Below are 71,313 nucleotides of genomic sequence, written 5' to 3'. Positions count from 1 at the left end.
AGCCCAGCAGCACCCCCAAAGCTGAGCTATTGATGGAGATGCTGCAGGCCTACCTCCCACCCTTTGTGTCACCCCATGGCATGCTATGTGAGCAGTGCAGAAGGGGTTTGTAGAATCAAGATTAGATGGTGTTGGGTGATAGGTTGGGCTTGATGATCTCAAAGGTCTTTTCCAACCTGGTCAATTCCATTCCATTCCATTCCATTCCATTCCATTCCACTCCACTCTATTCCATTCCATTCTACCCTATCCTATCCTATCCTATCCTATCCTATCCTATCCTATCCTATCCTATCCTATCCTATTAAATTGTCTTCAATTATCTTCAATTATCTTCTATTCTATTCTATTCTATAGGTTGCTGTAGGTACCTATTATTTGGTACGCTTCTGGTAGTGTTTAGTGATGATGGCTATGATGTTACATGAATAATGAAGTTCTCAGTGACCATGATTTGACAAAAGCATCCCCATAAAACCTGCCTTAACGTAACAGCTTCCAGTTTATTACATTTCCCTGCAGAGTTAGGGGTGACAGCACTGCAAAATTGTTAATGCTCTATCAGGAGGCAGAACTGGAAGGCTGTTAGAAATTAACCATTCTCTTCTCTTCCTCTTCTCTTCTCTTCTCTTCTCTTCTCTTCTCTTCTCTTCTCTTCTCTTCTCTTCTCTTCTCTTCTCTTCTCTTCTCTTCTCTTCTCTTCTCTTCTCTTCTCTTCTCTTCTCTTCTCTTCTCTTCTCTTCCTCTTCCTCTTCCTCTTCCTCTTCTCTTCCTCTTCTCTTCTCTTCTCTTCTCTTCTCTTCTCTTCTCTTCTCTTCTCTTCTCTTCTCTTCTCTTCTCTTCTCTTCTCTTCTCTTCTCTTCTCTTCTCTTCTCTTCTCTTCTCTTCTCTTCTCTTCTCTTCTCTTCCTCTTCTCTTCTCTTCCTCTTCTCTTTCTTTTTTTTTTTTTCACCTGAGGAAGATGGAAGAGGGAGGGAGAAGAAAAAAAAAAGTAATAAGCTCTGTATTGTGACAAGCCATGGAGATTAGAAGAAATTATTTGGTGTCTGAAGTGTCATTTAAAACACAGATGAGGAGAGGCTTGTAAAAAGTCCTGTAGGACAGCGCTCATGTGAGTTGGCAGCCTTCCATTGATTGCCTTGGAACTTTGCCTGTTGCATTAGGCTGAGGATCTGAGCGTATTTGAGTTTTAACTTCACAGCATTCCCTTAAATCACCAGGGCTGAGATGCCTTTAGTGACTCAGTAAATCAAGGCAAGATCAAATAATTATTGAAAAATAAATGAGAGCTGTTGTTCAGTGCCGTGCAGTTTCGTTGCGGAGTAGCTCCTCGTACAAATGCATCCCAAGATGCTTTACAGGGTGGGGGGAAGAAAAGGTTATAAATTATACAATTATGTGGTTTAATAATAAATAATGGATTAAAAAGCTGTTGGAGAAACAGTTGGATCTTAGCTTGAGAGTGGAATGGGTTTGTGGGATGAAGCAGGGCAAGGCTGCTGCTCGCTCAGAGAGGAGGAAACACTCAATCCAACATCTGGGATATTGGGTCCAGTTCTGGGTTCCTCAGTTCAAGAAGGACCTCAGGGAACTGCTTGAGAGAGTCCAGCACAGAGCCACAGAGCTGCTGCTGGCAGTGGAACACCTTCCTGTGAGGCCAGGCTGAGAGAGCTGGGGCTTGGAGCAGAGGAGGGCTGCCCTCATTGCTGGGGATAAAGATGTTCAGGGCTGGAGCCAGGCTCTGCTCAGGGATGTCCAAGCACAGCACAAGGGACAAGGGCTGCAAGCTGGAGCAGAGGAGGTGCCAGGGGAACAGAAGGGAAAACTTTGTCCCTGTGAGGGTGCTGAGCCCTGGAGCAGGCTGCCCAGAGAGGTGGTGAAGTCTCCTTCTCTGGAGACTTTCCATCCCCACCTGGATGAGTTCCTGTGTGACCTGCTGCAGGTGATTCTGCCCTGGCAAGGGGGGATGGACTCAAAGGATCTTTCAAGGTCCCTTCCCACCCTTAACCTTCTGTGACTCTGTGTCAGCATCTTTATCCATTAAGGTCTTCTGCTGCTCTGGAGAGCTCTGTGGCTCAAGATGGGAACCTTCAAATTTGTCTTCATGGGGCTGTGTCTTCATTAACCATCTAAATGTTTACATCCCAGTGTACTTCAGAAGCTAAGATGTGCTAATCTGTCACTGAACAGAGAACTCTGGCAGGAGATGACACCAGATTTGCTTATTGCTCTTACCCTCTAATGCAAAGGTTTGTAGTATTAATATCTAATTATGTGGGATAATTTCCCCTCCACCTTCTTCCCTAAAAATGCCAAAGGCAACAAAACCAAACCACACTTTTTAAGGTGAAAATACTGCACAAAAGGATTTGATGTGTAACACCAAAGCTCTTTTCCCTGGGGGGCGAGGGGGGGAAACCTCTTTCCTTTTACCTGTCAAACATCACTTCCCTCTCCTGATGATTCCTGCACGTTCAAGTAATTAGTTGGGTGCCTGGGAGTTAGTTGCATCTTGCTTCCCTGCCCCAGCATTGATGCCTGGGGAGAATTGGAAGCCTTGGTTAATATTAATGAAATAATTTGGGACATGGAGCAGTGTGCTAGCTTTTGCTGCCTGGGCAGTCATAGTGCTCCTCATTAAAGCTTCTGGAACTTCATCTCACATTCAATTACAGATGCCTCAAAACTGTTTTCCAGGCAATCTATGCTCCTCAGAGGATGGGGGGGGGGGGGGGGGGAGGGAGGGGAGAGGGGAAAGGATCTATTTGCCTCCTGGGATTTGCTGCTCTCTTTGCATATGATATTGCCAACGAGCTGGGACATTTTGTTAAGTGACTTGTTGGTCAGAGAGATGTCATACTGAGAGATGATGAATGACTCTGGGCTGCTGCTCTAAGATCCAGCAGAAAATAATGCAGTAGTCTCCAAGGAATATTGGAAGTTGTATCTGAGAGAGTGTCAGGCAAGCAGCCACATTTTATAGTGTTCTGAATTCTAGGCAAGTAAAAGTCCTGCTTTATTTTCCTCTGGGAGCAGAGGAACACACTGTGCACTGTTAACCCTTATGAGTGTGAACTGAATGGGTTCAGTGGTGTTGAGTGAAATCCAGCAAGGACAAGTGAAGAGTCTTGCTTCAGGGAAAGCACAACCTCATGGAGCAGGATAGCCTAGGGACTGAACTATTGGAAAGCAGGACAGAGGAGAGGGATTTGGGGGTCTTGGTGGAGAGAAGGATGCCCATGAGCCAGCAATGTGCCCTTTGGGCCAAGAAGGCCAATGGTAACCTGGAGTGTATTAGTAGGTCGGTGGTGAGTAGGGCCAGAGAGGTTCTCTTCCCCCTCTACTCTGCCCTGGTGAAGCCACAACTGGAATAGTGTTTCCAGTTCAAGAAGGGCCTCAGGGAACTGCTTGAGAGTCCAGCCCAGAGCCACAGAGCTGCTGCAGGCAGTGGAACATCTCCCTGTGAGGCCAGGCTGAGGGAGCTGGGGCTTGGAGCTGGGAGCAGAGGAGCCTGAGGGCTGCCCTCATTGCTGGGGATCAAGATGTGCAGGGCTGGAGCCAGGCTCTGCTCAGGGATGTCCAAGCACAGCACAAGGAGCAAGGGCTGCAAGCTGGAGCAGAGGAGGTGCCAGGAGAACAGAAGGGAAAACTTTCTCCCTGTGAGGGTGGCAGAGAGGTTGTGGAGTGTCCTTCTCTGGAGACTTTCAGGGCCCACCTGGATGAGTTCCTGTGTGACCTGCCCTGGGTGATGCTCTGGCAGCTGGGGCTTGACTTGATCTTTTGAGGTCCCTTCTAACACTTAATGATCTGTGACTCTGTGAAAGACTGCAAGGCCTGGAAGCTCATGAGGAAGAGGAGACCCACTGGTTGTACACCATTTATGGAAACATTAAGGTTGGAAAAGACCCCTGAGATCATCACCACCAGGCCAGCTTGTCAGTCGCTTTTCTACGCCTCAGCTGATGCCCTGTCAGGTTTTCTGCCTTCAGCATGATAAACACAGGATGCATTTGGAACTGCAGGAGTTCAGAACCACATCCCAAGGCCAGTTCCTATGGGGGATAAAAAGGGGGAGGCACAATATGAAATTTCAAAGTCAAACTTGAGTTGTTTTGGTTGAGCTGCTTTGCTTTTCAGAAGCCATAACATTTGAAATTAGATTTTCATTCCCTTTCCACACCCCCACCCCCCCCACCCCCCTCTATTTTGGCTTCATTGAAGGCAAACCCTTTTCTTTTTTTTTTTGCTCTTTGCTGTCAGATTTCATGAGAAACTCTTCATTCACATCAGAACTTCATTCTGTAGTCTCTTTGGTACTGGATTTATTTGCCAGTTGCAAAGCAGCAGCTATTTGCAGCGGAAACCTTCAACCCATGAGAGGCAGAACAATTGCCACCTTTGCTTCTGGTGTTAATTCTCTTTCCTTTCCTTTGCATTAAGGGAGAGGGGGAGGGGGGAGGAAAATAATTAAAGATTTTAGCCTCAGTTGCCATAAAAAGCCTCCTAAAATAACATATGCTAAGGGTTGGAAATCTGAATTTAACTCCTGGGCTGTAATTCTGTCAGCTGTGATAAAACTTGGGCCGCTGTAATGTTCCCTGAGATGGGTGCTGTAGAAGAGAAATATGGGATGGAAAATGATCATTACCTGCAATATACTTTACACAGATTTGGGTTGGGGTTGTTTTTTTTTTCCCCCTTTCCCTGAATTATCTTTTTACTGGGTTTTTTTGAGGACAGGCTTCACTGCTTGCAAGTTGGGGTAGTAGGTGGTATTGGTTTTGGCCACAGCAACCCCATGCAGAGCTGCAGGCTGGGGGCAGAGTGGCTGGAGAGCAGCCAGGCAGAAAGGGACCTGGGGGTGCTGATTGACAGCCACCTAAACTTGAGCCAGCAGTGTGCCCAGGTGGCCAAGAAGGCCAAGGGCATCCTGGCCTGCATTAGGAACAGTGTGGCCAGCAGAAGCAGGGAAGTCGTTGTGCCCTGTGCTCAGCACTGCTCAGGCCACACCTTGAGTCCTGTGTCCAGTTCTGGGCCCCTCAGTTTAAGAAGGACACTGAGACACTTGAACATGTCCAGAGAAGGGCAACAAAGCTGGGGAGGGGTCTGGAGCACAGCCCTGTGAGGAGAGGCTGAGGGAGCTGGGGTTGCTTAGCCTGCACAAGAGGAGGCTCAGGGGAGACCTTCTTGCTGTCTGCAACTCCCTGAAGGGAGGTTGTAGCCAGGTGGGGGTTGGTCTCTTCTCCCAGGCACACAGCAGCAGAACAAGAGGACACACTCTCAGGCTGTGCCAGGGGAAGTTAAAGCTGGAGCTGAGGAGAAAGTTCTTCCCAGAGAGAGTTGTTAGCCATTGGAATGTGCTGCCCAGGGAGGTGGTGGAGTCACCATTCCTGGAGGTGTTCAAGAGGGGACTGGATGTGGCACTTGGTGCCATGGTTTAGTCATGAGGTCTGTGGTGACAGGTTGCACTTGATGATCTCTGAGGTCTTTTCCAACCTTGGTGATTTTGTGATTCTGAATTTTTCCCTACCTGAACTACTTGATGATTTAAGGAGTTTCTTTAGGAGCCTTCTGCATGGCAGAGGTGTCATGAGCATTAACTTTTGGCCTGTGCCTGGGAGTGTTGCTGCCCAGGGAGGTGGTGGAGTCCCCATCCCTGGAGGTGTTCAAGAGGGGATTGGACGTGGCACTTGGTGCCATGGTTTAGTAGTCATGAGGTGTTGGGTGACAGGTTGGACTTGATGATCATTGAGGTCTTTTCCACTCTTATTGATTCTATGGTTCTATGATAATGGAGGTGGTTGCCTTCCATGTCTTTTTGGTCATCTTAGTGATATTATTGAATGTGTAAATGGTATTCAATATTATTTAGTGGAATCACATAGATTGGGGGAGAGGAATCACACAGGATGGGGGAGAGGAATCACACATAATTAAAATAATATTTAATGTTATTTTATGTTTTGTTTATTGCATATAAATGTATTTTGGTCTGGGGGCTAAGAGGATGCCCAAGAGCCAGCAATGTACTCTCCTGGCCAAGAAGGCCAAGGGCAGCCTGGGGTGCATGAGAAGGGCTGTGGTGAGTAGGTCCAGAGAGGTTCTCCTGCCTCTCTACTCTGCCCTGGTGAGGCCACAAATGGAATATTGTGTCCAGTTCTGGGCCCCTCAGTTCAAGAAGGACCTCAGGGAACTGCTTGAGTAAGTCCAGCCCAGAGCCACAGAGCTGCTGCAGGCAGTGGAACATCTACCTGTGAGGCCAGGCTGAGGGAGCTGGGGCTTGGAGCTGGGAGCAACGGAACCTGAGGGCTGCCCTCATTGCTGGGGATATAGATGTGCAGGGCTGGAGCCAGGCTCTGCTCAGGGATGTCCAAGCACAGCACAAGGGCCAGGGGCTGCAAGCTGGAGCAGAGGAGGTGCCAGGGGAACAGAAGGGAAAATTCTGTCCCTGTGAGGGTGCTGAGCCCTGGAGCAGGCTGCCCAGAGAAGTTGTGGTCTCCTTCTCTGGACACTTTCCAAACCCTCCTGGTTGCATTCCTGTGTGACCTGCCCTGGGTGATGCTGCTCTGGCAGGGGGGGGATAGACTCAAAGATCTCTGGAGGCCCCTTCCAACCCCTACCATTCAGTGATGCTGTGTCCATGTACTGGTCGAAGAGCACCTCCAGACGACAGAGGAGGATCAGTGGTTGTAAGCAGCTAGAACTCCACTGATCCACTCCACCCCTGAAACGCATTTGGCTTTCAGCATCAGTGATTATCTTTGCCCACTGTTGCTCACCTTGAAGACCGATGGGGCCTCTCCAACACCTAAAAGACAAAGATGGAATTGCTGTGCATGCTTCACTTCCCTTATTTCTCCTTTTTTTTTTTGGCTTAACTTCTCCCAAAGACTCATCGACTCCGAGACCTCTCTTGTGCTTTAAGCTTCCTCTCTTGAATCTGATCATGACTCTATTTGCAGCTTTAGCAAGCAGGGCAGAGCTGTGGCAGGCTCAGCATGCTAATGGCCACCAGCTCCATAGCCAGGCTGCCAGGCAGCCTAGGAAGGTGGTTTGGTAATGATCTTGTGTGCAGTCTAAATAACCATTTAAACAAAAAGGGCTTCTGGATGATTTTTGTTTGACTTATTTTTATTGCTAGTATTATTTGGGGTGGTGGGGTGGGGTTATTTTTTTCTGCACTTACACCATTAGCTCTTGCTTTTAACACTTAGACTTTTTAACAGCTCATTACCAGTGTGGCCCTAACTGCTTATGATCCTTTAAAAAAGAGGAAAGGAATAAATGCCTGTGAGGTGAAGGTTTAAAGGCAATCTGCTGAGCACACCGAGCGATGATTTCGATGACATCTTGTGCGGAGCTGGAGCGGAGAGAGGCTGAGCACGCAATTTCAATGGCTGGATTGAAATGACATCCCCATAATGGCTCCAGAGGAGCTGTTACAATCTAGCCAGTCAATGATCCATGAACTAAGAAGGATTTACTCAATTTGAAGCCAATACCTTCGAACATGGTTAAAAAAAAAAACCCACCCCACAAACAAACAAACTCTCCTCACGCTCCGCTGAGCCGCGCCAATTTCCTCCGTTACTCACAGGTAGTGCCACCCAGCTTCTGCCTTGGCCTCACAGCTCTCTCTGCTCTGCCTTCTGGTCTGCCTGAAGGACCTGAAAAAAAATGAGACAAGGTTTTGGTCTGCTTTGGTATTTCAGCTGCTGGGAAGAAGGGTGGGACGTGTCTCAGACTGGGTGGTAGGAGGAAATTCTACACAGAGAGAGTGATTGGCCATTGGGATGGGCTGCCCAGGGAGGTGGTAGAGTCCCCACCACTGGAGGTGTTTAGGAGGAGACTGGATGGGGTGCTTGATGCCATGGTTTAGTTGATTAGGTGATGCTGGATGATAGGTTGGGCTTGATGATCTTGAAAGTGTCTTCCAACCTGGTTTATTCCATTCCATTCCATTCCATTCCATTCCATTCCATTCCATTCCATTCCATTCCATTCCATTCCATTCCATCCCACCCCACCCCATCCTATTCTATTCTATTCTATTCTATTCTAATTCCATTCCATTCCATTCCATCCCATCCCACCCCATCCTATTCTATTCTATTCTATTCTATTCTATTCTATTCTATTCTATTCTATTCTAATTCCATTCCATCCCATCCCACCCCACCCCATCCTATTCTATTCTATTCTATTCTATTCTATTCTATTCTATTCTATTCTATTCTATTCTATTCTATTCTAATTCCATTCCATTCCATTCCATTCCATCCCATCCCACCCCATCCTATTCTATTCTATTCTATTCTAATTCCATTCCATCCCATCCTATTCTATTCTATTCTATTCTATTCTATTCTATTCTATTCTATTCTATTCTATTCTATTCTATTCTATTCTATTCCATTCCATTCCATTCCATTCCATTCCATTCCATTCCATTCCATTCCATTCCATTCTCCCCAGCGATAACTGGCAGGACAAAGAAATGGCCTCAAGTTGTGCCAGGAGAGGCTTAGGATGGCTGTGAGAAAAAACTTCTTGACTGAAAGGGTTCTCCAAGACTGGAACAGGCTGCTCAGGGAGGTGGTTGAATCCCCATCCGTGGTACTTTCAGGGCTATGCCTTCAAAATTTTTTCACAGATCTTGAGCACCTCCATCTCACAGAGAGAGTTGTTAGCTGTTGGAATGTGCTGCCTAGGGAGGTGGTGGAGTCACCATCCCTGAAGGTGTTCAAGAGGAGATTGGATGTGGATCTTGAAGTCATGGATTAGTAGTCATGAGGTGTTAGGTGACAGGTTGGACTTGATCTTTGCGGTCTCTTCCAACCTTATTGATTCTATGATTCTATGATCCCTGGAAGTGTTTCAAAGAGGCAGAGATGTGGTGCTGGTAGAGTTAGAGGCTGGTTGGACTCCATATCAGAGGTCTTCTCCAACCAAAATGATTCTGTGATTCCAAGATGGAGATCAGAAACTGCGTAAGGTTGCCATGCTGCCAGTGAGCTCCTAGAACCTGACTGAGAGCTGCATTGATGAAAACATGGCTAAGACAAAGGAATAGAATAGAATGGAATAGAATGGAATAGAATGGAATAGAATAGAATAGAATAGAATAGAATAGAATAGAATAGAATTGAATAGAATTGAATAGAATTGAATTGAATTGAATTGAATTGAATTGAATTGAATTGAATTGAATTGAATTGACCTGGTTGGAAAAGACCTTTGAGATCAAGTCCAGCCTAGCACCCAACACCATCTAATCAACTAATCCATGACACCAAGTGCCTCATCCAATTTCTTCCTAAAAACCTCCAGTGATGGTGACTCCACCACCTCCCTGGGCAGCACATTCCAATGGCCAATCTCTCTTTCTATGAAGAACTTTCTCCTCACCTCCAGCCTAAACCTCCCCTGGTACAGCTTGAGATTGTGTCCTCTTGTTCTGGTGCTGGTTGCCTGGGAGAAGACACCAACTCCCACCTGGCTACAACCTCCCTTCAGGTAGCTGAGGATGAAGAGAAGGAAGGATGTTAGGATGGCAGTAAGGATTGAATTGTCAGAGGGAAATTGGGAGACAGTCACAGTCCAGAACACTGGAACAGGCTACCCAGGGTGGGTTGTGGAGTCTCCCTCTCTGTAGATACTCAAAACCCTCTTGGCTGTGTTCCTGTGTGACCTGCCCTGGGTGATGCTGCCCTGGCTGGGCGTTTGGACTGGATGATCTCTGGTGATCCCTTCCAGCCCCTCACATTCTATGATAAACCTTCAGAGGGATCCTTATTTCCCACTCCTACATCTTTAAAGCTCCAGCAGTTGGGGATGGAGCTGTTGCAGAGGAAGAACTGAGAGGAGCATAAAAATGATTCCAACTCATAAGTTGCCTGATGTCTGTTTATGAGCATCTGAAGTCAAAATAAGCCATTACTCATTGCTGAGCAGGTTGACAGTTTCACTGAGGTAGTTGGCTTGCAAAGGTGAAAAAAAAAGAGCTTCCATCATCTCTGATGCTGGATTTGATATCCATAATACATAAAAAGGGGAAAGGTAAGGATCAATGCACTGCAGCTTCTTCAGATATGTTCTGAATTCAGGGGGGGGGGAAAAAAGAAAGAGTTGGGGGAAAAAAACCCATTATTGAATACATCTATAAAAAATAGATAATAGCAGCTCCTGGCACTCTGCTGCAGTGTCCTTGGCTCACTCAGATTAAAGAGCTGTTCATTATGGAGAATTATTTATTCTTATAAATGATTCCTGGGGTTTTCTAAGTAAAGAAAGAAAAAAACATAGAATCAATAAAGTTGGAGAAGACCTCAAAGATCATCAAGTGCAACCTGTCACCCAACACCTCAGGACTACTAATCCATGGCACCAAGTGCCATATCCACTCCCCTCTTGAACACCTCCAGGGGTGGGGACTCCACCACCTCCCTGGGCAGCACATTCCAATGGCCAACAACTCTCTCTGGGAAGAACTTTCTCCTCACCTCCAGCCTAAACTTCTCCTGGCACAGCTTGAGACTGTGTCCTCTTGTTCTGGTGCTGGTTGCCTGGGAGGAGACCAACCCCTCCTGGCTACAACCTCCCTTCAGGGAGTTGTAGAGAGCAATGAGGTCTCCCCTGAGCCTCCTCATCTCCAGGCTAAACAACCCCAGCTCCCTCAGCCTCTCCTCACAGGGCTGTGCTCCAGACCCCTCCCCAGCTTTGTTGCCCTTCTCTGGACACGTTCAATAGTCTCAATGTCCTTCTTAACCTGAGGGGCCCAGAAATGGACACAGGACTCAAGGTGTGGCCTAACCAGTGCAGTGTACAAGGGCAGAATGACCTCCCTGCTCCTGCTGGCCACACTGTTCCTGATGCTGGCCAGGATTTTCCCACATGTGAAATGGTTTTACCTCTGTGTGTGAAGTCTCTTTTTTTTGAAGCACAACCACGAGTTTCTTCCTCTTATGATCAGTAGGATGTGCCATGTGAAGTGGTTGAGTTCTGAAATAATTCATTCCTCCCCCCTCCCCCCATCCCCCAGTGTTTTCTTATGTTCTTTCTTCACACCCTGGATTTCCTTTGTGGTATTCAGCAGGAGAAATATCAGTCTTGCCCTTTCACAGAAAAATCAATACCCTCTGTGGTTTCTTCTTCTGCTTGCTTGGGCTCTGTCAAATGTCTAACATACCCTAGAAAGCTCTTCTGGTGTTCATCAGTGATTGTTTTACTGCTGGCACAATGAAAAGGCAAAAAAAAAAAGGAATTAAAATATGCTTTGGTCTGACAAATGAAAAAGGAGAACTTGGAGACTTTATTACAGTGCAAGTGAAATGGGAATGCTTGAGGGCTCTGGTCAGGGATGCTGGGCTTTGGGTTTTGTTTTTTCAGAGAAATCACAGAATGGTCTGGGTTGGAAGGGACCTCCAAAGGTCATCCAGTTCAATTCCCCCCTCTGCAGTCAGCAGGGACATCCTCAGCTGGATCAGGTCATGGAATAACACATTTCTGTCTATTTAAAGGCAAAGCAACAGTGCTGGTTTCCACCAATCTGCTGTTTCACCCAGGATTTGAAATAGAATAGAATAGAATTAACCAGGTTGGAAGAGACCTTTGAGATCATCGAGTCCAACCTATCACCCAACACCATCTCAGCAACTAAACCATGGCACCAAGTGCCTCATCCAGGCTCTTCCTAAATACCTCCAGGGATGGGGACTCCACCACCTCCCTGGGCAGCACATTCCAATGGCCAATCTCTCTTTCAGGGAAGAGCATCTTCCTACCACCCAGCCTAAACCTCCCCTGGGGCAGCAAAGTAAATGCTTAGCAACATCCTGAAGGATCTCCTCTGGAGACATTCAAAACCCTCCAGGATGTCTTCTTGTGTGACCTGCTCTAGGGTATCCTGCTCTGGAATGTGCTGCCCAGGGAGGTGGTGGAGTCACCATCCCTGGAGGTCCTGAAGGAAAGATTGGATGTGGCACTTGGTGCCATGTTGATGTGGCGGTGTTAGGTCATAGGTTGAACTGGATGATCTCAGAGGTCTATTCCAGCCTCAATAATTCTGTGATCTCAAAGATTCAGAATGGATGTGAGGAAGAAGTTGTTCCCCATGAGGGTGGTGAGAAACTGGTACAGGTTGTCCAGGGAGGTGGTGGTAGCCTCATCCCTGGAGGTTTCTCAGGCCAGGCTGGATGTGGCTGTGAGCAACCTGCTGTAGTGTGAGGTGTCCCTTCCCATGGCAGGGGGGTTGAAACTGGCTGAGCCTTGAGGTCCCTTCCAACCCTGACAATTTTATGATTCTATGAATGGGGGAAACCTTATAGTAGCTTTCTAGTACCTGAAAGATGGGGAGGGACTTTTTACAGGAGTTCCGACTCAGAGGTTGAGTGAAGATGGGTTTGAGCTGGAGAAGAGTAGATTATGACTGGAGGTGAGGAAGAAATTCTTTAGAGTGAGGGTGGGGAGACACTGAAACAGGTTGCCCAGGGAGGTTGCAGATGCCTCTTCCCTGGAGGTGTTCAAGAGCAGGTTGGATGAGGCCTTGAGCCGCCTGGGCTGGTGGGAGGTGTAACTGTCCATGGCAGGCAGGTTTGGAACTGGGTGATCTTCAAGGTCCCTTCCAACCTAAACCATTCCATGAATCTATGAACCTTGAGGTCCCTTCCATTTCTATGATTCTGTGATTATTTTATTTCTTTTAATTACTATTTTTCTTTTCCATTTTGGCTCTGCACAACCATTTTATTTAATCAGCACAAGAGAACATCTCTACCAAAATGTGTGGCCACCCTACGGGCAGCCCAGAGAGTTGATGTTTGGCAGCTTTTCATCTGGGCAGCGCTTGCCCAGAGTGACCACTTACAGCCATCAGCACTGAGGTTCCACTCTGAAGCCAAACTGAGAGTGTCAGTAATTGGTGTGCACACTGCCATGGAGCAGTTAAGAAATGATCACAGAAATAATTCAGGTTGGAAAAGACCCTCAGGATCACCAAGTCAACCCTACTCTACAAGGGTCACTCCCAAACCACATCCCCAAGCATCACATCCAAACCACCTTTAAACATATCCAGGCTTGGTGACTCCACCACCTCCCTGGGCAGCACAATCCAATGCCTGACCACTCTTGCTGGGAAAAATGTCTTCCTACTGTCCAGTCTAAACCTACCCAGTGGCAGCTTGAGGCTGTTCCCTCTTGTTCCATCACCTGTGAGAAGAGACCAGCATCAACCTCTCCACAACTTCTTTTCAGGTAGTTGTAGAGAGCAATGAGGTCTCCCCTCAGCCTCCTCTTTTTCAAACTAACCATCCCCAGCTCCCTCAGCCACTCCTCCATGCATTTCTCCTCTTTGCATTTCTCCTCCATGCATTCCTTCTCCATGCATTTCTCCTCCATGCATTCCTTCTCCATGCATTTCTCCTCCATGCATTTCTTCTCCAAACACATCTCCTCCATGCACTTCTCCTCCATGCAATTCTGCTCCATGCACTTCTCCTCCATGCATTTCTCCTCCATGCATTCCTTCTCCATGCATTCCTTCTCCATGCATTCCTTCTCCATGCATTTCTCCTCCATGCATTCCTTCTCCATGCATTCCTTCTCCATGCATTTCTCCTCCATGCATTCCTTCTCCATGCATTCCTTCTCCATGAATTTCTCCTCCATGCATTTCTCCTCCATGCATTCCTTCTCCATGCATTCCTTCTCCATGCATTTCTCCACCATGCATTTCTTCTCCATGATAATTAGCACTTCAGCAAACTCTTCAGATTCAGAAGCCTACAGCAGCAAGGGGCATCAGAGCTGGTTAGAAATCAGCACTACTCTTCCCTCACCTCCTCCTCCCCCCAAAAAAAACCCCAAACTTAATAAAAAGATAGGAAAACTGGTTTTGGTTTGAATCAGCCCAAAATGAACAAAGGAGGGGGAGAAAAAAAAAATGAACTCAAATTTCTTGTCAGCTGGAAGCTTCCCAAACTTTGCAGCTGCTGAGTGAGATGAGCTCTGAGCTGTGATGCTGGCAAGAGCACTGAAGCTGTCAAGCTGCATGCCCTGCTGGTGAGCTGCAGAGGGCTGCCTCCCTTCTCCTGTCTTTCTAGCATGGTGCCTTGGCCTGTCTCCTCCTCTGTGCCTTCACATGCCAGGCAGAGTTAGCTGGTGGGTTGCTAATCTGGCAACCAGCTGTTCCTTGCATGCAGGTCAAGGGATGAACAAGAAACAAGAGCTCTGCCTGGCAGGTTGGAGACAGCTTTCCAGCAAAGGGCTTGTGCTGAAAGGACCTCTTAGAAGTAGTGTTTGGCTCCTGTGTTTCTCAAATCCTCTCTGATGTCACCATATGTGGGCTCTCCAGTTGTGGGTACATCATCCTGCACTCCAGTTACTCCCCCAGCACATAACACAGTCATTAAGGTTGGAAAAGACCTTGACAATCATCAAGTCCAACTGTCTGGACCAGACCAGACAACAGCAAAAAATCTGTCCTAGCTTTGAAAATTTGCTTTAAATTAACACTGAAATAGGCTCCCCAGGGAGGTGGTTGGATCCCCCAGCCCTGCAGGTGCTTCAGAGAGGCTCCCCAGGGAGGTGGTTGGATCCCCCAGCCCTGCAGGTGCTTCAGAGAGGCTCCCCAGGGAGGTGGTTGATCTCCCATCCCTGCAGGTGCTTCAGAGAGCCTCCCCAGGGAGGTGGTTGGATCCCCCTACCTGGAGGTGCTTCAGAGAGGCTCCCCAGAGAGGTGGTTGGATCCCCCATCCCTAGAGATGCTTCAGAGAGGCAGAGATGTGGTGCTGAGGGCCATAGTTTAGTACCAGACTTGGTGCTAGTGTTGGATGGTTGGACTTGATGATCTTGAAGCAGTTTTCCAGCCAAAACAATTCTGAAATTCTACATAAGGCTTTAAGATGGAAAATCATAGAATCATTAAGGTTGGCAAAGATCTCTAAGATCAGGAGGAAACTTGATGGGGTGCTTGGTGCCATGGTTTAGTTGATTAGGTGGTGTTGGATGATGGGTTGGACACGATGATCCTGAAGTTCTCTTCCAACCTGGTCTCCTCTTCTCTTCTCTTCTCTTCTCTTCTCTTCTCTTCTCTTCTCTTCTCTTCTCTTCTCTTCTCTTCTCTTCTCTTCTCTTCTCTTCTCTTCTCTTCTCTTCTCTTCTCTTCTCTTCTCTTCTCTTCTCTTCTCTTCTCTTCTCTTCTCTTCTCTTCTCTTCTCTTCTCTTCTCTTCTCTTCTCTTCCACTAAACCATGTGCAGAAGTGCCATGTCTACACCTTCTTGAACACCTCCAGGGATGGGGACTCCACCACCTTCCTGGGCAGCCTCTGCCAGTCCCTGACCACTCTTTCAGCAAAGAAAATTTTTCCTCATATCCAACCTAAACCTCTCTTGCCCCAACTTGAGACCATTCTGTCTCTTGTTACTTAGGAGAAGATACCTCCCCTGGCACAATTTCAGGGCATTTCTTATCTGTCTAGAAAGGGCTAGATTCAGATGGGATGTGAGGAAGAAGTTGTTCCCCATGAGGGTGGTGAGACACTGGCACAGGTTGCCCAGGGAGGTGGTGGAAGCCTCATCCCTGGAGGTTTTTGCAGCCGGGCTGGAGGTGGCTGTGAGCAACCTGCTGTAGTGTGAGGTGTCCCTGCCCATGGCAGGGGAGTCAGAACTAGCTGATCCTTGAGGTCCCTTCCAACCCTGACAATTGTTTGATTGTATGATTCAAACAGCACAGGGGTGAAATGAATACCAGAGAAATCAGTCGGCTTGTCCTGTTGTTCAGCTATCTGACCTGAACACATGTCTCTAACAGGGAAGAGTCATTTCTTGCTTTTTACCTCTGGTCTAAAATATTCTATTACTTGCTTCAAAATCCTTTCCCCTCTGCTTTTTAATGAGGCAGCAAAATAAATATACATATATAAATAAAACCTATCAACTCAGGCCACCTAAAGAGCAGCAAGAAGGCATCCACAATTCCCGTGTCAGCTGTAAACAACTTGGGAAGTGGCAGACTGGCAACTCCAATCAGCCCAGCAGATACTGGAGGGATCAGAACAGCCAAGACAGGCAGGAGACAGGCTTGCTAAAATTATTTCTTTATCAGCCAGAGCTGTAAATGTGTTTACATAATTGGGGAAAGAAGACGTGGGCTTTGCCACGTGAAGCTTTGCGGCAGGGGACGTGGAGTCTGACTGCAGTGGCTACAGGCTGAGTGCATTAAAGAGGCAATTCTCCAGTGACAGTTTGCAGCCTGGGGAGGGGCTTCTTGCAAGGGCTTGCTGGGATAGGACAAAAGGGAATGGTGGTGGTTTAGATGCTGCAACTTCGCTTGATCTCTTCTCCCAGGCAACCAGGACTGGAACAAGAGGACACAGTCTCAAGCTGTGCCAGGGGAGGTTTAGGCTGGAGGAGAGGAAGAAATTCTACACAGAGGGAGTGATTGCCCATTGGAATGTGGAGTCACCATCATTGGAGGTGTTCAGGAGGAGACTGGATGGGGTGCTTGGTGCCATGGTTTAGTTGATTAGATGGTGTTGGATGATAGGTTGGACGTGATGATCTCGAAGGCCTCTTCCAACTTGGTCTGGTCTATTCTATTCTATTCTATTCTATTCTATTCTATTCTATTCTAATCTCTCTGGGCAGCCTGCTCCAGTGCTCTGCCACTCTCACAGTGAGGTTTTTTTCCTTCTGTTTACCTGGCATCTCCTGTGTTGCAGTTTGTGGAACCTGGAGCTGCTGAGCCCAGCAGCTGAGGTGTCATTAAGGTTACACAGCCTGGATGAGGCCCTTGGTGCCATGGGTTAGTTGATTAAATGGTGCTGGGTGATAGGTTGGACTCGATCTCAAAGGTCTCTTCCAACCTGGTTCATTCTATTCTATCCTATCCTATTCCATTCCATTCCATTCCATTCCATTCCATTCCATTCCATTCCATTCCATTCCATTCCATTCCATTCCATTCCATTCCATGCCATTCCAAGTGGAAAGCTTAGGTCTAGTGCCTAGCTCTTATATATCTGTTATATAAATGATGGCTATTTCCCACACACACACCTAGTACCACCATTGCCATCTAACAGATGTTTTTGCTGAGGCTTTTCTTTCTTACAGAATCATAGAATCACAGAATGGTCTGGGATGGAAAGGACCTCCAAAACTCATCCAGTCCAAACCCCTCTGCAGTCAGCAGGGACATCCTCCACTAGATCAGGTTGCCCAGAGAGCTGTCCAGCCTCACCTTGAATATCTCCATGTATGGATCTCCAACCACCTCCCTGGGCAACCTGCTGCAGTGTTCCAGCAGCCTCATGGTACAGAACTTGTTCCTCACATCCAATCTGAATCTGCTCTTTAGTTTGGAGCTAGTGCTCCTCATCCTCTCACTATAGGCCTTTGTAAACAGTCTTTGCAAACAGCCTTTCTTTAGTCTGAAGCAGAAAAGACAGCTTGGCATATTAATTCCCTCTCCCCATGCCATATGATTTTAATGGGTTGTTACCTAGTGACAGAGAAGCTATAGAATGATCCTAGAATGGTTTGGGTTGGAAGGGACCTCCAAAGCTCAACCAGTCCAACTCCCTCTGCAGCATGCAGGGACATCCTCCACTAGATCAAGTTCCTCAGAGCCCAGTCCAGCCTCACCTTGAAGATCTCCAGGGATGGAGCCCCAACCACCTCCCTGGGCAACCTGTTGCAGGGTTCCAGCAGCTTCCTGGTGCAGAACTTGTTCCTGAGAAGAAACCACTCTGTATGTTTCTCTCTACCAGGCAGCATATTTGAATGGAAGCTACTTCCAGTGCAAAGCTGACACCCGTGCTTAACATCACAATATTCACAGAATCAGTGAATCACTAAGGTTGGAAAAGACCTCAAAGATCATCAAGTCCAATAAAAAGCCAAGAGAGTGTGCAGCCCCAAATCATCAAATTAAATAATTATTAACAATTTGACAGCTTCAGCCTCTAGCTGACAGCTGTTGATTCTCTTTCACTTTGCTACCTGTGGATCTATGAAAATCTGGAAGACCCTGTGATGCACTCAGGAAGGTCATCATGATCCAAACAGGATCTGGAGAAGAAAAGAAGGGAGGGGGAAAAGCTCTTTTTCTGTTAAATAGGAAATCACCAACTCTCTTTTGATGCTCTCACAGCATCCCTGAATCTTCTTCCTGTAGGTGTGTGATTCTGTAGGATGGACAACACAATGCACAGGAATTGGGTATTAAGTGTGGTTAAGCAAAGGAGGAGTTGGTGTCCCCTCCCTGGAGGGGTTCAGGGCCAGGTTGGACCAGGGCCTTGAGCAACCTGGGCTGGTGGAAGGTGTTCATGGCGGGGGGGATGGAACTAGGTCATCTTTAAGGTCCCTTCCAACCCAAATCCCCCTTGTGGAGAAACCACAAGGCTTTGAGAAACAGCTAAACAGAACTAACACATTTTCATCTCTAATTCCCTTTTGAGGCACTCCAATATTTACAGAGACATCTCTGTTTAGACTCACTTAGAAGCAGTAGTGACAGATTTCCTGGTCTTGCTGTTTCTCTTCAGAGAGATGTCTGAAAACAGATCAGTTCGTGTTCATGCAAGAAGCTGAGCTGTTGCCTGCACCACTGACAGGACTCAGCTGAAAATCAAGGTTGTTGCCAGTGAATTTGGACAGTAAAATTCTTCCTTGGGGAAAGAGCTCCCTAGGAAAGAACCTCCCTGTGCTTTGCCCTGGTGAGACCACATCTGGAGTATTCTGTCCAGTTCTGGGCTCCCCAGGACAAGAGGGACAGGGATCTGCTGGAGAGAGTCCAGTGGAGGCTGTGAGGATGATGAAGGGGCTGGGAGATCTGTCTGAGGAGGAGAGGCTGAGAGACCTGGGGCTTGTCAGTCTGGAGGTGAGAAGGCTGAGAGGAGATCTTATTGTTTATGAAGATCTTCAGGGTGGGGGTCAAGATGAAGCTGCCATGCTCTTTTCAGTGGTGCCCTGGCACAGGACAAGGGGCAATGGATATAACCTGGAACCCAAGAGGTTCCACCTCAACATGAAGGGAAACTTTGGTGTGAGGGTCTGGAGCCCTGGAGCAGGCTGCCCAGAGAGGTTGTGGAGTCATCTCTGGACAATTTCAGAACCTTCCTGACTGCATTCTATGTGTCCTGCCCTGGGTGATCCTGCTTTGACATGAGGATTTGACTGGATGATCTCCACATCTCCATTCCAAACCCCACCGTTCTCTGATTCTGTGAAAAGAATTCATGCTGTTGACTGTGAGGGAGAACAAAGAAGGATCAAAATGGTCCTCCAGGCAGTCACAGTGATTCAGAAGTCCTTGTGCCAATGGAAGACAATGTAATCAAGTCCAGTTTCACTGACCTCTTTCTGCCCTGCATGTCTGCCACACACATACAACTCTGTTCTTTTATAGCTGACAGGGCTGGAGGAAGAGAGTTATTTTTGTATGCTTAGTGTTCAAATCACAGATACTATCCACAGGATTGATTTAATCCTTGCAGGTTTTCCTTTGGTTTTGACCCACACTCTTCAGCTAATGGAGGAAGTTGCTTCCTGAATTGAACTGTGGCCAGAATCATAGAATCATAGAATTGTTAGGGTTGAAAGAGACCTCCAGGATCAACCAGTTCCAACCCCCATGCCATGGACAAGGACACCTCACACTACAGCAGGTTACCCACAGCCACATCCAGCCTGGCCTTCAAAACCTCCAGAGATGAGGCTTCCACCACCTCCCTGGGCAACCTGTGCCAGTGTCTCACCACCCTCATGGTGAACATCTTCTTCCTAACTTCCAAGCTGAATCTACCCACTTCTGGTTTTGCTCCATTCCCACCAGTCCTCTCTCTCCCTGACACCCTACAAAGTCCCTCCCCAGCTTTCTTGCAGCCCCCTTCAGACACTGGAAGGCCACAATTAGAGATCCATAAGACCAGAAGTGTTGCAGAGAGAGGGGAAAACAAAAGGAAACAGAGCAGAATTCTTCAGAGTATAGCACAGAGAGTTAAGGAACAGAAATGCCTTGAGACATTCTCAGCAAACAGCAGCAATGTTTCATTTTCATTCAGATCAGAGAGGGAGAGCAAGTCTGAAAGTGGAACATCCCCATTTAGTCAGGCAAACACATCTGAGATCTTGGCTAAGAAGGAAAACAAATTTTTCACTGTTTAGCAGCTGCTGCTAGACACAGTCTTTGGTGCACAGAAATGTATTCTCCCCCCCCCCCCCCCCCCCCCCCCTTTTCCCCCTCATAAGTTACATTTCAACACAATTTTCCCTCCTTTCATCTTGTCCTTTAGCAATAATTTGATCTGGATCCCTAGGAACCTACAGGAGGTTTATTTTATTGAGTGGTTTTTTTGCAGGAGGTGCTGCTGCAAGAGCTTCAGTTTCCCTTGTTGCTGTCACCACCTTGCATAAAGCCCTGCAACAACAACAACAACAACTACATTTATTGAGCATCTGCATCTTCCTGCTGCATAGCCAATGGCAAACAGAACAGGGAGGAAAACTATCCCTTGGACTAAGGGCAAAATCAACACATGGACAGATGGGCAGAGTCCAACAGGATGGCATTCAACAAGTCCAAGTGCCAGGTGCTGCACTTTGGTCACAACAACCCCATGCAGAGCTACAGGCTGGGGTCAGAGTGGCTGGAGAGCAGCCAGAGAGGGACCTGGGGGTGCTGATTGACAGCCGCCTGAACATGAGCCAGCAGTGTGCCCAATGGCATTCCTGGCCTGCATTAGGAATAGTGTGGCCAGCAGGAGCAGGGAAGTCATTGTGCCCTGTGCTCAGCACTGGTTAGGCCACACCTTGAGTCCTGTGTCCAGTTCTGGGCCCCTCAGGTTAGGAAAGATGTTGAGTTGCTGGAAGGTGTCCAGAGAAGGGCAACAAAGCTGGGGAGGGGTCTGGAGCACAGCCCTGTGAGGAGAGGCTGAGGGAGCTGGGGTTGCTTAGCCTGGAGAAGAGGAGGCTCAGGGGAGACCTTCTTGCTGTCTGCAACTCCCTGAAGGGAGGCTGTAGCCAGGTGGGGGTTGGTCTCTTCTCCCAGGCAACCAGCACCAGAACAAGAGGACACAGTCTCAAGCTGCAGCAGAGGAAGTTTAGGCTCAAGGTGAGGAGAAAGTTCTTCACAGATAGAGTCATTCATCATTAGAATGTGCTTCCCAGGGAGGTGGTGGAGTCCCCATCCCTGGAGGTGTTCAAAGGAGGATTGCATGTGGCACTTGGTGCCATGGTTTAGTCATGAGGTCTGTGGTGACAGCTTGGATTTGATGATCTTTGAGGTCTCTTCCAACCTTAGTGATACTGTGACACATCAGCTGTGGTCGGCCATTGTCAAGAAGAATTAAGGCTGGCTGTGGCTGACCACCACCACCAGCAGCACAGGGAAAAGTTCAGAGAGAAGATTTTTCAGGAGATAGTCCAGAAAGGAGGTGTTCCATTTGACAGGTGGCTGAGCAGGGAGGTGGTGGAGTCACCATCCCTGGAGGTGTTCAGAAGCACAGCTGGATGTGGAACTCCTGGATGTGGCCTGGTGCTCAGGGAGGTGTTGGGTAGGAGGTTGAACTCCATGCTCTTTCCCCCCCCCACCATTTATGATCCAGGTTTTTCTTTTCCCCAACAGATGCACTCAAAAGTAAAAAAAAAACCAACAACAACCAACCAAATAAAGTGCAATGGGATGTGGCAAGGCTTTGACAGAGCTCACCAGAAAAAAAATGGTGCCTGAACTGAGGCTTTGCAATCCAGGCTTCAAAATGGATCATTTCCCATCCAAACACAGGCTTGGGACATGTGTGTGGTGAGGCAGCATTAAGCTTGATATTTGAACAAGATCAATGCCTTGTTTGTCATAGTAGCAAAGCAGCTGTTAGCAAGATGAGAAAATTCTGCTGCTGGGGAAGGAAGGAAGATGTCCTGCAATGATCTTTAAAACAACTGAATTGAGTGGTAGGGAGTGATAGGGCTGGGGGGGTGGGGGGGGGCAATGGAGCAAAACTAGAAGTGGGTGGGGGGGGCAATGGAGCAAAACTAGAAGTGGGTAGATTCAGATTGGATGTTAGGAAGAAGTTCTTCCCCAGGTGGGTGGTGAGACACTGGCACAGGTTGCCCAGGGAGGTGGTGGAAGCCTCATGCCTGGAGGTTTTGAAGGCCAGGCTGGATGTGGCTGTGAGCAACCTGCTGTAGTGTGAGGTGTCCCTGGCCATGGCAAGGGGGTTGGAGCTGGATGATCCCTGAGGTCCCTTCCAACCCTAACAATTCTATGATTCTATGAAAGGGGGAGACCTTAGAGTAGCTTTCTAGTACCTGAAAGATGGGGAGGGACTTTTTACAGGAGTTCATATTCATAGGATGAGTGAAAATGGGTTTGAGCTGGAGAAGAGTAGATTGAGACTGGAGATGAGGAAGAAATTCTTTAGAGTGAGGGTGGGGAGGCACTGAAACAGGTTGCCCAGGGAGGCTGTGGCTGCCTCCTTCCTGGAGGTGTTCAAGAGCAGGTTGGATGAGGCCCTGAGCAACCTGGGCTGGTGGGAGGTGTCCCTGAGTATGGCAGGGGGATTGGAACTGGATGATATTCAAGATCCCTTCCAACCTAAACCATTCCATTAATCTATGAACCTTGAGGTCCCTTCCAACCTGTCCAGATGAAGGGCAATGAGGCTGGTGAGAGGCCTTGAGCAGAGGTTGAGAGAGCTGGGGCTGCTTAGCCTGGAGAAGAGGAGGCTCAGAGGAGACCTTCTTGAACTCTCCAACTCCCTGAAGGGAGGTTGTAGCCAGGTGGGAGTTGGTCTCTTCTCCCAGGCATCAGTACCAGAACAAGAGGACACAGTCTCAAGCTGTGCCAGGGGAAGTTTAGTCTGGAGCTGAGGAGAAAGTTCTTCCCAGAGAGAGTTGTTGGCCATTGGAATGTGCTGCCAGGGAGGTGGTGGAGTCCCCATCCCTGGAGGTGTCCAAGAGGGGATTGGATGTGGCACTTGGTGCCATGGTTTAGCCATGAGGTCTGTGGTGCCAGGTTGGACTTGATGATCCTTGAGGTCCCTTCCAACCTTGATGATTCCGTGATTTACTAGAGAGACCTTTGCATGCCTTTAAAAAAGATGTTTTGGGTTGGGTTTTTTTTTTTGTTCCCCTCTAAAGCAAAAGAAAAAGAGAAGAAGAAGAAAAAAAAAAAAAAAAAGAGAGACAGATTTAAACCCAAAGCAGAATCCCTGAATTCATTTTTTCCTGTGGCATCTAAACCTTGAGGGGAAGAAAAACGTTGAAGGATAAACCTCCGAGGAGGTGGAATAGGGCTGCCAACGGCAGCTGGTCCTGGATAAAACCTGAGTGGTGTGAGATGTTTATCTTCAGCCAAAGGGAAGAGATGAATAGAGCAGCAAAGGTGGAAGAGGAGTTAGTTATTTAGTTATTGCTTTCAAATAATCTGCTCTGGCATTTGGGGGAAGTCTGCAAAAAAAACAACCCCACACCCCACAACACCCAAACATGTGTTTGAAGATACCTTGGGGACATCATGTCTAAAGCTCCAGAAATAAAGCTGTTCACACATATTATTTTTAATTCCTTTTTTCTTTCCCTCCTGAAATGCTATTTGGCTGTAAGATGCAGGCTCTCTGCTTAATTTTAAGGGAGATGATGGTAGTGCTACAAAATAGAGGAGTTTTGGGTCGAGGCATGAGCTGAACACAGAGCACCGAGCTAGAAGGCAGCCTTGAGGCTTAGATTAGATCAATAGGCCAAGGTCAATGGGATGTGCTTCACCAAAGCCAACTGCTGGGTCCTGCCCTTGGGCCACAACAACCCCATGCAAGCCTACAGGCTTGGGGAAGGAGCAAGTTCTTTACCATTAGGGAGGTGGAACACTTCCACAGGTTGCCCAGGGAGGTGGTTGAGGCTCCATCCATGGAGATATTCAAGGTCAGGCTGGATGTGGCTCTGGGCAACCTGATCTAGTGGAGGATGTCCCTGCTGACTACAGAGGGGTTTGGACTGGATGACCTTTAGAGGTCCTTTTCAATCCAAACCATTCTCTAAGTGTGGCTGGAAAGCAGCCCAGCAGGAAGAGACCTGGGGGTTCTGATTGACAAAGAGCTGAAGAGGAGACAGCTGGCAGAGAAAGCCAATGGCATCCTGGCTTAGAATAGAATAGAATTAACCAGGTTGGAAGAAACCTTTGACATGATCAAGTCCAACCTATCACTCAACACCACCTAATCAACTAACCACGGCACCAAGTGCCTCATCCAGTCTCCTCCTAAACACCTCCAGTGATGCTGACTCCACCACCTCCCTGGGCAGCACATTCCAATGGCCAACAACTCTCTCTGGGAAGAACTTTCTCCTCACCTCCAGCCTAAACCTCCCCTGGCACAGCTTGAGACTGTGTCCTCTTGTTCTGGTGCTGCTTGCCTGGGAGAAGAGACCAACCCCCACCTGGCTACAACCTCCCTTCAGGGAGTTGTAGGCAGCAAGAAGGTCTCCCCTGAGCCTCCTCTTCTGCAGGCTAAGCAACCCCAGCTCCCTCAGCCTCTCCTCACAGGGCTGTGCTCCAGACCCCTCCCCAGCTTTCTTGCCCTTCTCTGGACACCTTCCAGCAGCTCAACATCTTTCCTAAACCAAGGGGCCCAGAACTGGACACAGGACTCAAGGTGTGGCCTAACCAGTGCTGAGCACAGGGGCAGAATGACCTCCCTGCTCCTGATCAGCAGTGCTGTGGCCAGCACAAGCAGGGCAGGGTTTGTCCTCTTGAATTCATCTCTGGTGAGGCCATACCTTGAGTACTGGGTTCAGTTTTGGGCACCTCAGTACAAGAAAGACATTGAGGGGCTGGAGTTGGGTGTAAAGAACAACTAAGCTGCTGAAGGGCCTAGAGCATGAGTCTTGTGAAGAGTGGCTGAGGTTATTGTGAGGAAGAGGAGGCTGAGGGCAGAGATTATGCTCTACAGCTTCCTGAAAGGACAATAGAGAGGTCAGTGCTGGCCTCTTCATACAGGAGATAGAACAAGAGGGAATGGCCTCAAGCTGCACCAAGGGAGGTTCAGGATGGACATTAGAAAACATTTCTTCCCTGCAAGAGTGGTCAGGCATTGGAATGTGCTGCCCAGGGAGGTGGTGGAGTCCCCATCCCTGGAGGTGTTTAAAGGTCATTCAGATGTGGTGCTTGGGGCTGTGGTTTAGTGGTGAGCTGGTCAGAGTAGGGCTCCTGGGGGGATCTGATGATCTCCAGGGTCTTGTCCAACCTGAGTGATGCTGTGATTCTGCATCTTCTCTAATTCTAGTGAATTATTTCACTCAGTCTATTTGATTTGCAGATTTATTTTTTCCTCCTTTTAGCATTAGGGAAAAGGTAAAAAAAAAGGGGGGGAGGGAGGGGCAAGGTCTTTGGACTGAATTGTTGCAGCTGATTTCTTTAGTTTTCCTAAGCATCATTTAGCAGATCATGATTTTCAAACCATAGAATTGTCAGGGTTGGAAGGGACCTCAAGGCTCATCCAGTTCCAACCCCCCTGCCCTGGGCAGGGACACCTCACACTACAGCAGGTTGCTCACAGCCACATCCAGCCTGGCCTTCAAACCCTCCAGGGATGAGGCTTCCACCACCTCCCTGGGCAACCTGTGCCAGTGTCTCACCACCCTCATGGGGAAGAACTTCTGACATCCAATCTAAATCTACCCATTTCTAGTTCTGCTCCAGTCCTATCACTCCCTGACACCCTAAAAGTCCCTCCCCAGCTTTCCTATAGCCCCCTTCAGATACTGGAAGGCCACAATTAGGTCTCCTTGGAGCCTTCTCCAGACTGAACAACCCTAACTCTCTCATGGCAGAGCAGCTCCAGCCCTCTGCTCATCCTCATGGCCCTTCTCTGGACACCTTCCAGCACCTCCAGATCCTTCCTGTAATAGAGGCTCCAGAACAGGACACAGTGCTCCAGGTGGGATCTCAGCAGAGTGAGGCAGAGGGGGAGAATCCCCTCCCTGGCCCTGCTGGCTATGCTTCTCTTGCTGCAGCCCAATCTCAAAGGCAAGCCTGGAGAAACTTCTGCCTGCATAAAAATGGAACTATTAGGAACTTTCTGGGGTGTTCCTCTCAAGGCATTTAAGAGTCTCTGCAGCCTTTACAAGAGAGATGCAGAGATCTAATTCAGGCATGGGCAGTGCTTATTTGAATGCTTAAAAATAACAAGAGGTTATAAATAAGTGGAAGTCTTTTAGGGGGGTACATTTATGTGTTTTGTTTCTTCTGCCCCCTGGCAATATCTTTTATGCAGTGTTTTATTGACTTTAATCAAGTGTGAAATGATTGGAGCTCTAATGAAGGGTTTATGCTTGAGCCTACAAGGACCCCAGGTGTTTGTAAATGACGGGTCTGCAGAGGGGGGGAGAAACAAAACCCACCAAAACACACCAAAACCAAGAAACCTATGAATGAAAATGACCCCAGGTAACTGAGCACTGCTTGTGCTGCAGCTACACACACAGCCAAGTAATGACAGGAGCCCCAGAGAGGGCTCTCAGCATCCTTGACATGGGGTAATGGATGACTGCTGCTGGAGTAGAGGAGGGGCATTCAGCTTTCCCATGAATACATAGAATACATAGAATACATAGAATAAACCAGGTTGGAAGAGACCTTCAAGATCATCGCGTCCAACCCATCACCAATCCAACACCGCCCAAGCAACTAACCCACAGCACCAAGCACCCCATCAAGTCTTCTCCTAAAAACCTCCAGTGATGGCGACTCCACCACCTCCCCAGGCAGCCCATTCCAATGTGCAATCACTCTTTCTGTATAGAACTTTTTTCTAACATCCAGCCTGAACCTCCCCTGGCGCAGCCTGAGACTGTGTCCTCTTGTTCTGGTACTGCTTGCCTGGGAGAAGAGACCAACATCTGTCTGTCTACAACCTCCCTTCAGGTAGTTGTAGAGAGTAATAAGGTCACCCCTGAGTCTCCTCTTCTCCAGGCTAAGCAACCCCAGCTCCCTCAGCCTCTCCTCGTAGGGCTTATGTTCCAAACCCCTCACCAACTTTGTTGCTCTTCTCTGGACTCGTTCCAGCAAGTCAACCTCCTTCCTAAACTGAGGGGCCCAGAACTGGACACAGGACTCGAGGTGCGGCCTAACCAGTGCAGTGTACAGGGGCAGAATGACCTCCCTGCTCCTGCTGGCCACACTGTTCCTGATGCAGGCCAGGATGCCATTGGCCCTCTTAGCTGCCTGGGCACGCTGCTGGCTCATGTTCAGCCTACCATCAACCAGCAGCCCCAGGTCCCTCTCAGCCTGACTGCTCTCCAGCCACTCTGACCCCAGCCTGTAGCACTGCCTGGGGTTGCTGTGGCCAATGTGCAGAACCCGGCACTTGGATGTGTTAAATCTCATGCCGTTGGACTCTGCCCAACTGCCCAGCCTGTCGAGGTCCCTCTGCAGAGCCTCTCTACCCTCCAGCAGATCAACTCCTGCGCCCAGCTTGGTGTTGTCAGCAAATTTACTGATGATGGACTCAATGCCCTCGTCCAGATCATCAATAAAGATGTTAAAGAGCATGGGGCCCAGCACTGATCCCTGGGGCACACCACTGGTGACTGGCTGCCAGCTGGATGTGGCACTATTCACTACCACTCTCTGGGCTCGGCCCTCCAGCCAGTTCCTAACCCATCGCAGTGTGGTCCCATCCAAGCCATGGGCTGACAGCTTGGCCAGGAGCTTGCTATGGGGAACGGTGTCAAAGGCCTTGCTGAGGTCCAGGTAGACTACATCCACAGGCCTCCCCACATCCACCAGGCGGGTCACCTGATCATAGAAGGAGATCAGGTTGGTCAGGCAGGACCTGCCCTTCCTAAACCCATGCTGGCTGGGCCTGATCCCTTGGCCATCCTCTAAGTGTTGTGTGATTGCATGCATCCAGGGCAGGCTGCAGCACAGAAGCTGTGGCTGAAGCAAAGGCAGCAGAATGCTGGCTTTGATGTGGGCAATAGTTGTAGAATGCTCTAGGTTGGAAGAGACCTTCAGGATCATCCAGTTCCAACCCCCTGCCATGGGCAGGGACAGCTCCCACCAGCCCAGGTTGCTCAAGGTCTCATCCAGCCTGGCCCTGAACACCTCCAGGGAGGTAACATCCACAGCCTCCCTGGGCAACCTGTTCCAGTGTCTTCTAACCCTCACTCTAAGGAATTTCTTCCTCATCTCTAGTCTAAATCTGCCCTCCTCAAACTTCAATCCATTCCCTCTCATCCTATCACTCCCAGCCTTTATCACAAGTCCCTTCCTGGCTTTCCTGTAGGGTCCCCTTCAGGTACTGAAAAGCTGCTCTAAGGTCTCCCTGGAGCCTTCTTGTCTCCAAGCTGAACAGCCTCAACTCTCCCAGCCTGTCCCCATGGGGGAGGTTCTCCAGCCCTCTGATCATCTTTGTGGCCTCCTCTGGACCCATTCTAGCAGCTCTGTGTCCCTTTTATTCTGAGGGCCCCAGAGCTGGAGGCAGTGCTGCAGGTGGGGTCTGAGCAGAGCAGAGGGGCAGCATCCCCTCCCTTTGCTGCTGCTCTCCCTGCTCTGGATGCAGCTCAGCACACAGCTGCCTGCTGGGCTGCCAGGGACCATCTTGTGGCCATGGTGTGCACAGTTGGATATTTTCAGCAAGGAGAGTCCACCTCCAGGTTCCTCAGTTTATCTGACAGGGAGCAGGGTGCCCTATAAACCAAACCTTGTTTTCCTCCTTCCAGTTTTCAGACACATGGATAAACACTCCTGACTCATTCCTCTGCCCTGACATCAGATGGATTGTTTTTCAGAGACAGCATCACTGATGTGAGCTCAACCTGACAGCCTGCTGGGCAGAATCAACCACCCTGAGAACGATTACATTTTCCTGTTAATAAGGCAGCATTGTGAGGCTGTCCAAAGGCACAACAAAGAAAATCCTCTGCTCTCCCAAACAACAGCCCTGAACAGAATGCAGAAAGAAAATAACCTTCCCTTGTAGGCTTCACCTGTTAGAATAGAATAGCATAGCATAGCACAGAATGGAATTGAATTAACCAGGTTGGAAGAGACCTCAAAGATCATCAAGTCCAACCTATCACCCAACACCATCTGATCAGCTAAACCATGGCACCAAGCACCCCATCCAGGCTCTTCTTAAACACCTCCAGGGATGGGGACTCCACCACCTCCCTGGGCAGCACATTCCAATGGCCAATCTCTCTTGCTGGAAAGAACTTCTTTCTAACATCCAGCCTAAACCTCCCCTGGCACCGTTTGAGACTGTGTCCTCTTGTTCTGGTGCTGGTTCCCTGGAAGAGACCAACCCCCACCTGGCTGCAACCTCCCTTCAGGGAGTTGGAGAGAGCAAGAAGGTCTCCCCTGAGCCTCCTCTTCTCCAGGCTAAGCAACCCCAGCTCCCTCAGCCTCTCCTCACAGGGCTTGTGCAGTAAGGTAGTACTTGTGAAGTAAGGCACTACAAAGACCTTCTAAGTAGGGGCAAAAAGAAAGGCACATTCTGCAGCTGTGGAGGACTTCTTCTGCTCTCTCAAGCACAAACTTTAGCAGTCATCTGAGGAACACAAAATCATTGTTTTGTATGAAGCTAAGCAGATGCAAGGACAGTCTGTCAGGAGACAGGCAATGAGGTGCTTAGAGAAGCTTCCCATTTTCCTGTGAGCTAAAGTGGGTCAAGACAAAGAGACAGTCTGCCTCTTTTATGGAGGAATTTTGTGCCCAGGTACAGTAGTTGGAAGGGAAATAAACTCAACTTGTAGCTAGCAGCCATCACAGAATCACAGAACATTAGGGGTTGGAAGGGAGCTCAAATGATCACCCAGTCCAAGCCCCCTGCCAGAGCAACATCACCCAGCACAGGTCACACAGGAGCACATCCAGGTGGGCTTTGAAAGTCTCCAGAGAAGGAAACTCCACAATCTCCCTGGGCAGCCTGCTCCAGGGCTCAGCACCCTCACAGGGATAAAGTTTTCCCTCCTGTTCCCCTGGCACCTCCTCTGCTCCAGCTTGCAGAACATTAGGTTGGAAGCAACCTCTGGATACCATCCAGTCCAACCTGCTGCCAGAGCAGGGTCACCTAGGGCAGGTCACACAGGAATCCATCCAGTTGGGAGTGGTGAAATACTGGAAGAGGTTGCCCAGGGATGTGGCTGAGGCTCCACCCCTGGAGTCATTCAAGGTCAAGGCTTGATGTGGCTCTGAGAAACACTGCTCTAGTTGGAGCTGTCCCTGCTGACTGCTGGGGATTTGGACAAGATGACCTTCAAGGGTCCTTTCCCAGCCTGATGCATTCTGCAGCTCTGTGAGGGGTTTTTGGCCCATACATCCCAGATTATTTGTCACAGCTACGTGGCACTTGGAAGCCCAAAGCATCTCATTTCTACTGCTTTCCTTCTATTACCTGTTAAACTCCCCCATTCCAGTGCTTACTCAAAGCATCATTTGATGGTGTGGCAGAAAGTCCTTTTAGGCCTTAGCCTGTGATAAGAGCTTAAGCGATGCATCAGCTTCATCTGAGCATAATTTCTCTTTGAAGCCGAAGCTTAAATCCCTGCTGATAGGAATCTGAGAGAGAAGTTTAGTCCTGGAGGCTGAGAGTGGTGAGAAAAGGACAAAGGTGGAATAATAATAACAACAACAAAAAAAAAGAGAAGAGCCTAAGCCATGGTAGAAAATCACAGCATCATAAATAGAGAGCCTGCCACAAAGGATGAGGGTGAGCAGCTGAGAAGCAGTCAGGCATGGAGAATAAGGAGGGAGCAGCTGGAAAGGCCAAGAGAGACCTTGGAAGTCAGGGAGCATGAGAGATGCCTTCAGTGTTAAACACCAGGATACTGCTTCCTGGGGTTCTCAGGAGAGAAAGATGGGACTCAAGCTTTTTCTCAAGCTTTAGAGCAGTTTTCTTTGCAGCAACAACAACAACAAAGTGATCTCTAGAATTCAGTTCCCCCTCTGCTGCATCTTCTAGATTGGGAATCTGGGCTTGAGGGTTGTGGCCATCTCTCTGTTTTAAAGGCACTGAGAGGTCTGCAAAGAAGTTGTGAGTATAAAAGCACTGCCAGTGACCTGCTGGAAAGCAGCTCTGTGGGGAAAGAGTGGGAGTGCTGGTGGACAGCAAGTTCCTCAAGAGCCAGCAATGTGCCTTCAAGGCCAAGAAGGGCAGTGGTCTCCTGGGGTTCATTGAGCGTGGCCAGCAGGTTGAGGGAGGTCTGTCTTTCCCTCTACACTGCCATGCTGAGACCACATCTAGAGTATTGAGTCCAGTTCTGGCCTCCCCAGTTCAAGAGGGACAGGGAACTACCTGGTCAGGGTCCAAAAGAGGGCCACAAAGTTGCTGAGTGGGCTGGAGCATCTCTGTGATGAGGAGAGACTGAGACACTTGGTGCTCTCTAGCCTGGAGAAGCATAGGCTGAGATGGGATCTTCTCAGTGCTGATCAATACAGAAAGGCTGGAGGCCATGAGGATAGGATAGGATGGGATAGGATAGGATAGGATAGGATAGGATGGAATGGAATGGAATGGAATGGAATGGAATAGAGTAGAATTAACCAGGTTGGAAAAGACCTTAGAGATAATCAACTCCAACTTATCACCCAACACCATCTAATCAACTAAACCATGGCACCAAGTGCCTCATCCAGGCTCTTCCTAAACACCTCCAGTGATGGGGACTCCACCACCTCCATGGGCAGCACATTCCAATGGCCAATCTCTCTTGCTGGGAAGAACTTCTTCCTAACATCTCCAGCCTAAACCTCCCCTGGCATAGCTTGAGACTGTGTCCTCTTGTTCAGGTGCTGCTTGCCTGGGAGAAGAGACCAACCCCCACCTGGCTACAACCTCCCTTCAGGGAGCTGGAGACATCAAGAAGGTCTGCCCTGAGCCTCCTCTTCTGCAGGCTAAGCAACCCCAGCTCCCTCAGCCTCTCCTCACAGGGCTGTGCTCCAGACCCCTCCCCAGCTTTCTTGCCCTTCTCTGGACACCTTCCAGCAACTCGACATCTTTCCTAAACTGAGGGGCCCAGAACTGGACACAGGACTCAAGATATGGCCTGACCAGTGTTGAGTGAGGCTGGGCTCTTTTCAGCAGTGATAGGACAAGGGGCAGTGGGTACAAATCAAAACACAGGAGGTTTCTGTTAAACTGCTGTGAGGGCAATAAATACCTACAGAGGTTGTGGATTCTCCTTCTCCAGAACCTTTCAAAGCTTGCACTTCCCTGTGCAACCTGACCTAAGGAAAGCTGGGGGTGGGGTGGGGGGGTGGGGTTTGGACTAGATGATATCCTGGATACCAGGAAGAAATTCCTTACAGTGAAGTGTGGGGAGACACTGGAGCAGGTTGCCAAGGGGGGCTGTGGATGCCTCCTCCCTGGAGGTATCCAAAGCCAGGCTGGATGAGACCTTGAGCAACCTGGGCTGGTGGCAGGTGTCCCTGCCCATGGCAAGGGGGGTTGGATCTGGATATCTTTAAGGTCCCTTCCAACCCAACTCATTCTGTTTCTATGATATCTATCTTCAAAAGAGGGCATAGGATGAATGCCATCAAATTCTATCTCCCTTTGCTTATAGGCAGGGCATGATGGGTTTTGTCCCCAAAAAAAGGAACAGAACATATTCCACCACGTTTCCAACCCTTCCCATGTCTGTACCCCCAGATTTTGGTGTTCACCATTCCTAAGGAATAATTCCAGTGAGATGCATTCAGGTTTGGGTTTTTTTTTCCCCCCCTTCTGGAAAGTGTAACCAGGAGATTCTAACAGCTGAATGAACTCAACATTATTTATTGACCAGCAGGAAAATCATCTGTAAAGCCTCTTTTAGTGCTTTCCTTCATCACTCCCCTGCTAAAAGCACCTACTGCAAATGAATCACCTGCTCCTACAGCTTGTCCTGCCACAGAGACCATTTCTAGCATCGAACATTTTGAATGTCATTAACAAATATTTACTGCAGCAGAAATGTTTTGGTCAGCCACACTCATCAAGGCCCTTCAGATCTTGATTCTCCTAAGTGCAGGCTGTGGCAGTTTGGGGTCAGCCCACATGCTTGGCCTTTTTTTTTTTTATGAGTTTATTTCTGCTCCATTCAAACTGGAGAAGAGGAGCTGTAGATTGGATGATAGGAACAGTTTAGAATCAGAGGATTGTAGCAAGTTTTGGGTTGGAAGGGACCCCCAAAGCTCATCCAGCCCAATCCCCCTGCAGTCAGCAGGGACATCCTCCACTAGGTCAGGCTGCTCAGAGCCCTGTTCAGCCTCACCTTGAATATCTCCAGAGATGGAGCCTCAACCACCTCCCTGGGCAACCTGTCCCAATTTTCCACCACCCTCAAGGTGCAAAACTTGTTCCTCACATCCAGTCTCAATCTGCTCTGCTCTCATTTCAAACCATTGTCCCTCAAGGTGCAAAACTTGTTCCTCACATCCAATCTCAATCTGCTCTGCTCTCATTTCAAACCATTGTCCCTTGTCCTGTCCCTGCAGGCCTTTGGGAACAGTTCCTCTGCATCCTTCCTGCAGCCCCTAATAGCAGCTTTCCAGTTCCTGAAGGAGCTACAAGAAGGTTGCAGAGAGACTGTTCCCAAAGGAACTGGAAAGCTGCTATTAGGTCTCCTCTGGGCTTTGCGTTCTCCAGGCTGAACACTTCCAGCTCCTAATAGCAACCTTCCAGTACTGCAACTGGAACACTGCAACAGGTTGCCCAGGGAGGTGGTTGAGGCTCCATCCCTGGAGATATTCAAGGTGAGGCTGGACAGGGCTCTGGGCAACCTGATCTAGTGGAGGATGTCCCTGCTGACTGCAGGGGGGGTTGGACTGGGTGACCTTTGGGTTTCCCTTCCAACCCAAACCATTCCATGGCTCTCTGCCTTATAGGAATTTGCAGCCTGAACTGCATCTTCTGCAGTGTTTCCACAGCAGTTACCATGACTGAAAACTCTGAGTTTGGCCTTTGCAACACCTCATAAAGAAAGAATATTTACACAAAGCAAGGAGGGAACTACAATCAGCCTTGCAACACAGAATCACAGAATTCCTTGGCATGGAAAAGGCCTCTAAGACCACCCTGTCCAACTGTCAACCCAACCCCCCCCCCCCCATGGCCACTAGACCATGTCCCAGAGTGCTTTAGCATATGCTAACTGCTGGCCACTGAAGATGAGGCTGCCCCCACTTGTTTCCTGAAGCAGTTCCTGCTCAGGTAATAAAATTCTTCTCCTCTTTTCTGTTGGAGAAAATAGAATTGCCCTCTCTGACCTCTGTCTTGCACACAACTATGTCTTCCACTAACAGTTCCATTAACTTGGGTTGAAACTACCTGAGTGACCTGACTTAGCTGGGCATGAAAGTGGGTTGGGGAATTGAACTCTTTGCTGTTATGAAGTTTCTGGGTGATTTTTTTTCTGCCTAGATTTTCATAGAATGCAACTGCAGAACGTTAGGGGTTGGAAAGGACCTCTGGAGATCAAGCCCAACCCTGCTGTGAAAGCAGGATCACGTAGAGCAGGTCACACAAGAACACACCCAGATGGGTCTTGAAAGTCTCTACAACCTCTCTGCCCCATGGCTCCAGCACCCTCACGGTAGTTTCTCCTCGTGTTGAGGTGGAACTTCCTAGATTCCAGGTTGTGCCTTTTGTCCCTTATCCTATTCCAGGACACCACTGAAAAGAGCCTGGCCCCTTCTTGACACCCTCCCTGAAGATATTGATAAATATTGATAAAATCCCCTCTCAGCCTTCTCCTCTCCAGTCTAGCCATAGAATCATAGAATCACCATGGTTGGAAAAGACCTCAGAGATCATCAAGTCCAACCTGTCACCCAACACCTCATGACTACTAAACCATGGCACCAAGTGCCAGGTCCAAACCTCTCTTGAACACCTCCTGTTTGGATGCCTTCCAGTGTGCCCTGCCCTAGGTGACCCTGCTCTGGGAGGGGGGTTGGACTGGATGAGCTTTTGAGGTCCCTTCCAGCCCCTGACATTCTGTGACTCTGATTTCTTTCTTAGTCACAAACTTTGACTTAGTTTGTGGAATTATACCATGATGTGGAGCCCTGTTCTGAAGTGCCATCCTCCTTGTGAGCTTGTGCCCCTTGCTCAAGGTGCCTGCAAAGTGCTGTTGTGATGTCTCTGGGCAAGCTCTTCTTGTGACAGGGCTGTGATGGGCTCCAGGTTTTTCTTCCCAGGGTTGTTTGATCTAGCTGTCAGTTAGTTTTCACAGACCTGCTGATCATACTCACTGCTAGACACTTGATTCTTGGTAGAAACAATCCTTGCTCATTTGAGAAGTGAGCTTGTGTGCACATCATGAGGTGGCCAAGAAGGCCAAGGGCATCCTGGCCTGCATCAGGAACAGTGTGGCCAGCAGGAGCAGGGAGGTCATTCTGCCCCTGTACACTGCACTGGTTAGGACCTTGAGTCCTGTGTCCAGTTCTGGGCCCCTCAGTTTAGGAAAGATGTTGAGTTGCTGGAAGGTGTCCAGAGAAGGGCAAGAAAGCTGGGGAGGGGTCTGGAGCACAGCCCTGTGAGGAGAGGCTGAGGGAGCTGGGGTTGCATAGCCTGCAGAAGAGGAGGCTCAGGGGAGACCTTCTTGCTCTCTCCAACTCCCTGAAGGGAGGTTGTAGCCAGGTGGGGGTTGGTCTCTTCTCCCAGGCAGCCAGCACCAGAACAAGGGGACACAGTCTCCAGCTGTGCCAGGGGAGGTTTATGCTGGAGAAAGTTCTTCCCAGAGAGAGTTGTTGGCCATTGGGATGTGCTGCCCAGGGAGGTGGTGGAGTCCCTGTCCCTGGAGGTGTCCAAGAGGGGATTGGATGTGGCACTTGGTGCCATGGTTTAGTAATCCTGAGGTGTTGGGTGATAGGTTGGATTTGATGAGCTTTGAGGTCTTTTCCAACCTTATTGATTCTATGACCTTTGGAGGTCCCTTCCAACCCAGCCCATTCTCTGATTCTGTGTAGAAGTAACATTCTTGGGTCCTGTGAACTCTCCCATCACCATTTGTTACCATCAACAGACCTAAGGATGCTCCCTTCCTCACCCATCCTTCCCATCCCCTAAATTCTCTAAGGGACATCTCTGGCAATTCTAAGAGGATAATTTCTGTGCTCTAATTCTGGGAAGGGGTGAAAGTAAATATAAAACTATAAGTCGTTAATGTTTATTTGCTCTCTATTCCATTCCATTCCATTCCATTCCATTCCATTCCATTCCATTCCATTCCATTCCATTCCATTCCATGCTTTTTTCTTTTCTTTTCTTTGGTTTCTTTGGTTTCTCTTCTCTTCTCTTCTCTTCTCTTCTCTTCTCTTCTCTTCTCTTCTCTTCTCTTCTCTTCTCTTCTCTTCTCTTCTCTTCTCTTCTCTTCTCTTCTCTTCTCTTCTCTTCTCTTCTCTTCTCTTCTCTTCTCTTCTCTTCTCTTCCTCTTCTCTTCCTCTTCTCTTCCTTCCCTTTAGCTCTCCTAATGGCACACAGACTCTTTCTGAGCCCCTTTTCTTTTCTTTTCTTTTCTTTTCTTTTCTTTTCTTTTCTTTTCTTTTCTTTTCTTTTCTTTTCTTTTCTTTTCTTTTCTTTTCTTTTCTTTTCTTTTCTTTTCTTTTCTTTTCTTTTCTTTTCTTTTCTTTTTTTTTCTTTCTTTTCCTTCTTTTCTTTTCTTTTCTTTTCCTTTTCTTTTCCTTTTCTTTTTCTTTTCTTTTCTTTTCTTTTCTTTTCTTTTCTTTTCTTTTCTTTTCTTTTCTTTTCTTTTCTTTTCTTTTCTTTTCTTTCCTTTTCTTTTCTTTTCTTTTCTTTTCTTTTCTTTTCTTTTCTTTTCTTTTCTTTTCTTTTCTTTTCTTTTCTTTTCTTTTCTTTTCTTTTTTTTTCTTTCTTTTCCTTCTTTTCTTTTCTTTTCTTTTCCTTTTCTTTTCCTTTTCTTTTTCTTTTCTTTTCTTTTCTTATCTTTTCTTTCTTTTCTTTTCTTGTCTTGTCTTGTCTTTTTTCTTCTTTTCTTTTCTTTTTTTTCTTTTCTTCTTTCCTTTTCTTTTCTTTTCTTTTCTTTTCTTTTCTTTTCTTTTCTTTTCTTTTCTTTTCTTTTCTTTTCTTTTATTTTATTTTATTTTATTTTATTTTATTTTATTTTCCTTTCTTTTCTTTTCCTTTCTTTTCTTTTCCTTTTTTTTTTCCTTTCTTTTCCTTTCTTTCCTTTTCTTTCCTATTCTTTTCTTTTATTTTCTATTCTTTTCTTCTCTTTTCAATTCTATTCTTTTCTATTCTATTCTATATTCTATTCTATCCCTTCTCTGTGACTCTGGCAGGTCAGGGACATATTCTACTTAGGAATAAATCAGTGAAAAACAGCCTCTAGCCTCTGTCTGGGAAAGAAAACCTTTCACCATGCAAGTGTTTTACAGACCCAGTCACTATCTGGCCAATAGCCTAAAGCTCTTTAAAATTATTCTTGCAACAATCCTGTTGTGGTTTTTATTTCTTCCCCTCGGACTTCAAACACTGTCAGTGGTCTGCATGATCTGTAAGGGATCTTCTCTGCTTCATGCCAGTGTGGAGGAGTGTTTCACGCTTCTCAAATTCAGCTCAGCCCTCATGAGCTGGCTCCAGAGTTGTGCTAAGTTGACTCTAGCCAGGAGCTAAACCCCCACACAGCTGCCCACACACCTCTCCCCATCAGCAGGATGGGGAAAGGAATCAAAAGGAGGAAAAAAAAAAAAGACAAAAGGAAAAGAAGAGAGAAAAATCTTGTGGGTTGAGATGAAGGCAGGTTAATAGGGGAAGCAAAAAACCCCAGCCACCCAAAACCCTACACCTGCAAGGAAAACAAAGGAAAGAGTTTGTTCCCTGGTGGCCTGCAGCAGGCAGGTGTTCAGTCCTTTGCAGGCAAGCAGGGCTTCATCATCAGACAGCCAACACCAGAACAAGAGGACACAGTCTCAAGCTGCACCAGGGGAGGTTTAGGCTGGATGGTAGGAAGTAGTTCTTCCCAGAAAGAGAGACTGGCCATGGGAATGTGCTGCCCAGGGGGGTGGTGGAGTCACCATCACTGGAGGTGATCAGGAGGAGACTGGATGGGGTATTTGGTGCCATGGTTTAGTTGATTAGATGATGTTGGATGATAGGTTGGACTCGATGATCTCAAAGTTCTCTTCCAACCTGGTCTGGTCTGTTCTATCCTATCCTATCCTATCCTATCCTATCCTATCCTATCCTATCCTATCCTATCCTATCCTATCCTATCCTATCCTATCCTATTCCATTCCATTCCATTCCATTCCATTCCATTCCATTCTATCCTATCATGTTTCCAGGGGAAGACAAAGCCATCATTCCACATAGCACTTACCCCTGATTTCTGCTTTCCCCAGCTTTGATTGCTGAGCATGACATCCCCTGCTGTGGAACAGCCCTCTGGGCAGTCTAGCTCAGGTGTCCCAGCTCTGTTCAGACCTCTCTGTAGAGCCTCCCTACCCTCCAGCAGATCAACACTCTCCATAGGAGAGCAATGTGCCCTTGTGCTCAAGAGGGGCAATGGTATGCTGGGAGGCATCAAGCAAAGTGTGGCCAGCAGGACTAGGGAGGTTCTTCTCCCCCTCTACTCTGCCCTGCCGAGACCACGCCTGCAATCCTGTGTCCAGTCTGGGGCTCCCCAGCTGAAGAGAGACAGACACCTGTTGAGAGGGTCCAGGGGAGGCTGTGAGGATGATGAAGGGTCTTGAGCATCTCCCCTGTGAAGAGAGACTGAGAGTCCTGGGCCTGTTTAGTCTGGAGAGGAGAAGGCTGAGAGGGGATCTGAGCAATGTCTCTCTGTTGGGTGATAGGTTGGACTTGATGATCTCCAAGGTCTTTTCCAACCTGGTTAATTCTGTATTCTGTATTCTGTATTCTGTATTCTATCTGAGGGGTGGGGGAGCAAGTGGAGAGGGTCAAGTTCTTTTTGATGGTGTGCAGTAATAAGACAAGGAACAACAGGTACAAATTTGTACATAGAAGGCTTCATCTCAACAGAAGGAGAAACTTCTTTACAGTGAGGGTTGGCAGAGCATTGGATCAGGCTGCCCAGAGAGGTTGTGGAGTCTCCTTCTCTGGAGACTTTCCAAACCCACCTGGATGCATCCCTGTGCTGACTAGCCTGGCAGGGGGAGGTTGAACTGTATGATCTCTGGAGGCCCCTTCCAAGCCTCTAACAGTCTGTGATTCTATGACAAGAGGTGCAGAGGGATGTGATGTAGCAGCTTAGCAGCAGGGCTGGGAATGCGAGCTCCAGGTGAGCGGCTGGATTTGATCATCTCAAAAAGCCTCTTCCAACCTCCAGGGCTCTTTGATTCTAACGATGCTGAGGTTGCTTTTCTCTTTATCCATTGGCTCTGCTACTTGGATGAATATCAAGGAGGCAACATGCAGCACTGTTTGCAGCAGAGCCTTTCAGAAGCCCTCCTGTGGGATGGGTAAATGACAGCAGCGTTTAAAGGGCTTTGGCCGGATCGATATGGGTGAGCTTCACTTCGTATCACACCACTTAAAAACCATGAAACAGCGAGTTGCAGGCCCCAGGGCTGCAGGGTTCACACATTAATGCACAGCACTGGAGCATGTAAAACTTTGAATAAAGCAGGAGCTCCAGGAAAGAAGCAGCCAGTCAGCCCTCCCCTCTCCCATGAATTCATTCCCAGGCTTTTTGTGAGCTCGCAAAGTTCACAAAACATTTGAGCCAGGCTTACATGGCTCCAGTTAAGTCCCTGCTGTGTTGAGCATGTCAAAATCCATTGACTGCTGGCTGCAGCTGGCTTGATAAGCTGAGCTGTTGGTTTGTTTGCTGGGATTTGATGTGCTTTTTACCATTTGTTTTTTGCATGTTTAATGGAACTCTTCTGGCCTAACACAGCAGAAAACAATAAAATCAAGAGCGCTGTTATGGTCACACTCCAGAGGGCTGGAGCACCTCCCCTGCAGGGACAGGCTGAAAGAGTTGGGGCTGTTCAGCCTGGAGAAGAGAAGGCTCTGGGGAGACCTCATAGTAACATTTCGGTACCAGAAGGTGACCTACAAGAAGGCTGGGGAGGGAGTGTTCAGAAGGGCTTGGAGTGATAGGATGAGGGGCAGTGGTTTGAAACTGGAGCAGGGCAGAGTTAGGTTGGACATCAGGAGGGAGTTCTGCACAATGAAAGTGGAGAAATACTGGAACAGGTTGCCCAGGGAGGGTGTGGTTGAGACTCCATCCCTGGAGACCTTCAAGGTCAAACTTGATGTGGCCCTGAGCAACCTGCTCTCATTGGGGGATGTCCCTGCTGACTGCAGGGCAGTTGTACAAGGTGAATTTTGATGGTCCCTTCCACCCCAGTGCCCAGGAAAGTGGTGGAGGTTCCATCCCTGGAGACATTCAAGATCAGACTCAGTGTGGTCCTGAGCATCTTGGTCTAGTTGGAGGTGTCCCTGCTGACTGCAAGGGGGGTTGGAGAAGATGATCTTGGAGGGTCTGAATATCAGATTGTGACTGAACTCCACAAATACCAGTGGCATTTCTTCTGGGTTAAACTAATGAAACCAACCCAGAATCAGACATGTTTGTTCATAGCAATAGCCAGGTTGGAAGAGACCTCCAAGATCATCCGGTCCAACCTACCACCCAGCCCTATTCAATCAACTAGACCATGGCACTAAGCACCTCATCCAGGCTTATCTTGAAGATCTCCAGGGACGGTGACTCCACCACCTCCCTGGGCAGCACATTCCAATGGCTAACTACTCTCTCTGGGAAGAACTTCTTCCTAATATCCAGCCTAAACCTCCCCTGGCACAGCATAAGACTGTGTCCTCTTGTTCTGGTGCTGGTTGCTTGGAAGAAGAGACCAACCCCCACCTGGCTACAACCTCCCTTCAGGTAGTTGTAGACAGCAATGAAGTCTCCCCTGGCTTGGTTTGGTTTGGGTTTGGCTTGGATTGGTTTTGGGTTTGCTTTGGGTTTAGTTATGCTTGATTAGGTTTGGTTTGGGTTTGGTTTAGTTTAATTTGTTTTGGTTTGGTTTGGGTTTGGTTTGGTTTTGGCTGGGTTTGGTTTTGGTTTGGTTTGGGTTTGCTCTGATTTTAGTTTTGTTTGGTTTCGTTTTAGTTTTGTTTGGTTTTGGTTTGGTTTGACTTGGCTTGCTTAGGTTTGGTTTGGGTTTGGTTTGATTTTAGTTTGGTTTTAGTTTGGTTTGGTTTGGTTGTAGTTTGGTTTTGTTTTGGGCTTGGTTTGGTTTTGGTTTGTTTTGTTTAGGTTTGGTTTGATTGTAGTTTGGTTTGGTTTTGGTTTGGTTAGGTTTGGTTTGGGATTGGTTTTATTTTAGTTTGGCTTGGTTTGAGTTTGGTTTTAGTTTGGTTTGGTTTGGGTTTGGGGTTTGGGTTTGGTGTGGTTTTAGTTTGGTTTGGTTTGGTTGTAGTTTGGTTTTGTTTTGGGCTTGGTTTGGTTTTGGTTTGTTTTGCTTAGGTTTGGTTTGGTTTGATTGTAGTTTGGTTTGGTTTTGGTTTGGTTAGGTTTGGTTTGGGATTGGTTTTATTTTAGTTTGGCTTGGTTTGAGTTTGGTTTTAGTTTGGTTTGGTTTGGGTTTGGGGTTTGGGTTTGGTGTGGTTTTGGTTTGGATTTGGATTTGGTTTTGGTTTGTTTTGGTTCGGTTTGGTTTTGGTTTAGTTTAGTTTGATTTGGTTATGGTTTGGTTTGGCTATGGCTTGGTTTTAGTTTGGTTTGGATAGGGTTTGCTTTAGTTGGTTTGCTTTGGTTTTAATACAGAACCCCCCCAAATCTAGGCTTAGTTTTGGAAAGCCTTCAGCTCCACATGCTTCAAAGACCTGGTGAACCCCCAAGTGAAGAGCACACAGAGTTGTTCTCCCGAGCCCTGGCTCGATTTTCTCCCTCTGATTAGCTGGCAATTTGTACAATTACACCTAAATGGATGCAAGGCTGATTTCACCTCTTATTTTATTACAGCACTGCAGCAGGTACAGACCTATCTGCAAGACTTGTTTACAATATTACTCATAAACAGTGGTTGGAGGGTTCCCCCCCCCCCCACACACACACACTCTGTTTCAATTTCCCAGCTTGATTAGCTACCAATCTGCACTAAAACACTCAAGTTAAAAGGAAAAGATAATTGCTCAGGGTTGGGTGGTTGGGGTGTTTCTTTTTTTTTTTTCAGATCATTTACATGCAACAGGATTTATTGGTGCTAATGAAGCTCCAGAACTGGATAGCTTCTCTGTCTCAGCCTTTTCCTACCTTTCTGCTTAACAATAAAATGCATTAGAAGCAAAACAAACCTAAAAATGTCAGTAGGAGAAAGTGGCTTTAGTGCTGCAGATCAAGGTGAAGGCTCTGAGGAGACCTAATTGTGGCCTTCCAGTATCTGAAGGGGGCTACAAGAAAGCTGGGGAGGGATGTTTTAGGGTGTCAGGGAGTGATAGGACTGGGGGGAATGGAACAAAACTACATGAGGGGAGATTCAGATTAGACATTAGGAGGAAGTTCTTCCCCATGAGGGTGGTGAGAGACTGGCACAGGCTGCCCAGGGAGGTGGTGGAAGCCTCATCCCTGGAGGTTTTTGCAACCAGGCTGGATGTGACTGTGAGCAACCTGCTGTAGTGTGAGGTGTCCCTGGCCATGGCAGGGGGGTTGGAACTGGCTGATCCTTGAGGTCACTTCCAACCCTGACAGTTCTGTGATTCTGTGATTAAAAATTGGCTGGAAGCAGTGGAAGTCCAGGAGTTCTAACTGAATATTTCATAGTGTCTTAGAATCATAAAATGCACTGAGTTGGAAGGGATCTCTAAAGGTCATCTAGTCCAACCCCCTGTATAGTGAGCAGAGACACCCTCCCCAATTAGACTTCTTGTATCTCAATTAAATATCCCAATAGATGGCAAAGAACCTTGGCCACAGCTCAACTTTTCTTTGTGTTCTTTCTTAGTTGTGTTGAACATGAGAATTTTTATAGCATAAAGCTCAGAATTACAGAGTGCCTTGGGCTGGAGGAGCCTCTGAAGGTCATCTAGTCCAACCCCCCTGCAGTAAAGGGGGATCTTCCCAACTAGATCAGGTTGCTCAGAGCTCCATCAAGCCTGACTTTGAATGTCTCCAGGGATGGGGCTTCCACCACCTCCCTGGACAACCTGTTCCAGAGTTCCATCAACCTCAGAGTAAAAAACCTTCTTCCTGATGTCCAGTTTCACAGATTGCCTCAGGTTGGAAGGGGCCCTCAAAGGTCATCTTGTGCAACACCCCCGCAGTCAGCAGTGACATCCCCAACTAGATCAGACTGCCCAGGGACACATCAAGTTTGACCTCAAATGTTTAAAGGGATGGAACCTCAAACAAATCCCTGGGCAACCTGTTCCAGTGTCTCCCTACTCCCATTGTGCAGAACTTCCTCCTGATGTCCAACCTAAATCTGCCCTGCTCCAGTTCCAAACCATTGTCCCTCATCCTATCACTGGAAGCCCTTCTAATCAGTCCCTGCCCAGCCCTCCTTTAGATGTTGAGATACAGCTCAAAGGTCTCCCCAGAGCCCTCTCTTCTCCAGTCTGAACAGCCCCAGCTCTCTCAGCCTGTCCCCACAGGGAAGGTGCTCCTCTGATCATCCCCAGTGGCCTCCTCTGGACTGCTGCAGCAGGTCCAGGTCTCTGTTGTGTTGGGGGCCCCAGAGCTGGGCTGATAGTTTAAAATCTGCAGTTACAGGAAGGAGAGCCTTTCCAAATTCTACCATATGAGTTTCTTTTCCTAGCAGAATTAATCTGATTTTGATGCAAATCAGACTTACTAATTCAAGAGCTTCCTGGCTCATGGCTCAGCTTTGCAGTGAGAGTTTGGGGCTTATATTGGTTTTTGATTTCTCTTCCTATTCCTAGTTTTTGTTATTTAATTTTTAATATACACAGAGGGAAAGAAAGTTGGAAATGCTAAAAGAGCAGCTCATGAATATAATTGTGAAAGAATCCAGTTGCTGTAACTTGAAATATCCCCTGACAATTGTGGGTTGTTTGGAGGGGTTTTTTTTTCACTTCAGCATAGGCTGATTCTCACTGCCTGATGGTTCTTTCTTTTTCTCCCCCTTGCCTGACATGCCATGGCCTGCAGTGTGCTGAGGGGAGACCTTCTTGCTCTCCAACTTGCCTGACATGCCATGGCCTGCAGTGTGCTGAGGGGAGACTTTCTTGCTCTCCCCCTTGCCTGACATGCCATGGCCTGCAGTGTGCTGAGGGGAGACTTTCTTGCTCTCCCCCTTGCCTGACATGCCATGGCCTGCAGTGTGCTGAGGGGAGACCTTCTTGCTCTCCCCCTTGCCTGACATGCCATGGCCTGCAGTGTGCTGAGGGGAGACCTTCTTTCTCTCCCCCTTGCCTGACATGCCATGGCCTGCAGTGTGCTGAGGGGAGACCTTCTTGCTCTCTACAACTACCTGAAAGGAGATAGGAGTGAGGTAGGTGTTGCTCTCTTCTCCTTGGCATCAAGGGACAGGACAAAAGGGAATGGCCTCAAGCTGCACCACAGCAGCTTTAGACTGCAGATTAGGGAAAGTTTCCTGCCTGAAGCAGTGGTCAGGCACTGGCAGAGGCTGCCCAGGGAGGTGGTGGAGTCCCCATCCCTGGAGGTGCTCAAAACCCCCCTGCGGACATAGCACTTTGGGGCATGGTTTAGTGGGCATGGACCTCTTTTTCTTTCTGACTGAAACCCATTTTGATCTGTGGCCATAACCAGTTTGTTCCTTCTTTTCCAACAGCAGCCTTTCATGTTTTTGAAGGCTCTCCCAATCCACTCCAGCCCTCCTCAGGCTAAACAAGTCAGATTTTCTTCCGCGTTTTCTCGTAGGTCATGTTTTCTAGACCTCTGATCGTTCCTGTTGCTCTCCCCTGTACTCTTTGGACCCAGTGTTTCAGCCTGGAGGCTTACCAGTAATAAATAGAGGGAGGGAGGGAGGGGGAAAAAAAATTGACTACAAGTCTTTTCCAGGCAGTGCTGCTCTTTATATATCTCCTGACAATCTCCGGGGTTGTTTTCACTGCGCTGTGTTTTGATCTGGGTCCCTTTGGTAGCGTTTTGACTCATGTTCTGATCTTGATTGGGGTTTCCTTGGTAGCATTTTGACTCGTGTTCTGATCATGATCTACTACAACCCCTCCAATCCTTTCACACAGAGCTGCTGCCTAACCAGATGCCTTTGAAAGGGGCTCGCGCAGATGATTCAGCGCCTTGGCTTCAGCGCTGGCTTCGTGTTGAGTTCCATCCAATTGTTTCTTCAAATGCTGAGGATTGTTTTGACTTCTCTTTTCATTCAGCAGCCTATCTGCTCCCCTTGCTGGCTTCAGCTTCTTTGGAATGGTTAATGAGAACATCCTGTACTTCGCCAGGCAGGTCACCGATGAAAGTACCGGGTGACGCCTCGCTCCGGGAAAGAGGGATTCAGTTTGACACAGGAGCAGGCAACAGTGTGAAAGCACAGAGATTTCATTAGTCATGAGGGAGATACATTTGCACACAAGGCCAGAGCAGCTCTGACTGCCTCAGCCCTGGAAGTGTTCAAGGCCAGGCTGGAGGAGGCTTTGAGCCACCTGATCTAGCGGGAGATGTCTCTGCCCATGGCACAAGGGCTGGAACTACTCCAGCTTTTCTAGGTGAGTAACTGTGTACACACATTCATCTGTATTTAATGAAGCTCTCTTCATACCACCTCTCCTGTGAAGACAGGCTGAGAGAGTTGGGGCTGTTCAGCCTGGAGAAGAGAAGGCTCTAGGGAGACCTTATAGAGGCCTTCCAGTAACAGCCAGGGGCTACAAGAAAGCTGGGGAAGGACTTTTCATACAGAATCTCAGAATCACAGAATCACCAAGTATGGAAGAGACCTCAAAGATCATCAAGTCCACCCTGTCACCCCTGACCTCATGACTAAACCATGGCACCAAGTGCCACATCCAATCACCTCTTGAACACCTCGAGGGATGGGGACTCCACCACCTAGTGCCAGGATGAATTGAAGCTGAATTGATAGTGTCAGGATGGATTGATGGATTGAAGCTGGAAAAGGAGAGATTTAGACTGGAGATCAGGAGGAAATTCTTTTCAGTGAGGGTAATGAGACACTGGAATAGTTTTCCCAGGGAGGCTGTGGTTGCCTCCTCCCTGGAGGTGTTCAAGCCCAGGCTGGACAAGGCCTTGAGCAGCATGGGTTGGTGGGAGGTGTCCCTGCCCATGGCAAGGGGTTGGAACTGGATGTTCTTTCAGGTCCCTTCTGACACAAAACATTCTACAATTCTGTGGCCTATGTCTCTGCTTACTGCAGGGGGTTGGACTAGGTGACCTTGAAATATCCCTTCCAACCCAAACCATTCCCTGATTGTGGCATCTACAGTGTTGTGATGGCCAAAAACAGGTGGCTAAGAAGAAACAGATAGTGATTAATGATGGCAAAACAGATCACAGCCATGGGGTAAGTCAGAGGGAACAAAGGAGAGAGGGGAGGATGAGAAGCCCGCTGTCATTAACCAGCCATCATCCCCAGTTCTTTAATGATGTGGTGGGCAGCAGCAGAAAGGCAGATCAGAGCCACACACCTGATCAGCTCTGCTTTGGAGCAGCCCATCTGCACAGTGGCAGGCACAAGAAGTCGGTGCTTTAAATCCCAGCTGAGCCCCCGCAATATTTCCCTCTGATGTTCAGCAGCACTGCTAACACCACAGCATGCTCGGAGCACCCAGGGGCTTTATTGCACCAAATGCTACAGGATGATGACAGCAAAACTTCCAGAAACTTGAGAACACAAAGGCATTTTGACATGGAAGAAGGATAATGAGAAACCAGGTGGTGCCTGAAGGCCTCTTAATGATCTGTAAATTAAGAGAAAGCAAGGGTTAGGAGAAGAGTACAAGAAGGACATTGAGGGTGGTGGAGCTGGTCCAGAGAAGGGCAATGAAGCTGGGGAAGAGTCTGGAGAGCAGGGCTGGGGAGGAGCAGCTGAGGGAACTGGGGATGTTCAGTGTGGGGGAGAGGAGGCTGAGGGGAGACCTCATTGCTCTCTACAGCTCCCTGAGAGAAGGTTGCAGTGAGGTGGGGGTTGGTCTCTTCTCCCTAGCATTAGGTGATGGGATGATAGGAAATAGCCTGAAATTGTGGCAGGGGAGGGTTAGGTTGGAGAAGAGGAAAAAACTTCTTTGCTGCAAGAGTGACCAGGGACTGGCAGAGGCTGCCCAGGGAGGTGGTGGACTCCCCATCCCTGAAGGTGCTCAAGAAGCCTATGGCCATGGCACCTGGGGCCGTGGTTTAATGGCCATGGTGGCATTGGGTTGGTGGTTGGACTGGGTGATCTCAGAGGCCTTTTCCAAGCCAAACAATTCAATGATTCTGTGACTGCATTGCTTATTTACTCCTGCTGGGTGCAGGGAAGGAGATTTTTTTGTTCAAACCCCAAAGGTAGGCTGCAGAACCCAAGCAGAAATTGATTGGCATAAACGTGGCTGCGCCTCTGTTTCCTCTTCTCACTGAATGGCAAATGAGGAGAATTTGGTCAGTGGATCCCTGTGAATGACTTGAAACAATGAAAATGAAACAAGAAACTGGGTTGCCAGCCTAAAGCTGGGGCTGCATTATTCACTGCTGCAACTCTGAGGGTAATAAATCTGTGATATTTTAAGCAGCTGATTGTAATTTGCAGATCTCCCCTAGGAGTTGTTTTTTTTTTAGGACAGAGCTTTTCTGCCTTTAGTGGAGAAATTCTCTTTGCACCCTAGCTGGAAATAAAATCCAGGCAAAATTAAACCAGGGTCTTTTGAGGGAATATGGGAACAGCTTGAGAGAGAAGTGAGATACAAGGGTAAGGCCATAAATAAAAATGTTTTAAGGTGGAAGGGGAAACAAAAAAACGACACAAGAAAAGGAAAGAAAAGGAACAGAATTTCTGTGGAATCAGCTACCACAAGCAGAAGGATTTTCAAGGGGAGATTACTCCCTTCAAACCATGACAGTTCAAAGTGATGAAAATCCAAATATTCATCCCCTGCCTAAAACTGTAAAAAAAGATGAGGCTATAAAAGCAGGAATCTGGTTTACAAGCAGAGTGATTGTGGAAGCGTCACAGCGGTAACACACAGAAATACAGAAGGAAATCATCCCCTGCAGGAGGGCACACACTTCTTGCTTTGTAACAGGCAGGGAGGGGGGAGAGAAAGGGAACCAATTCAAGCAGAAGGTTTCATCACCCACCACATAACCTGTACTGATAGGTTTGGGGGAGGTGATGTTAAGGCTGGATGTCAGGAAGAAGTTCTTCCCAGCAAGAGAGATTGGCCATTGGGATGTGCTGCCCAGGGAGATGGTGGAGTCACCATCACTGGAAGTGTTTAGGAACAGCCTGGATGAAGCACTTGGTGCCATGGTTTAGTTGATTAGATGGTGTTGGGTGATAGGTTGGACTCGATGGTCTCGGAGGTCTCTTCCATTCTATTCTATTCTATTCTATTCTATTCTATTCTATTCTATTCTATTCTATCCTATCCTATCCTATCCTATCCTATCCTATCCTATCCTATCCTATCCTATCCCAGAATGCTCTAAGTAATCAGGTCACACAGGAACACATCCAGGTGGGTTTCAAATGTCTCCAGAGAAGCAGGCAGGGGGGTTGGAATGGATGATCTTTTGAGGTCTCTTCCAACCCCTAACATTCTGTGATCCTGTGTGTAATGCTGTTTTGAGGAGGAATCACAGAATGTTAGAGCTTGGAAGGGAACTCCAGAGCTCATCCAGTCCAACTCCCCTGCCAAAGCAGGATCACCCAGGACAGGTCACACAGAATGCATCCAGGTGGGTTTGGCACGTCTATAGAGAAGGAGACTCCACAACCTCTCTGGGCAGCTTGCTCCAGGGCTCAGCACCCTCACTGTAAAGAAATTTTGCCTCCTGTTGTGGTGAAACCTTCTCTGTTGAAGTTTGTCTCCAGTGTTCCTTTTCTTGTGACTGTGCACCACCAAAAGAGCTTGGCCCCCTCCACTTGCCCCCCATCCCCTCAGACATTGATAGACATTGGTCAGATCTCCTCTGAGCCTTCTCCTCTCCAGACTAAACAGCCCCAGGGCTCTCAGTCTCTCCCAGGGCAGAGTAGAAAGCTAGAGCTCAAAAAAAAAATATATCACAGAACAGATTCCTGAAGGATCAGAAATTCTCTGGAAGCATTTATTGGCTTGACATGCTGCCATATCATCTCAGATAAGCAAACCTGAACAGCAGTGGCTTTAATGGAAACCTGGAGGGGCAAGGAGCACGAAAGGGCTGCGCTCCAAAAACCCTGAACAGCAAAGCTTGTCTCTAAATGGTGCTGAGGAGACCCTCAGGTAGGCTGCCCAACTTTTACAGACAAACAGTTGCATAGATTCAAGGTCCTGAACTGGGAACTGAGAGGCAACTGGAAGGTTCCTGTCCTCAAGTGTCAAAATTAATGCAGCATTTAAGTGAGGGAAGGGCACTCTTTATTTACTGCCCTCTCACTTGAATTGCAAGGCCCTCCAGCAGGGTTCCACTGATTAAGAGATATTATTTGAAGAGCTATGAAGGGCACACAGCTGCGTGGCTCGGCTGCACCCAGCACCACTTCACAAGCATCCAGAACAGCTGGAGGAAGTGCTCCAAGGGGTCAGAGACTGTGTTCAATTTAAGCTGAGAGAGAGAGAGAGAGAGGGGAACAAACAGAAATGGAAGCTGTCTTTCATGCTAAAAGAAGGGATGCTAATGTTCACAAGGGCAAGTCCACCGCTGGAGAGCTGTTAGCAAACAGGAGCGTGTGGCAAATGAATTTAATGCATTTATCAGTCAGCCTTGAAGGTGAGCTGGAGAAGTGAATCAGACAGACCTGCCAGGCAATGAAGAAAACCATCTGTGAATCAGAGCCTGGATTTGCTGGCTGTGTGCATAGGCCAACTGAAATGCAGGAAGAATCAGCATGGAAACAAGTGGTGTCCTTCAAGGGGCTGTACTGGGACCAGAGCTGTTCAGTATCTTCATCAGTGCTATAGACAGGCAGATTGAGGCACCCCTCAGCATGTGTGCAGGAGGCACCAAGCTGAGTGGTGAGGTTCATAAGACTGAAGGATGGGATGGGTGACATCCAGAGGGACCTGGACAGGCTGCAGAGGAGGCTGAGGAGAGCATCATGAGGGTCAATAAGGCAAAGTGCAAGGTTCAGCACCTAGGACAGGGCAATCCTCATTACAATCCAGGCTGGGGGTGATGAGATTGAGAGCAGCCCTGCAGAGAAGGACTTGGGGGTGCTGGGGTGGGGGGAGAAGCTGGGCAGGAGCCAGCCATGGGCACTGGCAGCCCAGAAGGCCAAGGGCAGCCTGGGCTGCATCCAAAGCAGTGTGGTCAGAGATGGAGAGAGAGGATCCTGCCCCTCTGCTCTGGGGACAGACTACTCTTAGAGTATGGAGGTTCAGCCTGCAGAAGAGAAGGCTCCAGGGAAACCTTAGAGCTGCATTTCATTATCTGAAGGGGGTCTACTTGAAAGCTGTAGAGGGACTGATTAGAAGGACATCTAGTGATAGAGTGAGGGGCAGTGGTTTGAAACTGGAGTAGGGCAGGGTTAGGTTGGACATCAGGAGGAAGCTCTGCACAGTGAGAGTGGTGAGAACACTGGAACACAGGAACAGGCTGCCCAGGGAAGTGGTTGGGGTCCCATCCCTGCATACACTCAAGATCAGCCTTGATGTGGCCCTGAGCAACCTGCTCTAGTTGGAGGTGTCCCTGCTCACTGCAGGGGGGTTGGACAACACTACCTTTGAGGGTCCCTTTGAACCCAATGCATTCTGTGATTCTGTCACAGGGTTTCCAAAGGAAAGCAGCAACAAATGTAAATGCAAAGGTTGTTTCTCCAAGGCCAGGCTACAACACAGGCCATGCACTTCTGGATGTGGAGAGTTCTGGGTCAGGTTTGTGTGTAGACCATTTAGTTGTGTTCAACGAGTGCAGAATAAAGGAGAGGAGTTTCCTAGGAGAAGTGGGCACTGTGGTGTCCAGCAGTTAAGATAATCCAAACCAACAAAGGTCAGGATAATGCCCTGTGGCCAGCCCTAAAGGAGAGGAACAAACTAACTAGCAGTGAATTGTTGCACAGGTTGGAGAGGAGAGCAGATGTGCTAAACAGCTGCTTTCCATTAGAGGGTAGAAGTGACCCTGAAACATTCCTGGAGAGCAGGATATGCGCTGGAGGCAGGTGGGATCCCTCCTGGATCCACACAAATCACAAGCTTCAGAGACAGCAAGAGGGAAGAGGAGGCCTGACAGGTGCAGAAGTGTGGCCTGCTTCTTGCCAGCCTTGGGTTTTGCTGTGGGATCATAGATTAATTAACATTGGAAAAGACCTCTAAGATTGGGCAACAAAGCTGGGGAAGGGTCTGGAGCACAGCCCTGTGAGGAGAGGCTGAGGGAGCTGGGGTTGATTAGCCTGGAGAAGAGGAGGCTCAGGGGAGACCTTCTTGCTCTCTCCAACTCCCTGAAGGGAGGTTGTAGCCAGGTGGGGGTTGGTCTCTTCTCCCAGGCAAGCAGCACCAGAACAAGAGGACACAGTCTCAAGCTGCACCAGGGGAGGTTTGCGTGGATGTTAGGAAGAAGTTCTTCATAGAGAGAGAGATTGGCCACTGGAATGTGCTGCCCAGGGAGGTGGTGGAGTCCCCATCCCTGGAAGTGTTTAGTAAGAGCCTGGGTGAGGCACTTGGTGCCATGGATTAGTTGATTAGATGCTGTTGGGTGATAGGTTGGACTCGATGATCTCAGAGGTCTTTTCCAACCTGGTTAATTCTATTCTATTCCATTCTATTCCATTCTATTCTATTCTATTCTATTCTATTCTATTCTATTCTATTCTATTCTATTCTATTCTATTCTACTCTATTCTATCCAACCATGAACCCAACCCCACCATGGCCACTAAACCATGGCCCCACACGCCATGGCCATACATTTCTGGAACACCTCCAGGCATGGAGACACCACCTTCCTGGGCAGCCTGTGCCAGTCCCTGACCACTCTTGCAACATGATCTCCAATCTAAACCTCTCCTGGTACAACTTGAGGCCATTTCCTCTCCTTCTATACTAGGGATACTAGGGAAAAAAGACCATCCACCACCTGGCTCCAACCTCCTTTCGGATGGTTAGAGAGAGCAATAATGTCTCTCCTCAGCCTCCTTTGCTCCAGACCAAACACCCCCAGCTCTCTTGGCTGCTCCCCCCCAGCCCTGTTCTCCAGACCCTTCCCCAGCTTGGTTGCCCTTCTCTGGACCCACTCCAGTACCTCAGTGTCTTTCCTGGAGTGAGGACCCCAAACCTGAGCAGAGTATGTGATGCAGAAGATGCTCTGCAAACGATTTTATGAGTCCAAATGAGGGTGGAGGCCGGTGGTGAGCTAGAACCAATCTACTCCCCTCTAACGAGCTTTCATTAGTCTCTTCTGGCTTCCTGGCTCTGTTTCTTTTTCAGGCAGTAATGTCTAGGTCATCCCAGGCAGCTTGTCCCCTGAGACTCAAGGCATTCTCTTTTCTGCCCAAACTCTTAACTGCTTGCCAGCAATCCACCTCAGTCTCCATTAACACTGACAAATTGCAAGAGCAATGGAATATGACCAACAAAGCCCAGGAAAAGAAGTCACCTTCTCATTTAGTGCCCATTTAGGACTTGGTGGTGCCCCAGCTATTGGAAAGGGTAATTGAATTGCTTCATTTGCAGCTGGATTGGTTTGGCAGGTTGGTTTGCTGTTGGGTTTTTGAGGGTTTTTGGGGCTATTTTTTCCCTCTTTACTCTCATTATTGAGTGATGCTCAGCTCCCCTAAGAGTAATTTAAACTGAAAAGCTGATTTTGCTTTGCCTAAACCAGAGACCAGTTGCTTTCTAATGAGTAAACAAACAATGCAGTGTGTTAATCATTGTTGTTTTACACCTGAAAAGTGATATGCAAGCTACATAAACACCTCAGAGAACCTCTCTACTCTGTTCCATGTGTCACTTCCACTTTTCTGCAGTAAGTGTTTAATTAGATTGGCAACTGAGAAGCCAACTGAAATCCATTTGTTTTCCACTGGCAGGAGCTGCACGGTGACACTAGGTCCCAGTAAAACAGCTCCCTGGTGAAGATTCACAGGTTACATTGGGTTGGAAGAGACATTCAGAGGTCCATAAGAACATGAGGAAGAATTTTTGTCACTGTGAGGGTGATGGAACACTGATACAGGCTGCCCAGGGGGTTGTGGAGTCTCCTTCTCTGGAGATAGTCAAGACCTGGATATGTTCCTGTGTGACCTGCTCTAGGTGACCCTGCTCTGGCAGGGGGTTTGGACTGGGTAATCTTCCAAGGTCCCTTCCAACCCCCAACATTCTGTGATCTTCTCCAACATTCCTACAGTGAGCAGGGACACCTCCAACAAGAGCAGGCTGCCCAGGGACTCATGGAGTCTGATCTTGAATATCTCCAGGGATGGGGCAGAGATGAGCCATAACAAAAGGGTGTGGATAAAATAGTGGCTTAGATATCCCCCTCAGCACTAATTAGGTGGCAATAATGGTGTGCTGTGCATTGATCAGCAAAGCAGACCAGGCAGTGTTCACTGCTCTGTGATTAATGGGCAGGCTGCTTGCAGCATGTTCCATCTGCAGCTGCTCTTGTCTTCTCTGGGATCATGGAGCCTCTTTAATGATAGAACTCATCAAATGAGGACCCCCTGCCTCTGTGCTTACTGTTGTAATGTCAACTCACCAACACTGGCCAGGCACAATGCTGGAATAAAGTGCCTGAGTTCCCAAAAGAGTAGATAGAGACAATTAGATATCTCTAGGAGATTAATTGTCTCTCTTGCTGTGTGAGCTTCCCCAGGGGAGCAAAGGCCACTAAGAGCAGGGCAGAATCATTAAGGTTGGAAAAGAAATCTATGATTGAGTCCAACCATCAGCCTGGCAGTCCCAAACCATGTCCCAAAGGATTAGGAATCATAGAGTCATGGAATCATAGAGTCATAGAAGCACACAATCACTGAGTCATGAAATTGTTTCAGTTGGAAAAGCCCTCTAAGATCATCCAGTCCAACCATCAACCCAACCCCACCATGGCCACTAAACCCTGGCCCCAAGTGCCATGGCCACAGGTTTCTTGAACACCTCCAGGGATGGGGACTCCACCACCTCCCTGGGCAGCCTGTTTCAATCCCTGACCACTCTTGCAGCAAAGAAATGTTTCCTAATCTCCACCTTAAACCTCCCCCTGGCCATTTCCTCTCCTTCTATCACCTGAAGAGACAAACCCTTACCTCACTCCAACCTCCTTTCAGGGAGCTGTAGAGAGGGAGAAGGTCTCCCCTCAGCCTCCTTTGCTCCACATTCCACCACTTCCCTGGGCATGATTGAACTTCAGGGAAACTAAACTTCAGGTCCTGAACCCTAAGCTTAAAAAGTGTCAGGAGGTGACCTCTGTTTCTTAGGAAGCCATCCTGGGAGAGGTCTCCTGAGGACAAATGGTGACTGAGATGATCTCCTGGGTCATTTTGTGCAAACTCCAGGGGGAAAACCCAAATGTGCACAGGATGTAAGTGAGGAGGCAGGAGAAAAGTTGGTGTAATAATGCTCTGCAAGCTGGGCATGGAAACCAGGTGGGAAAGCAGAAATCAAGTGAGAGAGAAGCAGAGTCTGCAGGTAGCAAAAGAAAACCAGTTCAATGGCCTGGCCTCCTCCACCTACTTTGTGCCTGGGTGATCTGATGAAGGAATTTAAATCAAGCTACCCTAGGGACTTTCTGGTGCCTTCAGGGTTCCATAGCTGCAGTGCTGTGGGGTTTCTGCTCCTTGGTAATTAGGTAAATTTAAAATGCCTATTTTTGGAACCCCCAAATAGCTGTTTTGGATTTTGGCCTAAGCAGCTGCACACTGGGAAGCTATTCCAGAGTTTTAAATACACCAGGCTGAGAAAGGGCTGGGATACAAGCAGTGAATAGTTGGGAGTTAAGTGACATAGCTGTCATGCAGCGTATGGAGCTCAAAAGCCCCAGAATAGCAGCTCATTGCTCTCCTCTTCACCAGCTATTGACAGCCTCAGCCCTGACAGCCTCTGTAGAGTATGGATTTGGGCTATGGAGCTGAAGCATGGACTCAAGAATCTACCTTGAAGCCAACTAATGGGTATGAGGATAGAATCATAGAATCAGTCAGGGTTGGAAGGGACCACAAGGGTCATCTAGTTCCAACCCCCCTGCCATGGGCAGGGACACCTCACACTACATCAAGCTGGCCAGAGCCTCATCCAGCCTGGTCTTAAACACCTCCAGGGATGGGGCCTCAACCACCTCCCTGGACAACCCCTTCCAGGGCTTCACCACTCTCACAGTGAAGGATGACAGTGGCAGGTTTTCTACCTGACAGGGAACAGCAAGAGAAGCAGAATCACACAATATAGCTGGTTGGAAGAGACCACCAAGCTCATCCAGTCCAACCTTTGACCCAGCACTGAAGGGCCAGCACTAAACCATGACCCTAACCTCCAGGGATGGTGACCCTACCACTGCCCTGGCCAGTTGTAGCTGATTAATAAAGGTGTAGCAGGACCTAGAGGAGGATGTTAGGGTTTAGACTGAGGCTTGGTTTTTGCAGGGTTTCTAGGGACAGATGAAATTGGGGTTTAGGCTGAGGCTTGATTTCTGCAGGGTTTCTAGGGCTAAATGAAATCGGGGTTTAGACTGAGGCTTGATTCCTGCAGGGTTTCTAGGGCTAAATGAAATTGGGGTTTAGACTGAGGCTTGATTTTTGCAGGGTTTTCTAGGGACGGATGAAATTGGGGTTTAGACTGAGGCTTGACTTTTGCAGGGTTTCTAGGGACAGATGAAATTGGGGTTTAGACTGAGGCTTGATTTTTGCAGGGTTTCTAGGGACAGATGAAACTGGGGTTTAGACTGAGGCTTGATTTTTGCAGGGTTTCTAGGGCTAAATGAAACTGGGGTTTAGACTGAGGCTTGATTTTTGCAGGGTTTTCTAGGGACGGATGAAATTGGGGTTTAGACTGAGGCTTGACTTTTGCAGGGTTTCTAGGGACAGATGAAATTGGGGTTTAGACTGAGGCTTGATTTTTGCAGGGTTTCTAGGGACAGATGAAACTGGGGTTTAGACTGAGGCTTGATTTTTGCAGGGTTTCTAGGGCTAAATGAAACTGGGGTTTAGACTGAGGCTTGATTTTTGCAGGGTTTCTAGGGCTAAATGAAACTGGGGTTTAGACTGAGGCTTGATTTCTGCAGGGTTTCTAGGGACAGATGAAATTGGGGTTTAGGCTGAGGCTTGATTTTTGCAGGGTTTCTAGGGCTAAATGAAACTGGGGTTTAGACTGAGGCTTGATTTCTGCAGGGTTTCTAGGGACAGATGAAATTGGGGTTTAGGCTGAGGCTTGATTTTTGCAGGGTTTCTAGGGCTAAATGAAATTGGGGTTTAGGCTGAGGCTTGATTTCTGCAGGGTTTTCTAGGGACAGATGAAATTGGGGTTTAGACTGAGGCTTGATTTTTGCAGGGTTTCTAGGGACAGATGAAATTGGGGTTTAGACTGAGGCTTGATTTTTGCAGGGTTTCTAGGGACAGATGAAATTGGGGTTTAGACTGAGGCTTGATTTTTGCAGGGTTTCTAGGGACAGATGAAATTGGGGTTTAGACTGAGGCTTGATTTTTGCAGGGTTTCTAGGGCTAAATGAAACTGGGGTTTAGACTGAGGCTTGATTTTTGCAGGATTTTCTAGGGACAGATGAAATTGGGGTTTAGACTGAGGCTTGATTTCTGCAGGGTTTCTAGGTCTAAATGAAATTGGGGTTTAGGCTGAGGCTTGATTTCTGCAGGGTTTCCTGGGGACAGATGAAATTTGGGTTTAGACTGAGGCTTGATTTTTGCAGGGTTTCTAGGGCTAAATGAAATTGGGGTTTAGGCTGAGGCTTGATTTCTGCAGGGTTTTCTAGGGACAGATGAAATTGGGGTTTAGACTGAGGCTTGGTTTCTGCAGGGTTTCTAGGGACAGATGAAATTGGGGTTTAGACTGAGGCTTGATTTCTGCAGGGTTTCTAGGGACAGATGAAATTGGGGTTTAGACTGAGGCTTGATTTTTGCAGGGTTTCTAGGGCTAAATGAAACTGGGGTTTAGACTGAGGCTTGATTTCTGCAGCGTTTCTAGGGACAGATGAAATTGGGGTTTAGGCTGAGGCTTGATTTTTGCAGGGTTTATAGGTGAAATTGGGGTTTAGACTGAGGCTTGATTTTTGCAGGGTTTATAGCTAGATGAAATTGGGGTTTAGACTGAGGCTTGATTATTGCAGGGTTTTCTAGGGACAGATCAAATCAGAGCACTGGAACAGGGCTGCCCAGAGAGGTGGAAGAGTCACCGTCCCTGAAGAGGTTTAAAATATGTTTGGGTGAGGGGCTTATGGATGTGATCTGAGAGCTGTCTACAGGGAGATGTTGTGTTGTGGTTGGTCTGGCTGATCTGAAGGTGTTTTCCAGCCAGCCAGTTCTGTGCTTCTCTGGTTCCATGATTAGCTCAGCTTCATTTCCAAGGCTGACCTGGTCAGTGCTAAGTAAATGCCACCAATATGTGCGAGGGATCCCCTGCTGGTAAACAGCCTGAGAAGCTGCTCCTTGTCTTAAGGCAGCTTATCCAGTCATAAATTTAACCAAACTGCCTGCTCTTATGTAGCATTTAGTCCCTGATGCTACAGTTAAGCTGCTTAATGAAACAGCTGTAGCCAAAGCACAGGCAGATTGCACCTAGAAATGGAGGAGTGCACAATGCAGACTTAAAGAGCAGCTTGATTTCAATCAGAGAGTCATAGAATTGTTTCTGTTGGCAAAGGCCTCTAAGATCATCCAGTCCAGGCACCAACCTAACACCAGCATGGCCCCAAGTGCCATGGCCACGTGCTTCTGGGATACCTCCAGGGATGGGGACTCCACCACCTCTCCCTGGGCAGCCTGTGCCAAACCCTGACCACTCTTGCAGCAAAGAAAATTTTCCTCCTCTCCAACCTAACCCTCCCCTGGCACAATTTCAGGCCATTTCCTCTCCTTCTATCACCTGAGACTTGGGAGAAGAGTACCTGATTGATGCACAAGGTGTATGAAGCACCTGGACAAGCCCCTCTGCTAACCATGGAATCATAGAATGGTTAAGGTTGGAAATCAGATCAATTTCATTTGCCCAGGCATGTTGATTAACATCCCAGATGGAGAATCTGGCCCTTCTGGAGATTGTCTTGGATGTTTCCTGCTATAGAAGTGGCAAAGTAAACACAGAACACAGACTTGGTTTGGGTTGGAAAAGACCTTTCAGGTCAAGTCCCACCGTCAACCCAAACCCACCATGAGCCCCTAAACCATGTCCTGAATGCATTTCATTGTACAGATAGGAGCTTCCAAACTGGCAATTGCCTGAAACATGCCATTATAACTCAAAGGCATTACAAAAATCAGCCTGTTCATAGTTCCTATAGGAAAAGATTTGTCATTTTTATCTACTTGTAGTAATTCAACCAATGACAGTGAATAATTTAACTAATGAAGATGAATAGTAGAGTTCTGGGTTGGGCCAACCCCAGGCACCAGTCCAGGCTGGGAAAGAGAGGGTTGAGAGCAGCCCTGCAGAAAGAGCCTTGGGGGTGTTGGGTGCTGAGCAGCTCCCCAGGAGCCAGCAGTGCCCTCCTGCAGCCCAGCAGGCAGCTGTGTGCTGGGCTGCAGCCAGAGCAGTGTGGGCAGCAGGGCAGGAGAGGGGATGCTGCCCCTGGGCTCTGCTCTGCTCAGACCTCACCTCCAATCCTGCCTCCAGTTGTGGTGTCCCTTTATGAGAAGGACACAGAGCTGTGGAGTGAGTTCAGAGGAGGCCACAAAGATGATCCCAGGGCTGGAGCAGCTCTGCTGTGAGGCCAGGCTGAGGGAGCTGGGGGTGCTCAGCCTGCAGAGGAGAAGGCTTCAGGGGGACCTCAGAGCTGCCTGCCAGGACCTGAAGGGATCCTGCAGGAAGGCTGCAGAGAGACTTCTCCTGAGGGTGTCTGGAGACAGCACAAGGGGGAATGGCTTGGAGCTGAGTTAGAGCAGGGTTAGACTGGAGATGAAGAAGAGTTCTTCAGTATGAGGATGGTCAGACACTGGAATAGGTCTCCCAAGGGGGTTTTGGATGCCTCCTGCCTGGGGATGCTCAAGACCAGATTGGATGAGGTGTTGAGCAGCTGAGTCTAGTTGAGAGGCTGGGAGTTTGGAGGGGATGATCTCTGAGGTCCCTTCCAACCTAAGCCCTTCTAGGATTCCATGGAAAGCTACCAACCCCACATTTCTCCTTGAAAATACCAAAAAGCAGAGCAGAGGCTTTATAGCAGCTCTCTTCCACATCATTCCCTTGATGCTTTCATCATGATTTTGTTTTGCACCACAATGTAACGATTTCCTTGGTCTGTGCTCAATGCCCAGAGAACCTGGATGCATTTCATCTCTGCTAGGAAAAGAGAGCAGCCCTTACAGCATTCCATTTGTCCTGCCAGCCCCCAAACTCTGAAATGCTCTGTGGAATATTTAGTGTTTACACCCCAAGTTTGGGTATCTCTACTCCCAGCCCTCATTTTCTTTGCAGTGTGGTGCCCTGTGAAGGGTCCTTACCTGAAGAAGAAGAATGCAATCTCCTGGCTGCAGACTGGGAGCATTTTAGCCTGGGGAAGAGGAAGCTCAGGGGAGACCTTCTTGCTGTCTCCAACTCCCTGAAGGGAGGCTGTAGCCAGGTGGGGGCTGGTCTCTTCTCCCAGGCACCCAGCACCAGAACAAGAGGACACAGTCTCAAGCTGTGCCAGAGGAGGTTCAGGCTGGAGGTGAGGAAGAAATTCTTCATAGAGAGAGTGATTGGCCATTGGAATGTGCTGCCCAGGGAGGTGGTGGAGTCACCATCCCTGGAGGTGTTTAGGATAAGACTGGATGGGGTGCTTGGTGCCATGGTTTAGTTGATTAGATGGTGCTGGGTGATAGGTTGGACTTAATGATCTGGAAGGTCTTTTCCAACCTGGTTAATTCTATTCTATTCTATTCTATTCTATTCTATTCTATTCTATTCTATTCTATTCTATTCTATTCTATCCTATCCTATCCTATCCTATCCTATCCTATCCTATCCTATTCTATCCTTCTCTCTTCTCTTCTCTTCTCTTCTCTTCTCTTCTCTTCTCTTCTCTTCTCTTCTCTTCTCTTCTCTTCTCTTCTCTTCTCTTCTCTTCTCTTCTCTTCTCTTCTCTTCTCTTCTCTTCTCTTCTCTTCTCTTCTCTTCTCTTCTCTTCTCTTCTCTTCTCTTCTCTTCTCTTCTCTTCTCTTCTCTTCTCTTCTCTTCTCTTCTCTTCTCTTCTCTTCTCTTCTCTCTTCCCTTTAGCTCTCCTAATGGCACACAGACTCTTTCTGAGCCCCTTTTTTTTTCCTTTGCATGAAGTCTGACAAAACTCACAGTGTGAGGACTGAGAATTAATGGCTCCTCTACCAGCTCAATTCCAAGCCTGGCTGTTGTATTAATCTTGGATGCATTTAATCACTGAGCTCATTATCAAGACCTCTATAACCCCCTGTTATTGGATGTGTAAGGACTGAAGTTTCTTTCTGTATTACCCTCATGTTTACATTTCTTTGCCCTGTTTAATTTGTGCTGATCATTAGACATCTTTACACCACACACAATTATGGGGCAGCATTTTCTCTTTCCCCAGCATAAATTGAGTTTTATTCCTCTTGCTTTAATAGATCATTTTGTGTGTGTGTGTGTGTGGTGGCACAGAGAATCCTGCTTTCAAATCTCCTCCTGTGTGAAACCAGGACACATTTGGGGGCTGCAAAGCCTTTTGTGGTCTCTCTCTGCTCTAGAAGTGGAAGCAGAAATCTCTGCTGCATGCATCCTTGCAATGATGTATTCAGCTGGGTAGCAAAACAAGGCCAAGTGCCTGGTCCTGCATTAGGGTCATGACAACCCTGAGCAAGGCTACAGGCTTGGGGCAGTGTAGCTGGCAGCTGCCTGGCAGAAAGGGACCTGGGGGTGCTAATAGACAAGCAGCCTAATAGGAGCCAGAAGTGTGCCCAGGTGGCCAAGAAAGCTAAAGGCATCCTGGCTGAGATGCTATGTCCAGCAAGAGCAGGGAGGGGATTTTTCCCTGGGACTCAGCTCTGTGGAGGCCACAACTCGAGTGTTGTGTCCAGTTTTGGGGCACTTCAATACAAGAGAGCTGTGGAGGTGCTGGAGCCAGGGCAGAGGAGGGCAAGGAAGCTGTGGAAGGGCCTGGAGAATAAATCTGATGAAGTTCTTCCCTGGCAGAGTAATTGGCCATTGGGATGTGCTACCCAGGGAGGTGGTGGAGTCACCATCCCTGGAGGTGTTCAAAAAAGGCTTGGATGTGGCACTTGGAGCCATGGTTTAGCTGTCAGGAGGTGTTAGGTAATAGGTTGGACTTGATGATCTCTGAGGTCTTTTCCAACCTGGTTGAATCCTTGCTGCTATGATTCTATGGGAGTGAGTGCAGCCTATTAGCATAACTCTCCATGTGGGCCATAAATAATGGTGCTCTACAGAAAAGGGATGCAAAATAAACCAGGATCCTTTGGGGGTTTGTTTTGGGGGGGGGGGGCTTCCTTTACTTCTTTATTTTTGGTGTTGGACAGGAAAAATATTGAGCCAAGATTCCAGTGCTACTGAGACATTGAAAGTAAATGCAGAACTTGGCTGGAATGTTCTGAATTTATAGTTAGGTCTACATCCATAAAAAGACTTTCAAGGTCTGGTGAATTTACTTTCACAGCAGTAGAATTTCTTGCTGCTGCTGCTGGATGTAAAACTCTGAGAGGAAGAAATGTTGTCAGGGAAGGAGCAGAGAATGGCTGTGCTTTGGGGCTCTACACCTACACAATTACTGTAGTTTTACTACTGCTGCACTGTGGGAAAGGCCAACAAGTGGTGATGTCCATTTGCTCGAGTGGTTTATGCCTGCCCATGGATAATTATTGATGCTTCCTGCTGAATTCTCCAGCATCACAGAAACACAGGATCACCAAGGTTGGAAGAGACCTCAAAGATCATCAAGTCCAACCTGTCGCCACAGACCACCAAGTGCCACATCCAATCCCCTCTTGAACATCTCCAGGGATGGGGACTCCACCACCTCCCTGGGCAGCACATTCCAATGGCCAACAACTCTCTCTGGGAAGAACTTTCTCTTCGCCTCCAGCCTAAACCTCCCCTGGCGCATCTTGAGACTGTGTCCTCTTGTTCTGCTGCTGGTTGCCTGGGAGAAGAGACCAACCCCCACCTGGCTACAACCTCCCTTCAGGGAACTGTAGAGAGGAAGAAGGTCTCCCCTGAGCCTCCTTCTCTCCAGGCTAAGCAACCCCAGCTCCCTCAGCCTCTCCTCACAGGGCTGTGCTCCAGACCCCTCCCCAGCCTCATTGCCCTTCTCTGGACACCTTCAAGAGTCTCAATGTCCTTCTTAAACTGAGGGGCCCAGAACTGGACACAGGGCTCAAGATGTGGCCTAACCAGTGCTGAGTACAGGGGCATCCCTTACACAGGACTTCTATATATCTGCTCTAGCCAGCACAGCTGGTGGTAGGAGGCTTAGAGATGCGTTACTGGTAACCTGGATGGGTTAATGGTTACCCAAACGTGGATTATGTGAAGTGATAATGGATAATGACAATAATACCAACAATGATAATAGCAACAACAACAGCAGCAGTGTGCCCAGATGGCCAAGAAGGCCAATGGTATCCTGGCCTACATCAGGAACAGTGTGGCCAGCAGGAGCAGGGAAGTCATTGTGCCCTGTGCTCAGCACTGGTTAGGTCACACCTTGAGTCCTGTGTCTAGTTCTGGGGCCCTCAATTTAAAGACATTGAGAATCTTGTACATGTCCAGAGAAGGGCAGTGAGGTGGGGAGGGGTCTGGAGCACAGCCCTGTGAGGAGAGGCTGAGGGAACTGGGGTTGCTTAGCCTGGAGAAGGGGAGGCTCAGGGGAGACCTTCTTGCTGTTTACAACTCCCTGAAGGGAGGTTGTAGCCAGGTGGGGGCTGGTCTCTTCTCCCAGGCAACCAGCCCCAGAACAAGAGGACACAGTCTCAAGTTGCACCAGGGGAGGTTTAGGTTGGAGGTGAGGAGAAAGTTCTTCCCAGCAAGAGAGATTGGCCATTGGAGTGTGCTGCCCAGGGAGGTGGTGGAGTCTCCATCCCTGGAGGTGTTCAGGAGGGGATTGGATGTGACACTTGGTGCCATGGTTCCATAGTCATGAGGTGCTGGGTGGCAGGTTGGACTTGATGATCTTTGAGGTCTTTTCCAACCTTATTGCTTCTATGGTTCTAACAACTAGAGAAGTAATAATAAAAGCAATGATGAAAGCAATAATAATAAAAGCAATAATAATAGAAGTAAGAATAATAATAGTAGCAGTAATAACAGCAAATTAATAATAACCACATAATAATAATAGTAATAATAATAATAGTAATGATAATAATAATAGAATCAATTGTCAGGGCTGGAAGGGACCTCAAGGCTCATCCAGTTCCAACCCCCCTGCCATGGGCAGGGACACCTCACACTACAGCAGGTTGCTCACAGCCACATCCAACCTGGCTGCAAAAACCTCCAGGGATGAGGCTTCCACCACCTCCCTGGGCAACCTGTGCCAGTCTCTCACCACCCTCATGGGGAACAACTTCTTCCTAACATCCAATCTGACTCTACCCACTTCTATTTTTGTTCCATTCCCCCTTAGTCCTATCTGTCCCTGACACCCTAAATAGCCCTGGGAATAATATAGATACATAAAAATGATACAGATAAAGGAGAACCAATTGCACCTCAGATGTGCCAGGCTCTGTCAGATTCTACAGCTAATTATCAGCTTTTTTGAGCAGCTCCCTGCATTGCTCATTTCAATATCCAGCTGCCTGTCTGTGGTCACATTCTAAAGGTGATGTTCCACCCACAGTGAAAAATTCAGGTAGGGAAGGGGGGGAAAAAAAAAGATACACTGAGACCTGATGCTTCAATTAAAGGTGATCCTAGCTTAATGAAAACTCCTTTCATTCCCCAGAGTGGTTTCACAAGATGTACTGCACAGGGTTTTGGTCCTTTTCCCACATTTTTAATAGGTTTTGCTTAGAGCTCTGGAAGAATTCTGGCCAGGAAAGGGAAAAAAAAGAAATTATCCAGTGTATAATGTCTGTAAGCTTTTACTGTAGCTGCTGTTCTTTTTTGCACTGTTAGAGGGAAGGGGGAAACCAAAAAGGGGAGGGAAAAAGCCATCCCAAAGCCTGAGAGAGGGAAGACACCCTAAAGGAAAAAGGGGATGGGGAGGGAAAAGCCACCCCAAAGCAAAAGTAAAGCACCTCAAAACAAAACAGGGGAGGAAAAGGCACCCTAAAGTAAAAATAAAGCACCTCAAAACAAAAAGTGGGGGAAAAAAGGCACCCCAAAGTAAAAATAAAGCACCTCAAAACAAAACAGGGCGAAAAAAGGCACCCCAAAGTAAAAATAAAGCACCTCAAAACAAAACAGGGCGAAAAAAGGCACTCCAAAGTAAAAATAAAGCACCTCATAACAAAAGGAGGGGAAAAAGGCACTCCAAAGTAAAAGAGGAGGAAGACACCCTAAAGGAAAAGAGGATGGGGAGGGGAAAAGCCACCCCAAAGCAAAAATAAAGCCCCTCAAAACAAATTGGAGGAAAAATAGGCCCCCCAAAGCAAAAATAAAGCACCTCAAAACAAAAGGTGGGGGAAAAAGGCACCCAAAAGTAAAAGCAAAGCACCTCAACACAAAAGGTAGGGGGAAGAAGGCACCCCAGAGCAAAAATAAAGCACCTCAAAACAGAAAGTGGGGGAAAAAAGGCACCCCAAAGCAAAAGAGGAGGAAGACACCCTAAAGGAAAAGGGGATGGGGAGGGGAAAAGCCAACCCAAAGCAAAAATAAAGCACCTCAAAACAAAAGGAGGGGAAAAAGGCACCCCAAAGCAAAAACAAAGCACCTCAAAACAAATTGGAGGAAAAATAGGCCCCCCAAAGCAAAAATAAAGCACCTCAAAACCAAAAGGTGGGGGGAAAAAAGGCACCCAAAAGTAAAAGCAAAGCACCTCAACACAAAAGGTAGGGGGAAGAAGGCACCCCAAAGCAAAAAGGAGGAAAGAAAGGCACCCCAAAGCAAAAAGGAGGAAAGAAAGGCATCCCAAAGCAAAAAGGAGGAAAGAAAGGCACCCCAAAGCAAAAAAAAGGAGGAAAGAAAGGCATCCCAAAGCAAAAAGGAGGAAAGAAAGGCACCCCAAAGCAAAAAAAAGGAGGAAAGAAAGGCATCCCAAAGCAAAAGGGCATAAGAAAAGGCACCCCAAAGCAAAACGGGAAGAAAATAAGGCCCCCCAGAGCAAAAGGGGAAGAAAATAAGGCACCCCCAAGCAAAAGGGGGGAAGAAATTGCCAGACCAAAAAAAATGGGGGGAGCAACCCAAAGCAAGCTTCCAGATCCCTTAGCAGCTGCACTGGCCCTGCTGATCCCATGCCTGGGCATGCCAGGATGATCCTGCAGCCAGGCTGCTCGCAGCCAGCTCTGACCTGCAGCAGAGGGGCTTGGTGTGGTTCAGAGTCTCTCTGAAGTTCATGGCTCTGGGAAGGCTCAGAGCAGCTTCAGAAGGACCAGATGTGGGCTGCAAAGGCTTCCTAGGAGCCCGTAGGGGTCTCTGTGGGACAATCCATATGGCTGGGAGTTGTGCGGTGCAGCAGGCAGAAAGCGGCATCCCTGCCTCTGAAACAGGCAGAGCTCTGGAGATGAGATGGCAGAGGTGGAAATGCTGCTGGGGTGAAAACCAGCAGTGGGAACCTGTGTGGCTAGGGGCAGAGTCAATATTTTGCTGTCCTTACTTGGGCATTTTACTGCCCTTGGGCATTTTACTGCCTCTGCAAAGGGTTTGGGTTTGTTGGTTGTCCCCTTTTGTAACACTGCTTCACAGCTGGCATTGGGTTTGGAAGGGACCCACAAAGGGCATCCTGTCCAACCTTCCTGCAGGGACACCTCCAACTAGATCCTCTGAGAGGGATCTGCTCAATGTCTATCAATATCTGAGGGCTGGGGATCAGGAAGGAAGAGACAGGGACAGCCTCTGCTCACTTGCACTCTGGGGTGAGACAAGGGGCAATGGATGGAAACTGCAGCACAGGAGGTTCCACCTCAACATGAGGAAGAATTTCCTCACTGTGAGGTTCACAGAGCACTGGAGCAGGCTGCCCAGAGAGGTTGTGGAGTCTCCTTCTCCTTCTCTGGAGCCTTTCCAGCCTTGTCTGGATGCGTTCCTGTGTGACCTGTGTGTAGTCCTGCTCTGGCAGAGGGGTTGGACTGGAAGATCTCCAGAGGTCCCTTCCAGCCCCTGTAACCTGAGTGCCTACTCTCCAGCATTGCACTGAGAGCCAAGGCTTCCACCCACAGCCCTTTAGTCCTGACTGCAGTCTATTTAAAACCTCATTTCTGAGGGATTTCACAGGGGAATTTGTATGCATGTGACAGAAAAGGAGCCCAAACAGTCTGATGGACAACAATTCTCCACAGAGAAGCTGCAGGAAGCGCCTCTGGGTGTTCTGGGTTGTGTTTCAGCACTTTGCCATCTGGGGAAACATGAGAGATGTGCTCCATCAGCTTCTGGAGGCTATGCTTTGGAGGTGGTTTCTCTTTTAGCAGATGAATTGTTTTCCTCATAAATAGAAACAAGGTGTGAGTGTGTGTGTGGGGGGGGGGGAATATTGTAAGTAGTGACAACTGAAGTAACCAAACACTGCAGCTTTGCTTAGATACAGAGACACACACACAAGAAAGGTTGTAAGCCTTGCCTGGCAGTGTCTGGTCACAGCATGAAGGACAAATTTGTCATGGGCTTTGCATTAGTGTGATGTATGGTTCTCCTTGCCCCCCTCCCCCTCAATAAATTACCTTCCTCCAGGATAAATGTAAATATAGGAACAAGCAGCAACATTACCTGATCATTTAATCCTCCTTCAGCATGTCCTTGAAACTTCTCCCAAAGCATTGCAAGCTCTTCCCAGGGAAGTACTACAGAGAGTATAGAATGGAATGGAATGAATGGGAGAGGAGGGGAGGGGATGGGATGGGATGGGATGGGATGGGATGGGATGGGATGGGATGGGATAGAATAGAATAGAATAGAATAGAATAGAATAGAATAGAATAGAATAGGAGAGAAAGAAGAAGAGAAGAGAAGAGAAGAGAAGAGAAGAGAAGAGAAGAGAAGAGAAGAGAAGAGAAGAGAAGAGAAGAGAAGAGAAGAGAAGAGAAGAGAAGAGAAGAGAAGAGAAGAGAAGAGAAGAGAAGAGAAGAGACGAGACGAGACGAGACGAGACGAGACCAGGTTGGAAAAGATCTTTGAGATCATCAAGTCCAACCTCTCACCCAACACCATCTAATCAACAAAACCATGGCACCAAGTGCCTCATCCAGGCTCACCCTAAACACCTCCAGGGATGGGGACTCCACCACCTCCCTGGGCAGCACATTCCAATGGCAAATCTCTCTTGCTGGGAAGAACTTCTTCCTAACATCCAGCCTAAACCTCCTCTGGCACCGTTTAGAGACTGTGTCCTCTTGTTCTGGTGCTGCTTGCCTGGGAGAGGAGACCAGCCCCCACCTGGCTACAACCTCCCTTCAGGGAACTGTAGAGAGGAAGAAGGTCTCCCCTGAGCCTCCTCTTCTCCAGGCTAAGCAACTCCAACTCCCTCAGCCTCTCAATCTCAAAGGTTTTTTCAGCCCTTCATGATTCTATTAATTTATTCTGTGAATTCATTGTATTCATTTATTGTCCACCAGCCTTCCAAGGTCCTTCTCCATGGAGCTGCTTTCCAGCAGGATGACTCTGACTGTGTGCTGGTGAGTCACAGAAGCACTGTGTTGGTAAACCATATCAAGCTATGATTTTCTTGTAACCACAGCTTAATCATCCAGTGGACTTCTCAAACCCAAAGGTGTCCTGTCCTGTTCTATTCCATTCCATTCCATTCCATTCCATTCCATTCCATTCCATTCCATTCCATTCCATTCTATCCTATTCTATTCTATCCTATTCTATTCTATTCTATTCTATTCTATTCTATTCTATTCTATTCTATTCTATTCTATTCTATTCTATTCCATTCCATTCCATTCCATTCCATTCCATTCCATTCCATTCCATTCACCTCCATTCCATGGCCCTCGTGCTGGAATAATGTTCGCCATCAAAGTGGTTTTTAAGAGAGAGATAGCACAAGGTGTGTTGCATGGCTTAAATCATTACAAAGTGTAAGAGCAAATGCTGATTTGCTTTTCAGTGTTTTGAGGAGGGACTTGGTGGGTTTGATGATCTTGGAGCAGGCTGCCCAGGGTGGGCTTGTGGATTCTCTCTCTCTGGAGGTAGTCAAAACCCACCTGGATGTGTTCCTGTGTGGCCTGGCCTGCTCTGGTTGAACTGGAAGATCTCTGGAGGTGCCTTCCAGCCCCTCACATTCTGTGATTGTGTGATTTGAGAGGTCTTTTCCAACTAAACCAGTTCTGTGATTCAATGAAACTCCTAAATGTGGTGATCAGTATTGGAGGAGAGGTCTGAGCTAGAGCAGAGCCCAGGGGCAGCATCCCCTCTCCTGCCCTGCTGCCCACACTGCTCTGGCTGCAGCCCAGCACACAGCTGCCTGCTGGGCTGCAGGAGGGCACTGCTGGCTCCTGGGGAGCTGCTCAGCACCCAACACCCCCAAGGCTCCTTCGTCAGGGCTGCTCTCAATCCACTCTTCTCCCAGCCTGGATCAGTGCCTGGGTTTGGCCCTACCTAGCTGCAGGACTTTGCACTTTGAATATGGTGATTTTGAAGATAAATCAGTTTCTGCTCTGGAAGAGCTTCTGTCCCATTGAGCTATTAAAGCTATGTTTTCAATGACATCATCAATAAGATAAATAGTGACTATGTGGCAGGCTTAAGCATGCCATAAAGCCTCAAAAAGGAAACAAATATCTCAAGTCTGCAAAATAGATGTGCTGGAGAGCCAGGCAGGCCTGAAGAGGCGAGCAACAGGTCTCCATATCAATAACTGCAGGCTGCAGATTTTAATAGCTGCAGTGATCTGGGGAAACAGCCTCCATATGCAGCAGAATGCAAGTTTATGGCTCAGCTGGCTGGAGGATTCAGGCTTCCATTCTACAGGCAGTGGTGTTGCATTACATTGCCCTGGCCTCTAGCTGCACACCACTATCTAACACCAGTGAAATATGACTGCATTACCTTGCCCTTTGCTGCCAGCAGCAGCAGCAGCAGCAGCAGCAGCACAGATTGCCAGCAGCAATTAATTTGCCCCTGGGAACATCAGGTTCTCTCTGAAGTGCAGCACACGTGAGTCAAGGAGGGTTGGTCACCTGCTTCTCACATTTATTTTCAAAGCTCCTCACTCCAAGGATACTGAGGGGCTGGAGATTGTCCAGAGAAGGGCAACAGAGCTGAGGAAGGGTCTGGAGAGCATGGCTGGGGAGGAGCAGCTGAGGGACTTGGAGGTGTTTAGTCTGAAGGAGGCTGAGGGGAGACCTCATTGCCCTGTACAGCTCCCTGAGAGGAGGCTGCAGTGAGGTGGGGATTGGGCTCTACTTCCAAGTATCAAGTGAGAGGACAGGAAGAAATGGCTTCAAGTTGTGCGAGGGGAGGTTTAGGTTGGAGATTGGGGGAAATTTCATTGTTGCAAGAGTGGGCAGGGATTGGCACAGGCCGCCCAGGGAGGTGGTGGAGTCCCCATCCCTGGAGGTGTCCCAGAAACCTGTGGCCATGGTATTTTGGGCCATGGCTTAATGGCCATGGTGGTGCTGGGTTGATGTTTGCCCTGGATGATCTTAGAGGTCTTTTCCAACTGAAAAATTCTGAGATCTGTGCAGGATTTCAGGAGAAGACTTGATGGGGTGCTTGGTGCCATGGGTTAGTTGTTTAGGTGGTGTTGGATTGGTTGATGGGTTGGACGCGATGATCTTGAAGGTCTCTTCCAACCTGGTCTCTTCTCTTCTCTTCTCTTCTCTTCTCTTCTCTTCTCTTCTCTTCTCTTCTCTTCTCTTCTCTTCTCTTCTCTTCTCTTCTCTTCTCTTCTCTTCTCTTCTCTTCTCTTCTCTTCTCTTCTCTTCTCTTCTCTTCTCTTCTCTTCTCTTCTCTTCTCTTCTCTTCTCTTCTCTTCTCTTCTCTTCTCTTCTCTTCTCTTCGGTTAGTTGTACAGCAGGCAACACCCAAGGGGGTCTCTAGCAGGGCCAAACTCCCCAGCTGGAACTTTAAAGGTCTTTTCTAAACCAAAGTGATTCTGTGCGATGTTCTCACTCCCCAGTGAGGTGTTGCAACCTCTGCTGACCTCAGTGCAGTTACAGCTGCACTGGGACCAGCTACCTGTGCTGGGTAGCCAACTAGCTGAGATATTTCTGCTCTCTCCTGCAGTGCAGGCAAACCTTTTGCCGTCTGGGAAAGCCACTTCACTTCCTAGCATTTCTCCTTCAAGGAAGACTTCCTCCATTTGCTGCACTGAACTTGGTTTCCTGCTTTATGAGGCTCTCTGTTGGTGCTCTGAATTTGAGAGCAAACTCTTCACAAACATCATCAAAACTCTTTTCTTCCTAAGCCTATTTTGTCTGATGAGCTTTATTGATCCTGACTCCCCTCGACTAGCAACAAAACAGAACTGCAGGCCCAGAGTCACTGCTCTGTTTTCTTCTTCTCTTCAGGAGTCATCGCATCTATCAGCCTCTCAGGCACTGAGAACTCTCACCCCTTGCTGTTTGGCACTGTAAATTGAATTACATTACAGCACATGAAAGATAAAGCCTCAGATAACTGCCACTAATTATATTCACACACACCCCAAGATGCACAGAAGGAGGCTGTGAGAGCTGAGCGCCAGAAAACCAAACCAAACCTCAAACCCAAGGAAGCCTCCTTATGAATGAAAGGCTCCAGATGGCTGCCAGCTTGTGGCATTAGGCTTGTTGTGGAACTCAGGAACATGGCTGTTGTACCATGTGCAGGGCAACCAGGTGATCAGAAGCAGTCAGTGTGGGTTTGTGAGGGGCAGGTACTGCTTAGAAAACCTCATCTCCTTCTGGGACAAGCAGACCTGCTTAAGGGATGAAGAAACATGAAACATGCTGGCTGAACATGAGCCAGCAGTGTGCCCAGGGGGCCAAGAAGGCCAATGGCATCCTGGCCTGCATCAGGAAGAGTGTGGCCAGCAGGAGCAGGGAAGTCATCCTGCCCCTGTACACTGCACTGGTTAGGGAAC

Source organism: Dryobates pubescens, chromosome 2, assembly GCF_014839835.1.
Source record: "Dryobates pubescens isolate bDryPub1 chromosome 2, bDryPub1.pri, whole genome shotgun sequence".
NCBI classification, from domain to species: domain Eukaryota; kingdom Metazoa; phylum Chordata; class Aves; order Piciformes; family Picidae; genus Dryobates; species Dryobates pubescens.
Note: the sequence above shows the minus strand (reverse complement) of the source record.